Here is a 57,984-nt window from a genome sequence, read left to right on the forward strand (position 1 = left end):
GCATCAGGCCACTGAACTCTGGGAGGTTTCATTACTATTTGACTGTTATACTGTATATTTTCTTTTTTCTCCTTATAGAAAAAAATTAGTCTTTATTTCTTTATTTTCTTGCTCTTTTTTCCTTTTGTTTACCTGTTCCCTCAGGGTCTCCTTCTCCATTTTTTTGCATGCTAATATCCAATTTCTTTTGATTATACTCTCACACTTTCTATTATCTAGAACTTCTATAAAATCTTTTCTTATCCCATTACAAGCCACATTCTACATCCCTCTGCATCCTCTTTGTCCTCCATTAGAAACTGCAGACCTTATTGCAAATCTGTTTGTTTTATTGAAGATAATATTTTACCTCATTCTGTTTATTATGCCAATTTTGTTATTGTCCTCATAGGGGCTATTTGGTCTAGGATTGCATAGTGTCTGAATTGGGCACTGCTAATATTGATCGATTCATAAAGAAAGGGTTTTGGAAACCTATGGGACCACTATAAGCCTATAGGGGGAAATCTGCAATACCCCAGATCTGCACTGCTAGAGGGGAAGATACATGAACAACACGAAAAAACAAGGGAAGAAACTGTTCCAAACAAATCTAGATTCTATATTAATAGAATCCAATGACAGTATGTTAGAAGAAATGTCAGAAAAGGACTTCAGATTATACATGATTAAGATGATTCACGAAGCAAAGGATGAGATAAGAGAGCAAATGCAGGCAATGAATGATAATACCAATAAGCTGAAAGAGCAAAGTGCAGGAAGCAAAAGATCATTTCAACAAAGAAATAGAGATTCTCAAAAGAAAAACAAATGGAAATCCTTGAAATGAAGGAAAAAATAAACCAAATATAAAACTCAATGGAAAGCATCACCAAAAGACTAGACCACTTGGAAGACAGAGTCTCAGACAAAGAAAAAAAATATTTAATCTTGAAAATACAGTTGCTCAAACAGAGAAAATGGTAAGATATCATGAACAGAATCTCCAAGAACTATGGAACAACATGAAAAGACCAAATTTAAGAATTATTGGGACTGAGGAAGGCACAGAGATACAAACCAAAGGAATGAACAACCTATTCAATGAAATATCAGAAAATTTCCCAAGCCTGAAGAACGAAATGGAAAATCAAATACAAGAGGCTTACAGAACACCAAATGCACAAAATCACAACAGATCCACACCAAGGTACATTATAATGAAAATGCCTAACATTCAAAATAAAGATAGGATTTTGAAGGATGTGAGAGAAAAGCATCAGATTACATATAGGGGGAGACCAACACGTATAGCAGCCGACTTCTTAACCCAGACACTAAAAGCTAGAAGGGCCTGGACCAACATATTTGAAACACTGAAAGGACATGGTTGCCAACCAAGAATCCTATACCCAGCAAAACTAACCTTCAGATTTGAAGATGAAATAAAATCCTTCCATGATAAACAAAAGTTAAAAGAATTTACAAATAGAAAGCCTGCACTACAGAATGTTCTCAACAAAATATTCCATAAGGAGGAAATGAAAAACAACAATGTAGGTCAGCAAAGGGAGGAACTACCTTAGAGAAAAACCACTCAAAGGAGAAACCAAGCCAACTTAGAAAACAAAAATAAGCCAAATGACTGAGAATACAAATCATATCTCAATAATATCCCTAAACGTTAATGTCCTAAACTCATCAATCAAAAGATATAGACTGTCAGAATGGATTAAAAAGAAAGACCCAACAATATGCTGCCTGCAAGAGACTCATCTCATAGAAAAAGACATCCACAGACTAAAGGTGAATGGATGGGAAAAAAAATACCATGAACATGGACTCAGTAAAAAAGTGGGGGTTTCCATCATTATGTCAGATAAAGTGGACTTTAAGCCAAAGTTAGTCAGAAGGGATAATGAAGGACCTTTCATACTGTTTAAGGGACCATAAATCAGGAAGACATAAGGATAGTTAATATTTATTCCCCAAACAATGGTGCATTCCTATACATCAAACAAATCCTTCTCAATTTCAGGAATCAAATAGACCACAACACAATACTTCTGGGTGACTTTAACACACCACTATCACCAGTAGATAGATCTTCCAAACAAAATCCAAATAAAGAAACCATAGAACTCAATAAGACAATCAATAACCTACACTTAATAGACATATACAGAATATTCCATCCATCAAGGAGCAGATTCACTTTCTTCTCAGCAGCACATGGAACTTTCAAAAATAGACCATATGTTATGCCACAAAGCAGCCCTTAGGAAATGCAATAAAATAGACATACTGCCTTGTGTTCTATCAGATCATAATGGACTGAGAGTAGAAATCAATGACAAAATCACAGACAAAAAAACAGAAATTACTCCAACACCTGGAGACTAAATAATATGCTACTGTATGAAACATGGATAACGGAAAACATCAGGGAGGAGATAAAAAAATTCTTAGTTGTCAATGAGAATGATGATACAATATATCAAAATGTCTGGGACACTATGAAAGCAGTACTAAGAGGAAAATTCATTGCATGGAGCGCATTCCAGAAAAGAATGGAAAGTCAATAACTAAATGACCTAAAATTACAGCACAAAGTCCTAGAAAAAGAACAGAATAACAGAAAATGTAGTAGAAGACAAGAAATCATTAAAATCAGAGCTGAAATCAATGAAATTGAAACAAAAGAAACAATTCAAAAAATTGACAAAACAAAAAGTTAGTTCTTTGAGAAAGTAAACAAAATAGACAAACCCTTAGCCACACTAACAAAGAGAAGGAGAGAGAAAACTCAAATTACTAAAATTCATGATGAAAAAGGAAATATCATAACAGACACCAGTGAGATACATAACATAATGAGAAGCTACTTTGAAAATCTGTATTCCAACAAAATAGAATCTACCAAAGACATTGACAAATTTCTAGAGACATATGCTCCTCCCAAACTGAAGCAGAAGGACATACACAATTTAAACAGATCAATATAAAGCAATGAAATAGGAAAAACCATTAAGAACCTACCATCCAAGAAAAACCCAGGAGCAGACGGATTCTCAGCCGAGTTCTACAAGACCTTCAAAGAAGATCTCATTACAATACTTCTTAATGTATTCCAGGAAATAGAAAATGAGGGTACCCTACCAAATTCATTCTATGAAGCTAATATCACCCTCATACCCAAACCAGGCAAAGACACTCCAAGGAAAGAAAATTTTAGACAAATATCCTTGATAAATATAGAAGCAAAGATCCTTACCAAAATATTATCAAACCTTATCCAAAAGTATATTAAGAGAATCATGCACCATGATCAAGTGGGGTTCATCCCTGGAATGAAAGGATGGTTTAACATCCATAAATCAATAAAGGTAATCCATCATGTCAGTAGACTTAAGGATAAGAATCATGTGGTTATTTCAATTGACGCAGACAAAGTATTTGACAAAATACAACACCCCTTCATGCTGAAAACACTAGAAAAAATAGGGATAGTAGGAACATACCTAAACATTGTGTAAAGGCTATTTATGCTAAGCCCATGGCCAACATCATTCTTAATGGAGAAAAACTGAAACCATTCCCTTTAAAAATGGGAACAAGAAAGGGATGTCCTCTTTCACCACTTTTATTCAACATTATCCTCGAAACTCTGACCAGAGCAATTAGACAGACAAAAAAATTAAAGGAATACAAATAGGAAAAGAGGAACTTAAGGTCTCACTATTTGCTGATGACATGATTCTATATTTAGAGGATCCATAAAACTCCTTCAGAGACCTTCTATACCTCATCAATGAATTCAGCAAAATAGCAGGCTATAAAATCAACACGCATAAATCTAAAGCATTTTTATATGCAAGCGATGAAACAGCTGAAAGGGAAATGAGGAAAACGACTCAATTTGCAATAGCCTCAAAAAAAAAAATAAAATACTTTGGCATCAATCTAACCAAAGAGGTAAAAGATCTCTACAATGAAAACTACAAAACATTGAAGAAAGAAATTGAGGAAGACCTTAGAAGATGGAAAGTTCTCACATGTTCTTGGATAGGCAGAAATAATATTGTCAAAATGGCCATACTACCAAAAGTGCTATACAGATTCGATGCAATTTCAATTAAAATCCCAATGATGTACCTTACAGAAATAGAGCAAGCAATTATGAAATTCATCTGGAAGAATAAGAAACCCAGAATAGCTAAGGGAATCCTCAGCAGGAAGAATGAAACAGGGGGTATCGCAATACCAGAACTTCAACTATATTACAAAACAATAGTAACAAAAACGGCATAGTATTCACACCAAAATAGACAGGTAGATCAATGGTACACAATAGAGGACACGAACACAAACCCAAATAAATACAATTTTCCCATACTAGACAAAGGTGCCAAACATATGCAATGGAGAAAAGGTAGCCTCTTCAACAAATGGTGCTGGGAAAACTGGAAATCCACTTGAAAACAGACCAGAGACCTTGCATCTTATAGAAGAAAAAGTAGGTCCAAATCTTCACCTTGTTGGCTTAGGATCAGTCTTCCTTAACAGGACTCCCATAGCACAAGAAATAAAAGCAAGAATCAATAACTGGGATCGATTCAAACTAAATAGCTTTCTCTCAGCAAAGGAAACTATCAGTAATGCGAAGAGAGAGCCTACAGAGTGGGAGAATATCTTTGCCACCCATACTTCAGATAGAGCACTAATTTCCAGAATATATAAAGAACTCAAAAAACTCTACATCAAGAATACAAATAACCCAACCAACAAATGGGCTAAGGATATGAACAGATGCTTCACAGAAGAAGATCTACGAGTCATCAACAAACATATGAAAAAATGTTCACCATCTTTAGTAATAAGAGAAATGCAAATCAAAACTACACTAAGATTCCATCTCACCCCAATCAGAATGGTGATTATCGAGAGTACAGGCAACAATAGGTGTTAGAGAGAATGTGGGGAAAAGGTACACTCATACATTGCTGGTGGGGCTGCAAATTAGTGCAGCCACTCTGGAAAGCAGTGTGGAGATTCTTTAGAAAACTTGGAATGGACCAACCATTTGACCCAGCTATCCCACTCCTCAGTCTATACCCAAAGGACTTAAAATCAGCATACTACAGAGATACAGCCACATCAATGTTCATAGCTGCTCAATTCACAATAGCCAGACTGTGGAACCAACCTAGATGTCCTTCAACTGATGTCCTTCAATTGATGAATGGATAAAGAACCTGTGGTATATATATATACAATGGAATATTACTCAGCTATAAATAATAATAAAATTATGGCATTTGCAGACAAATGGATGAAATTGGAGAATATCATGCTACGTGAGATAAGCCAATCTCAAAAGGTGAATGATCTCACTGATAAGCGGATGATGACACATAATAGGGGGTGGGAGGGGGGCATGAATGGAGGAAGGAGGGACTGTATAGAGGAAAAAGAGCAGTGGTGGGGTGCGGGGAGGAAAAAATAACAGAATGAACCAAACATCATTACCCTATGTAAATGTATAATTACGCAAATGGAGTGCTGTTACCCCATGTACAATCAGAAACAACATGTATCCCATTTGCTTACAATAAAAATAAATTTAAAAAAAAGAAATGGAATATCTTGCACTCTTGCATGTTTACCAGAGTATAAAAAAAATAACTCGTATAACATCCACACTGTGTTTGTTTCTTTTGTGTATAAAATCACCACCACCTGGGCTCTCTGAAGAACAACCATGTGTCCTATTACAATATACATTGGTCAGTGCCAATATTAACTAGAACTTCAGGTCAGTGTCTTACAATGTTGAAATCCAAGTGTTGCCTGGGATTCTAGTTTTATGTAGAGTTCAGGCTCACTTTGTCTTTGTAACTTACTGCTGCACATTCACAACACACTGCTCCCATTTATATGCTGACAAGTTCATTCATGCTGCCAAATGAATTCTCATATGAGGAGGTGTGGATTGCAAGGTTTATTTGTGGTTACATGGTCAAATACCCTGATATACAATGTTTAAGTATCTTGTATATTTTGGAGGCTGTGAGAAAGGTGATGATGCCAGGAGGTAGGTGGTTTACAAAATCTAGAGATGATTTTTCAAGAGAAAGGCTAAAATGAGCTGGTATATTTTATGGATGGAGACTGCCAAAAGTCAGGTGTGCTGATAAACACCTGTAATCTCTGGCACAGAGGAGAACTGAAATTTAGAGGTAGGGCACATTCCTAGCAGTTGTGAAGCCCTACTATCCTCAGTACCAGCAACAACAAAAAGAGCATTCTGCCATGTCTCATATTGTAATGACAAAGAAATCAGTAAAATGTGAACAAGAAAAAAAAAACAATAGGAGGAAAAGGAAGTAGTATCAAGAGAAGAGGGTGAAGTTTCACTGTGTTCACAAAAGAATAATTAAAGAAGGTAATATGTCCAACTTCAGGCCACTTGTGATTGAAACCCTAGGGGAAGAAAATAGATGTTTAAAGCATGTACTTGAAAATACAACAATGATTAGGGATTCTAACCTCAGGGATAATCTGAGGTTAGAAACTAAAATTTGAAAAGCATTCCTATTAAGAAAAATATGAATACATCACCAAAGAAGGTAAAAAAAATTAAGAAATACTATTTTTAATCCATTATAATCCTAACAAAATATGTACATTTATATTAAAAATATTAAACCTTGATGAAAGACATAAAAGAATAAACAAACAGAAGGTTATTCCAAGTTCATGGATAGAAAGATTCAATATAGTAAAGGTATCACTTTTACACAAATAGATTCATAATCTATAGATAAACTCAGAATCAAAATTCTTGAAAGTTATTTACATACGCTACTGTTAAAATTTATATGAAAGGTAGATGATATATAAGATCCAATATAATGCACTATTTGTGAAAAATACACAAAGACATCAATGAAACATGGAGTCCACTGATTTAGAGCTGTGTAAATGTAATCAACTGATTTTTTCACAAAGGAACAAATGTAAAATAATGCAAAAGGTTATTCTCTTCAGGAGACCCACATAGTAAAGAAAGAGGATTGAGAGGAGAGAGAAGGGAAGACAAGGAAGTACTGGGGAATGAAATTGTGCGTATCACCATGAATCACACTGATATTTACATGAATATTATATATGATATATATTTATGAATGATCACACAAAAGAATGGTAGTGCAAGTCTTAGACCAGGAAATGATATTAACAAAATGCTTATCCAGAATTACTGTTATATACAAAATACAAACAATAACTAAAATTGAAACAATGAGAAATTGAACAGCCTATATACAAAAATGAGTACAATGTAAGACATCTCACCAGAGAACACACAGATGTCAAATAAGCATATGAACAATGCTCAGCATCATATGACATCAGGGGATTGCAAATAAAGCAACAGCAATGTATCACTACTAGTTAATTAAATATTGTGGTTTCAGCCTTAAAAATGTCTACACTAAATGCAGGGAAATTCATGCACCAACTGGAACTCTCATTGCTGACTGAATGAAAAATGGGACAAACATTTTGGAAGATGATTCAGAGATTTCTTAATAAACAAGACATATTCATATCATATACTCCAGTAATGATATTCCATGATATTTTCCATGTAAATTGAAAATTTATGTTCTCATGAAAAGATTCACATGGGTCTTTATAATAGCTTTGTTCCTAATTACCAAATATAAAAGCAAAGAGGATCTTCTTCTGTGGGTGAATGCACAAATAAATGGTAGACCAGTCATAAGTGAAACATTATTTAGTGCTAAAGAGAAATTCACCATCAATCCATATACAGACCTTATGGAAACTCAAATGTCTATTATTTAAGTGAAAGTAATCAATGAGGGAAAAATAGCTACTTTCTGTTTGATTCCAAATGTATGATATTCTGAAAAAGGCAAATTTTAGGGGATTGATTAATTATCTATTCTTGTCTGATGGATCTTAACAAGATTCCTAAGATCTCTAGCTCTGGCCTACCCTATGCAAACATGCCAGGCCCTGCACATGCATGCCGCCATGTGGCTCTGATCTACCAATGAGTTGGGATGCCTCAGCTGCCAACTTGGATTATCCCTATAAGTGAGGCTGCCATATTTAGCTTGGGCAGCTTCCATCTGGGACACCTGCCAGAGACTAAACGCTCATTATCAAGGTACCTACAGGTTAGCCACTGCTGCTGCCACCAACATGGGATGTGACTGCTTACAACCAGGGAAAACAGCCAGAACCTGAAAGATCATCACAAAGACCCTGCAGGCTTGTTTGCTTCTGAGGTATCCCTACTAGGTGTGCTAATAGCAACCATCTTTCTACAGAGGCAGGAGAGAGGTTTGCAAAGGTTGGGTAGGTGGAAAGAGGGTGTGAGGGCGTCTTGATCCTGGCTTGTACAGTCAACCAGCCTGGTATCCACCAGGATTCCAGAGACAACTTGGGAGTGCGTGCTGGGACCCAACATCAATCTAGGTCCATGACTCCACTGAACACTTGGTCCCCCTGGTTGGCAACCAACAGAGCCCACTGGCTTCCCAATCCCATTTCCCAACCATCCCATAGCCACTAACCAACCCAGTGCCTGCAGCTATGTGACTGGCAACAGCTTTCAATGCCTGGCTCTGATTGGACCAATACAGAACATCTTTGAAAATAGACATACAGGTCTGGGACTCAGTTCTCAGGACTCTGATCAGAGAGATTCCAAATCGGAAGTTGAAAGGCCAGGGCCAGAGAAATACAATTCAGAGACTAAATTACAGACCAGGAATTGTGGGGTCCACAACTGAGGGAAGGGCCTAGACCACATGAGTTGACCCCAAAGGAGAGTCCTGGGGTGCATTCTTCCAGAGGGACTGTCAATGACTACACCCTTCCTCCAGGAGTCTTGCTTCCAAGTCTAATGCTCCCACCTTAGTAACAGTCATCATCCTGAGGTACAGTTAAAACAGCAAAGTCTGGACAACTCCACTTATCAGAAGAAAATGAAGGCAGAGAAGATATTGAACTTCAATAGCAACAATTGCTTAATTTTCCTTCAAGACTCTTTTTTCCCCATTTTTTTCTTTTGTCTTTTCTAATTTCCCACTCTCACATCCCCATCATCTTTGAAATCAAGTACCTTTCAAGCATCACAATACTGAAGACCTGGAGGTTTGAAAAGGATATTACAGTTTTGTTGTAGATTCTTTTTTAAATTTTTTACAATTTTTAAATTATTTTTATTTTTATTTTATTTTTATTTTTTTACTCATTCTATTTTTCTCATATTTATCTGTTTCTTGGAGTCTTTTTTGCCCTTTTCTCCTGCTAACAACCAACTTTTTTTTGATTCCACTGTCATTTTTCCTGTTATCTAGTACCTCTATATTCTCACTTCTTACCTCATTAATGTTACATCCTACACCCCTCCCCCCATCCTCTTTGTCCACAATTAGAAATGGCAGACCTTACTGCAAACCAATTGTTTATGCTGCAGATAAAAATCAAACACATCATCTCAGTTAACTGGGACAATACTACTAACATCTTAATAGAGGCTATTAGCTTTAAGGCTGCATATTTGTTGCATTAGGTATTGTTATTATTGATCTCCCCCTTAAAGGAGAGGTATTGGAAACCTGCAGGGACCCTATAAATGTATAGGGATGAAACTGAAATATCTTGGATCTTAACTACTAGAGGGGAAGATTCATGACCAACATGAAAAAACAAGGGAAGTAAGTGCCCCAAACAAACCAAGCTGCTATATTAATAGAATGCATTGACAGCATGGAAGAAGAAATATTAGAAAAGGAGTTCAGAATGTACATAATTAAAATGATTCATGAAGTAAAAAATTATGTAGTAGAGAAAATGCAGGCAATGAAAGATCAATAAAGAGTTAAAAGAGCAAATACAGGCAGCAAAAGATTATTTCAATAAAGAATAGAGATTCTAGGCTGGGGTTATGGCTCAGTAGTAGAGCACTCACCTAGCATGTGAGAGGCACTGAGATCAATTCTCAGCACCATATATAAATAAAAAATAAAGGTCCATCAACACCAAAAAAATAAAAAAAGAATAGAGATTCTGAAAAAAAAATCAACCAGAAATCCTTGAAAGGAAGAAAACAACAAACCAGACAAAAAACTCAATAAAGAACATCACCAATAGACTAGATCACTTGGAAGACAGAACCTCAGATCCTGAAGACAAAATATTTAATCATGAAAATAAAGTTGACCACATAGAGAAGGCAGAACAAAAACATGAACAGAACCTCCAAGAATTATGGGATAACACAAAAAGACCAAATTTAAGAATTACTGGGATTCAGGAAGGCAAGGAGAAACAAAAAGGAATAGCAGTCTGTTCAATGAAACAATATCAGAAAATTTCCCAAACCTGATGAATGAAATGGAAAATCAAATATAAAATGCTTTCAGGACACCAAATGTACAAATTTACAACAGACTCACACCAAGGCACATTATAATGAAAATGCCCAACATACAAAATAAAGATAGAATATTAAAGACTGTGAGAGAAAAGCATCCAATTACTTATAGGGGGAAACCAATACAGATATAAGCAAACTTCTCAGCCCAGACTCTAAAATCTAGGAGGACCTGAAACAATATATTTCAAGTTCTGAAAGAAAATGGATGCCAACCAAAAGTAAGATTCAGACTTGATGACAAAATAAAAACCTTCCATGATAAACAAAAGTTACAAGAATTTACAAATAGAAAACCTGCACTACAGAATATTCTCAAAAAAATATTCCATGGGGAGGAAAATGAAACAACAATGAAAGTCAGCAAAGGGAGGAACTTCACTAAGGTAAAAGCCAATCAAAGGAGAAACCAAGTCAAGTTATAAACCAAAAGTAAGCCAAAATGACTGGGAATACAAATCACATCTCAAAAATAACCCTGAATGTCAATGACCTATACTCATTAATCAAAACACATAGACTGGGAGATTGGATTTTAAAAACAGACCCAATAATATGCTGCCTTCAAGAGACTCATCTCATATGAAAATAAATCCACACACTGACAGAGAAAGAAAGGGAAAAACATCACTGCACAGGACTCAGTAATAAAGCAGTGGTTTCCAACCTCATATCAGATAAAGTGGACTGTAAGTCAAAGTTAGTCGGAAGGGAGAAAGAAAGATATTTTCTTAAATAAATCAACAAGACACAAAAATTGTACATATTTATGCTCCAAACAATGGATAATCTACATATATCAAACAAACCCTCAATTTCAGGAATCAAATAAACCACAACACAATAATGCTGAGTGACTTTAACACACCTCTCTCAAAACTAGACAGAATTTCCAAATAAAACTGAACAAAGATATGCACCATAGAACTCAATAATACAATCAGTAATTTAGACTTAACAGACATATATAGAATATTCCATCAATGAGTGAATACTATTTTCTAGGAAGCCCATGGATTCTTCTCTAAAATAGACAATATAATATGCCACAATGCAAATCAGCAAATATAAAAAATAGACACACTACCTTGCATTCTATCAGATCGATCATAAGGGAATGAAATTAGAAGTTGATGATAAAATAAAAAACAGAAACTACTCCAACACCAAAAGTATAAACAATATGCTAATGAATGATGTGTTGATAACGGAAGACATCAGAGAGTAGATAAAAAAATTCTTAGAGGTAAATAAGAACAGTGATACAACATATAAAAACTTTGGGACACAATGAAAGCAGTACTATGAGGAAAATTCATTACATTTAGAACACTGAATAAAAGAATAAAAAGACAAATCAATGACCTAATATTACATCTCAAAGCCCTAGAAAAAGAACAGATCAACTCCAAAAGTAGTAGAAGACAGGAAATAATTAAAATTAGAGCTGAAATTAATAAAATTTAAACAAAATAAGCAATTGAAAAAATTGACAAAACAAAAAGGTGGTTCTCTGAAAAAAAAATAAATTTAAAAACCTTAGGCACATTAATGAGGAGAGAGAAAACTCAAATTACCAAAATTTGGGATGAAAAAGGAAATATCATGACAGAAACTACTGAAATACAAAACATAATTCAAAGCTATTTTGAAAATCTCTGTTCCAACAAACTAGAAAATCTTGAAGACATCAACTGGTTTCTAGAGACATATGATCCACTCCAACTGAATCAGGAGGTCATATCCAATTTAAATAGATCAATTTAAAGCAATGAATTAGAAGTAGTCATCAAAAGCCTACCAACAAAGAAAAGACCAGGACCAGATGGATTCTCAACCGAGTTCTACAAGACCTTCAGAGAAGAGCTCATTCCAATACTTCTCAAAGTATTCCATGAAATAGAAGAGGAGGGAACCCTTACAAACTCATTCTATGAAGCTAATATCACCCTGATACTAAAACCAGACAGAGACACATCAAGGAAAGAAAATTTCAGACTAATATCTCTAACGAACATAGATGCAAAAAATTTTCAACAAAATTTTAGTAAATCACATACAAAATATATTAAAAAAATAGTACACCATGATCAAGTGGGTTTTATTCCAGGGATGCAACGTTGGTTCAACATCCAGAAAACAATAAATGTAATTCACCTTTTCAATAGACTTAAAGTCAAGAATCACATAAATATTTCAATAGATGCAGAAAAAGCATTTGATAAAACATAGTACCCCTTCATGCTCAAAACAATAGAAAAAATAGGGATAGTGGGAACATTCCTCAACATTGTAAAGACTATCTATGCTAAGCCCATGACCAATATCAATCTAAATTGAGAAAAACTGAAAGCATTCCCTCTTAAAACTGGAACAAGACAGGGATGCCCTCTTTCACCACTTCTATTCAACATCATCCTTGAAACGCTAGCCAGAGCCATTAGACATACCAAAGAAATTAAAGGGATATGAATAGGAAAAGAAGAACTCAAACTATCCCTATTTGTTGATGACATGATTCCATATTTAGAGGAGCCAAAAATTCCACCAGAAAACTTCTAGAACTCATAAATGAATTCAGCAAAGTAGCAGGATATAAAATCAATGCTCATAAAAGTAATGCATTTTTATTCATAAGTGATGAATCCTCTGAAAGAGAATTTAGGAAAACTACTCCATTCACAATAGCCTAAAAAAAATAAAATGAAATTTTTGGGAATCAATCTAGCAAAAGAGGTGAAAGTTCCCTATAATGAGAACTATATAACACTAAAGAAAGAAATTGAAGAAAACCTTAGAAGATGGAAAGATCTCCCACGTTCTTGGATAGGCAGAATTAATATTGTCAAAATGGCCATACTACCAAAAGTGCTATACAGATTCAATGCAATTCCAATTAAAATCCCAATGATGTACCTCACAGAAATAGAGCAAACAATCATGAAATTCATTTGGAAAAATAAGAGACCCAGAATAGCTAAAGCAATCCTTAGCAGGAAGACTGAAGCAGGTGGATTCACAATACCAGAAATTTAACTATACTACAGAGCAATAGTAACAAAAACAGCATGGTATTGGCACCAAAATAGACAGGTAGATCAATGGTACAGAATAGAGGACACAGAGACAAACCCCAAAAATACAGTTTTCTTATACTAGACAAAGGTGCCAAAAACATATAATGGAGAAAAGATAGCCTCTTCAACAAATGGTGCTGGGAAACTGGAAATCCATATGTGGCAGACTATAACTAAACCCCTATCCCTCACCCAGCACAAAACTCAACTCAAAATGGATCAAGAACCTTGAAATCAGACCAGAGAACTTGCCCCTTATAGAAGAAAATGTAGGTCCAAATCTTTATCATGTCAATTTAGGATCAGACTTCCTTAACATGACTCCCAAAGCACAAGAAATAAAAGTAGGAATCAATAATTTGGATAGATTCAAACGACAAAGCTTTTTCTCAGCAAAGGAAACCATCAGCAATGTGATGAGAGAGCCTACAGAGTGGGAGAAAATCTTTGCCATACATACTTCAGATAGAGTACTAATCTCCAAAATCTATAAAGAACTCAAAAACTTTACACCAAGAATTTAAATAAGCCGACCAACAAATGGGCTAAGGAAATGAGCAGACACTTCACAGAAGATCTATGAACAATCAACAGATATATGAAAAAAATGTTCAACATCTCTAGTAATAAGAGAAATGCAAATCAAAACTCCCCTAAGATTCCATCTCATCCCAGTTAGAATGGTGATTATAAAAATACAGGCAACAATAGGTGTTGGCGAGGATGTGGGGAAAACATACACTCATACATTGTTGATGGGGTTGCAAATTAGTGCAGACACTCTGGAAAGCAGTGTGGAGATTCCTTAAACACTTGGAATGGAACAACCATTTGACCCAGTTACCCCACTACTTCGCCTATACCCAAAGGACTTAAAATCAGCATACTACAGAGATGCAGCCACATCAATGTTCGTAGCCGCTCAATTCACAATAGCTACATTGTGGAACCAACGTAGATGCCCTTCAATTGACAAATGGAAAAAGAAATATATGCACAGTGGAATATTACTCAGCCATAAAGAAAAATAAAATTATGGCATTTGTAGGCTAATGGTTGAAGTTGAAGAATATCATGCTAAGTGAATCACAATTATTTAAAAAATAAATGAAATAAATAAATAAATACAATTTGAAATGACTCCTTTTTTATAATTAATTTATTTTGCTCCATTGTAAACAAATGGGTTACAACTTGTTTCTCTGGTAGTACATGAAGTAGAGTTGCACAATTTGTGTAATCATACATGTACATTGGGTAATGATGTTTGTCTCATTCTGTTATTTTTCCTTCCCTCCAACCCTCCCATTCCTCTTTTTCCTCTATACAATTCATCCTTCCTCCATTTTGGCCTCCCTCCCTCCCCCCATTATATATCATCATCTGATTATCAGAGATATCATTCCACCTTTGGTTTTTGGGAATTGGCTTATCTCACCTAGCAAGTTAATCTCCAACTTCATCTATTTGCCTGAAAATGCCATAATTATATTCTTATTCGTGGCTGAGTAATATTCCATTGCTCCAGGTGAGCAGCTGGGAACTGAGAATGTAGCTTTGTGAGCAACCTGGTTCAGAGGCCACAGAACTGAACAGGGACATCAGAAGTCACACGAGAACTAAGTAGCACGTTTTCCTGTGAGGAATCGTGCCTGGCAGTGCTCAACGTGGATGAAGGGGTAGCTATAAAGCGTCAAGGGATCCTAGAGTAGTCACTAAGTGCATAATGTCACATGCCAGCTAGAGTAAGGAAACCTCCAGTAGGACACTGACCCCTTCTCTATGGGGCATAGCAGTTTTACTGACATGTATTATCCATGCCAAAGAGATTACCCATTTAAAGTGTAAAATTCAATGTTTTTTAGTATATTCCCAGAGTGTTGTAATTATTGACATGATTTTACATCTTTATTACCCCAATCCTTCATTATTCTCAGTCAACCTCCATCCTATACAACCAATTTAAACAAACACTGATCCACTTCTCATCTCCACAGATTTGAATACTCCAGATCACTCTTAAAAACAAGGTTATTAGTATTACAGGGCTGGTCTATTTTACTTAGCTTCTTCTACAAGACCTGTCAGTGTTGCAGATGTCAACACTTCAGTTATCATATTATCCTACAGTATTCTACCATATGGATACAATATGCTTTATTTATTGTTCCATCAGCTAATGTACCTTTGCTCTGGGCTCATTATCTATTGTTATGAAAATGTGTACAGATTTTTGTGTAAAAATGTGTTTTCATTTACTTTTGGTATATAACTAGGAGTAGAATTAGGAAGTCCTATAGTAATTCTATTTCTAACTGTTCGAAAAATTACCAGATTACTTTTCATATCATACTACCTTTCACATGGTCTAATATAAAAATAGTACTTTACATACCAACCAGTAGTGTATGGAGATGTAATTGTTCCACATTCTCACAAACACTTGGTATCACTCCTATTCTGAATAAAGTGATTTTGATGTGTGTTGGTATCCATTTGTAGGGTTTATTTTTTATGTCCCTGGTAATTAATGATGTGGTGAATTCCATGTATGTACTTATGAGTCAGTTATATATATATATTACATGGAAATGCATACTAGGTAATTTGTTAATTTTTAAATCAGGTTATGTATCTTTTCCATATGAAGGTTTAAATGTTCTTTAGAGTCCTATATATTAGATTATAATAACACAGGAGTTACCATTATTTTTCCTATACAATAAACACTTTTTCATATTTTATGATGTTCTAAACACAAAAGCTTTATTTTTTATTGTTTTAAATTTTGATGATTTTGCTTTATTCCCCTACATAATTTTGTTTTTCTTTTATTATCTATTTATTTACTTATTTTTTTAATTTTGCTTATGCTTATATCAAAAACTTATTTCCAAATTCAAAGAAATAAGTATTTCTTTATATTTTCTCCTTATGTCCTTAGAGTTTAAGATTTCTGTCTCAGATAGTTGATCCACTTTGAGCTATTTTTATGTATGGTATGTGATACAGATGCAAATTTACTCTTTTCCATGTGAATAACCAGTAGTCTCAGAGCAAAAACACACAATTTGCTTGTGTCAACATGTTTATTAAAAATCACTTATATCACAGGTCATGGTAGTTAATACCTGTATTCCCATAAGCTCAGGAAACTGAGGCAGGAAAAATGCAAGTTCAAGGCTAACTTCAGCAACCTAGCAAGACTCTTGTCTCAAAAAATGTAAAAAGAGAGATCCAAGATGGTGGACTAGAGGGAGACTGCGTTCCTTGTCACTCCGCAACTCCGGTTTCAAGCAGAGGATATCTGTTTCTTGATTGCTCACTGTCGGGCACCTACCACCCACCATTTGCCTGCCTCTCACCTGTCCATCGCCCAATGCACGAGGTTCACCTTCCAATGGTCCAACAACAGTCAGTAAACTGATCACCAACCACCAGTGGAGCACAAGCTGCCTGCTGTTGCCTGGAAGTACACTGTTACACTACCTGCAGGTTTGATTACATGTGGCTGTCGCCATTTTGAGACAAGCGCCAGGCACTGTAGGACCCCTGCCGGACTGACTGAGCTCCATCTCCAGGATCCCTCAGCCCCACGGATCACTCCCTTCCTCTGGGGACCTCACACTGACTGACTGCTCCCTGCCACCAGGACCCCCAGACCAACTGACTGCGCCCTGTCACCGGGACCCCAGACCGACTGATTGCAACCGGCCTCCAGGATCCCACAACCACACTAAACACACCTGACCTCCAGGAACCCTGCCCAACCAACTGCAACCTGCCTCCAGGACCTCCTGCTGACCACGGCCACACCCTGAGCTGCAGTGCCCCATTTGTCAACATATTTCGAAGCCAGAGTGGCCATCTTGGATAATCCTGGAAGCTATATCCAGGATATATATATATATATATATATATATATATATATATCCTGTATATATATCTGTATATCTCATTTCACAATCTTTCCTTCCCCATGCCCCCACTCCTCCCCTCATTTCCCTCTACACAATCCAAAATTTCTCTATTCTTTCCTTATCCCCTCATCCCCATTATATATCAGCATTCATTTATCAGAGAAAACATTTGGTCCTTTGTTTGCTGGGATTGGCTTATTTCACTTAGCATGCTATTCTCCAACTCCATCCATTTACCTGCAAATGCCATAATTTCATTCTCCTTTATGGCTGAATAATATTGTATTATATATATATATATATACATAATTATATATATATATAATTATGTGATATTATATTTATCACAGTTTCTCTCTCCATTCATCTATTGAAGGGCATGTAGATTAGGTCCACAATCTAGCTATTGTGAACTGAATTGCTATAAACATTGATGTGGCTGTGTAAATGAAATATGTTGATTTTAAATCCTTCAGGTGTAGGACAAGGAGTGGGATAGCTGGGTCAAAAGGTGGATTCATTCCAAGTTTTCTGAGGAACTTCTATACTGCTTTCCAGAGTGGTTGCCCCAATTGCAGTCCCACCAGTAATGTATTAGTGTACCTTTTCCCCCATATCCTCACCAATACCTATTAACACACACTACAGACTGTAATTATTAAGGTGAAAAGTTTTGAAAGATATGAGAAATATGCAAAGAAAAAATTCACAAGAGAAATTACAGAATATTTAGGGAGGAAAATGAAACACAACATACCAACTGACTTCCTGTCATTTTAATTGATACTGTGTTGACTATGTAGATCTAGTTGGAAAATACTGACATCTTAACAATATTGAATCTTCCTATTCATGAATGCTTATGGTTTCTCCATTTACTAAATTTTTCTTAGATATTTCCATTGGAAATTTAAATAGGTGTTATAATTCTTTTGTTAAATTCATACCTACATATTTTTGGAGATATTGTTAATAAAATTATGTTTCTAATTTAAAATTTTAATTTTCATTACTGACATATCAGAATACAACTGACATTTGTATATTTATCTTGAATCCTGAAACTTGCTATAATTTCTCATTATAATTCATTTATCCAAGAGGGTTTTTTGTTGTTGTTGTTTTATGATCATTTGAGAATTCATGCATTGAAAATTGTTCATCCGTGAAAAATTTAGGGTTTTTTTCTTGTATTTTTTATTTGTTCTAATTAGTCGTACATGACAGTAGAATGCATTTTGCCACAAACGAAAATGGAGTATAACTTCAAAATTTTCATTTTCTTTCTTTCCTCACATACATATCATTTCTTTACTTTTTTATTGCATTTTCTAGAATTTTTGGTATAATGTATGGAAATGGTGAAAGTAGACATTATTTGCTTTCCCTTAGTCTTAGACAGAAAATATCATTTATTAACTTTAATTATGTTTTTTTTGTATATGATAGTGATTAAATTTTACTTCTAGAGTTTTGAGAGTTTTTAAAATCATGAATGCTTTTTTATTTTGCCAAATGTTTTACTGCTTTTGTTATATGATCTCATGATTTTAGCCTGTTTATATTTGGACTGATTAATTTATATTGAAATATCAAACTGGTCTTGAATGCCTTTAATAAATCATCCCATTGGGTTCTGTACTGTTAAATGAGTCAGCTTTCCCTTACTGTAACAAAATACTTGAGATAATCAAATTTAAAAAGAAAAGACTGGTTTTGCCCCCAGATTCTGAGGTCAAAGTCCATTCTCTGCTACTCTCGCTGCATTAGTGCCTTAAATGGAGCAGCACATCGTGGTAAGACCATGTGATATAGCCCATTAACTGCATGGCCCATAGTAAAGAGAGAGAGACAAAAAGAGACCAAGGTCTTGCCATTCTCTGCAAAGGAACAACTCCAATCCTTCCACCTAGGTTCCACCTCTTAAATTTTCTACCATCTTCTAATAGTACATAGCTATGGAAAATTCTTTTATAAATGGATGTTTCTGGAGCCATTTCAGAGCATGTACAATTATTTTTACACATTTACTTATTGAATTTGCTAAAATGTTAAATTTGCCAAATTCACCAAGTTCAGATGTACAAAATAGTGATTTTTTTGTTATTACAAGGAAGCCCAAGAACATACAAATGCCCATTGGATCCCATGAAAAGAAAATCAGCTCTTAAGTGGTAGTGAAACTTTATGTGCCTCTTCCACTGACTTTCAGTGCTTAATTTAAGCAGTGTGAGTTCTAGTCACTACAGAATAAAGGGTGAAAGGGAAAAGAGAAGTAAAATGTAACCTCTGAGATATGGCATGCACTCGTGCCAGTTCTTTCCCTTAGTAAAGCCTTCATATAATCTGCAATGTGGACTTTTCTGTTTCTTTCATTACCAAAGTATATAGAGTTCTTATTAAATCTTAGAATAAATGTAGAATAATAGATAAGATTATATCTCACTATCTATGAAAGAGTATAAACATAAGGAATTTTCTTTCCTTTTTCATTTTTGTCTTGTAGTTAGAGGTTAATTCAGCAGACTCTTATAAAGGCACAATTTCAGGGGAACCAGATACGTAAGCATAATGTAGACTGTAGATTGTATGTAGTCCCAATAGTAGCTTGAGACCATATTCCTAGTTGCAAGAGAAATCCATGGTCCATGGAAGCTTTGCATTCAATTTGGGGATTTGTCATGCTGTCTTCTCCTTCAAAGCAAGCCAGCTTTAGAAAATAAATACACTGCTAGCAAACTCCCAGAGTTCTACAACCAGAAGCCCTATTGAGAGAGGTTTAATCATTAAGGACTAGACTGCTTTGGGGAGCAGAAAACTTGCAGCAATGGAACTTTGGGTTTCCTGTGGACACAGAGGCATCTTGACCAGGTGGGAGAAGCTACATAGACACTGTGGTGGGGAAATTGACATGAGCCTGCAGAATTGTTTGGGAAGCAGAGTGCAGGCTGTGCTGGTGAGTGAAGGACACAGTGGTAGGTAATACTATCCTCTTTGACAAGAAGAGAGACCACCTGTGGGTGGTACGGTGAGGAGTCAGTTCTGAAAGTGCTGGGAGAGGGTCACAGAATCCTCAGTTCCTGTACCTCCCACTACAGGACCGAGTTTACTTCTTTGTTTGTCCCTGCTTACAAGAGACAACCTCTGTGTACTACAGGGTTTGGACATTTGCCACACTCCCTAGGAGCACAGAATGAATGAAGTCTTTGATGCTAAGTATAAAACCATCCTGTGAGGTTCACCTAGTGCTGGAGTTGAGCTTGTGAGATGAGCATTCCTTGGTTTAGATATGCAGCCCACTCCCAGCATCACACACTGAAGTCTCTGGAGCTGAAAGAGGTTCATATCACAGGGCCACATATGCCACTGTTAAGCTGGTGGGAAGGCCTTACTTTGGCCTAGACACTTCCCAGGACACCATAGACTGAGTTCTGCAGAGCTGGACATGGGTCCAGTTGTTGTGGCTTCTGCAATGCCTAAGCCAGTTCAGAAAGAAAGGTTCACTGTGGCTCAGACATTGACCGCCCCATCATATGTGTAGGCTCAGGGCCTCTTGAACCAGTGACCACACACTTGGAAAGACATGCATACAAGCAAACCTCTCAGCTAGGAGGAATTGACTCCTTTTCCTTTGTAGTTTTCCTTTATCTACTCTACCATTATTTTAATTTTGCTATTTTTTATTGATTTTTGCTTTACTCTTATTTTCTCATTCTTTATTATGCACTAATAAAGTTTCCTTTTTTTCTCATGTCACACTTTCAGTCTTTATTAATTTTGTTTTTAGTAATTTTTAACTTTTTCATTTACTCTATGATATTTTACTGCCCACTTTTCCCATAGTCATTAGTGTTGTAGTTGTGGCTTTAAACTGATTTCTGTTCTGCATCTATAAGGGTTTGGTTTTCTTTGTGGGTATTACTGTCATAGAGCCCAGGTTTGTTCTACATTAGCAGGCATTTCGTTTCCTCCTGAGCAGTTAAGGAAACAAAGAAGGATCTCATGTGAAAACTTACAACATGCCTATGGGATGATGATATTAAGAGAAAGGGCATGGGGGAAACCACAGTTTCCCTCTTGGGACACCAATAACCTGCATGGCTCCTGCTGGGCCTGGAACTCAGACCTAACCACAAGAACAACAGGGATCTGCAGAGCCCACCATGGCAGGAGGACACTAACAATTTTGAATATTGTTTTATTGTCATTTTACCAAAAAGTGTATGAAGCACAGAAACACAGTAATGTAAATTTACCTGCATATAAAAAGACAGTTGAATCTATATTTATGATAAAATGGGAAGAATTAAGTTCAACTATTCTTATGAATGAAATGAATCATATATAGCTTGTGGACTAATTTTTTCAGGTGAATTGTGTCTCACTGAACTTGTTGCTTTTTTAAACATCTCTAAATATCCACCCTCCATTTTCCCCATCTAGTCTCATATGAGTTTATGAGTTAATTCTTACACTTTCACAATTTAGCTAGTACTGGTTGCACTAATAAACTTCCAAGTAACCTGGTGAACAAAATTGACTTAACAAAAGCAAAAACTATCAATAAACATGAAAAAAAATGTAGTGAGCTAAAAGTTTTTATAGCAGAAACATTTATATGACAACTGCACTTTTAGAATTATCCTAAAGAGACTGACAAGATTTCAAATTAGGCATAACAGTCAAATATAATTTACAAGTTGATACACAGAACTAAAAGTGAATTTTCTAGAAAAGTCAGAAGAGGTTAACATGATTTTCCTCCTCTAAATTCACTTCTTTCTGCTTATCCTATTGACACAGATACATCTTGTTGGCATGGATTTCTTAGAAACTCAGTGAACACATTTTCTTCTCTTAACCAAGGGAATGACTTGAATCCTAGAGCAAGCTCTTATCTAAAAGTGACTAAAATCTGCAAAAAAGAAATTTGTAAAAGGAAGGAAAAACATTAGAAAGTTCATAGGACATTTTCCCAGTTACCTATGTCATTTTGAGTGGGCATAGAAAATGTTCTTTGCCCTGTTCATTGAAGAGATAAATCTAGTTAGGAAATAAGATATTAGAAGAACTTATGAATCACATCACTCTGCAAGGTATAACTTTTTGACATTTTGTTTGACCAATTTGAAACTCTCTATAAATGTCCATCTTAAGACTATTTCCCTCCCTCTTGACTAACTCTTGTAACAGTGGAAGATAACAACATGAATCTCCCTAAAATGTCTCTTTTTAACTTTTTTCCTTCACTGGACCTTTTCTTGTGCCTTTCCTTTAATGGTATCTAACTGTAAGTTCTGTGTTTTGAGAGTTAAATTTTCTACCTTGTTTCACTTAATAGTATAACTTTGGGATGACAAACATGGCCTTAAGGATTACTTAGGATGATGAGGACAATCCACAGTATAAGGGATTTCTATGGAATCCTGACTCCTGTCTCAACCCCTATGACTGACAAATTCTTAGAACTTAGCTACTCCACACAAGTTGACAGCCATGAAGTCAAACTGCTCAGGAGAAAAATTGTAATAGAAAGGTAATAAATTGTCTCAAGAACTCCAAACACCAAATATTTCACCAAGTAGAGAAGACTATACACACAGGAAGGAAAGAGTGTCAAAACTGTCATGTGATTATGTATGAAGAGAATTTTTTGGTCACTTAGGAAAGCTGTTTCCTAAGTAGCTGACCTACTACTTTTATTCTTCAGACCATACAATTTTCTCAATTATCACACTGTAGGTGTAACACACCCAATATAGGTTGCAGGGAGAAGTCATGCCAGATGAAAATGATGGAAGAGAAAAACTGAGAACTGGATCATAATGGCTGCTAACATTAACATAAGCCAGGGACTCCTTCCTTAAATATTTATCATGCATTTTCCTCTCCAGGAGACTACTTTCCTGCCTCTAACTTGAATTAGGATTCAGCTTCTCACAGCTTTATGTTAAATTTTTCATTTAACTTTTGAAGTTATTCTATTCCAGATTTGTGCAATTCAACTCAGGGAATTTATGCTGTTTTACATTTTCAATATAACAAATGAAATTTTAGTTATAATCCCTATCATTGTTATAAGTATCATTCTTGCATTTTTGTGTGAATTTTGTATAGTGGAAGAAAAAATGAGATTCTTCGTGCTACTGTATTCATACCTTATTATGAGGTACATTTTAGATCCCACTGCAAACTTTCCGACCACCAGAGGAAACACTATAGGGACAAGAAGTAAAAATCACTAAAACCTAATTTTTTACCCCTTCAAACATACACTTGAGCTTCTACTTCAGAGAGGAAATACATCCATCTGACTGCTTTGGGAGTGTGTCCCAGGTGGGAAGTGGTGGGACTTCTCAGAATGCACTACAGGAAGAGGCAGAGCACAGAGTGAGCTGTGAGGCCCAGGGGCTTAGAGCCAGGCTACACACTGCTGTCACTCCAGGCCAACAAGTATCCACAAGGACCAGCCATGAACCTGTAAGAACTGCACTCTACTCCTCCCTCAGTTCTCTCTTTTCCCAAAGGATGGTTTGCAGCACAGTGAAAACTATTTCAGACTCACTGAAAAGAGAAGGTATCAGATAGTGAGCTTCTTCATCACAACAGAGATGGCTGAACATTCTTAAGAGAAAACTTCAATGTTCTGATTTTTCCAGGTAAGTCTGAACACTGGGACTTCAGGAGATGGTAGAGAAATTATTGGGGAGGAGACATCCTCCATGAACTATATATAAAACCAGGTATGTTTTCAAAAAAGAAGCTGATCTAGGCAAAATCTAAATTTCCTTTAAAGTGTTAACTTTAAGATTGAAAAATTTGATTTGCACTTTATAACTCATATTTATGGGATGCAATATGATATCCCAGTACTTCCAATACATGCATACAATACGTAATGATCAAATCTTAGAAATTAGCTTTTGAATTTGATTAAAATTTATGTACCTGGAGCAAAAAGTCTATTTTAGAAAAGCGATTTTCTTGGGAATCACAGAATTTTAATTCTATTTTATAACTGGAGTTAGAGCCAAAGAGAACCAGAAAAATCTCTAAGTTAGTTAGTGTTGTTTTTTAAAGGCTTTCTCTTATAAAACACCCTCCACATTTGCCTTTAATTCTTTTCCAGTGCACTTATTTCTTAGGTTTTATAACACGTAATGCACATAAACCACTGGAAGAAGTAATAGAAAAGCAGGTCCTTGCAGAAGAGGATTACTTGGGAGTTTTAAAAATCTAAGGCTTTATTTCCAGGAGAGGAAATAACCCAGACAGCACAACCAAGGAGTGTCTGGTTGGCAGTCAGCACTGGCACTATGGCTCCCCATGAGCTCTACTGCAGCCTGGTCAGCTTTTGTTGGCTCACACAGTTCAGTCATTGTGACTGCAAAATTTCACAGTCCAACCCTCAGAAATGTCAACTTGATAGGGTCCTCAGAGGTGTCAATGTCATATACTGCCTTGATAGAATCTGTTTGAATTGCAAAAACAATTCTCTAAACTTCACAAACAGACCATCCTTGCAATCTAGGAAGTAGGAGGGTTCTGCTATCTTACCTAGAAATGGCCTTAATTCCTCTCCAACTCAGAAGATGGAGAAAGTCTGACAAGTCTGACAGAAGCCAATGGCAATAATTAGCAAAGCATCATTTTCTGTAGAAAGCAATTGCTTTATTTTCTAAAGATCTATAGCTACATATCTAATTTACTACAAAATGCATTATTTTTACTCAAATTCAATTAAAGTTATTCTCTATTGACTACATAAAATATTTTCTACATTTGCTTCTTTCTCAAACCCTAAATTACCCATTTACATTGAAAGATAAATTTCTACCTTGTGATGCTCAGTACTCCTTTGTTTCTACTTAATATAGCTATATTTATCTGTGCTTTTTTTTGTAAATCAGTGGAAATACAGTCTAAGAGAGAGAGAGAGAGAGAGAGGATTTTGTGTATGGGTGCATATAAAAACAGCCTGTGGGATAATAATGGTGAGCATTCTCCCCATATTCCTTGTGCTCCTCTAACTTACCAAATATCATCATTATCATTTCTTCATTATAATGATATACCTACATGATTATAAATTTCCTTTCACTTTTTATCTCTCCTTTTTGCCATAAGCTTTTTTATTCTCTTGTTCAATGTCTTTAATAATAAAATAGGAAAAAATTTACTGTCTATGAAAATATTACTAAGTATTCAAAATAGGATTATTTCAATATGATACAATGAGAACTCCTTCTCTGAGCTGCTTTACAAGTTCATGGGCTTATTCCAGTAGTTTTTTGTAGAAATTCAGAAATGATTCAGGATAAGTTTTATAAACTTTTTTAGTAGATATGTAAAGTCTCAATTTTTTTTCAATTCTCTCCCTGATCTGCCTTTTCAGCCTGTGTTATGATGTATATTGGGAGTGGCACCCTGGGATGGTCATTGAACCTAGTGTGTGTTAGGAAAGCAAGTGTTATCACATGACAGAACTGAGCACACATCCCTGTCAAGAGAATGGCTCAGCATGAACCTGACATGTGAACCTGACATCCACTATCATTTTCCCTGCAGCAGGTACACAGTATGGTGTCCATGGTTAATCACACGGTGGGTATGGAGTTCTACCTCATGGCATTCTCTGAGGCCAAGGAGCTCCAGGTTGCACATGGCTTCCTGTTCTTGCTGATTTACCTGGTGGCACTGGTGGGGAACCTTCTCATCATCATCCTGGTCACAGTGGACCAGTGTCTCCACACCCCCATGTACTTCTTCCTGAGGAACTTGTCCCTCCTTGATGCTTGCCTTGTCTCAGTCACTGTCCCAAACTTCATTCTGAACTCCTTGTGCCACAAAAGCACCATCTCTTTCCTGGGATGTGTCTCACAGGTCCTGTTGGTAATTCAGTTTGCTGGAGCTGAGCTTTTCACCCTTACAGCCATGTCCTATGACCGCTATGTAGCCATCTGCCACCCTCTGCACTATGATATCATCATGAACAGGGGTGTCTGTGTGCAGATGGTAGCTGTCTCCTGGTTCCTTGGGGGTTTGTTTGGGGTCTTATACTGTGCAGGAACTTTCTCTCTACCTTTCTGTGGCTCCAGAAAACTCCCACAATTTTTCTGTGATGTCCCCTCTCTGCTGAAGATTTCTTGTTCAAAGTTGCATATCACCATTGATGTGAGTGTGGTCATTGGAGTCATATATGCACTTTTCTGCATTGTGTCCATTGGATTTTCATATGTGTACATTTTTAAAACTGTCACAAGAATGCCATCATCACAAGGGAAGTCAAGAGCCTTCTCCACCTGCATGCCTCATCTCATAGTGGTGACCACGTTTTTTGTGACTGGTGTTACTGCCTATTTGAAGCCAGTACCTGAATCCCCACATCCTGTGGACTTTGTGGTGTCTGTTCTCTATTCTGTGATGCCTCCATCTTTGAACCCTATAATATACAGCCTGAGGAACAAAGATGTCAAAACTTCTCTGTGGAAGATTTTATGGAAACTACCTCATTATAAGTTTTAAGGGGGAAAACAATAGAACTATTCTCTAGGAAGGAACAATGGCATATCTTTATGAATTGCTGTTTGTGAGTTTTTTTATGATATGTGGGTTCATTTTGATATAAGGTAAATAATTGAATATCTTGATTTTTATAGGTATGTATTTTATTTTTGAAACAATAGAATGAGGTTTATATGTTCATGACCATTAATCATTAATGATTATCTCAGAACCAACATGACCTTTCTTGAGCATGAACTTTCTTAGATTGTATTCAGGTAATTTGGACATCCATGGCACTGCATCAGGCTTCTGAATGACCTATGAAAGTTCTCCTTTGCTGGCTCCTCAGAAACTGTTAACATAATACTCTACCTGGTTGGTGGTCAGGATTCAATTACATCAACATACAAAAACTGAAGACTAAGATTTTCCTCAGAGAAGGACATGTCTGTGGGAGAATCGTCTTTCCTTGCTGTCACTGAAGCTGGAAGCGGTCCTATGTTGCAGAATGAAGGGAACTTCTAGGGTTGGAAGAAGTGAGAAGACACATTCTTTACTGAAGACCGCACAAAGAAATGTGGCCCTGACTGCTCCCAAGATTCTAGTGCACAATGACCTCTACTTGTAGAATAATGAATATCTAATTCTAAGGCAACTCGTATGGTGTATGACTACAAAAATGTAAAACAACCATAAACCTAAAATCAGAATTTCTGGCATAAGCATAGATATAAATGCTAAGTCTGAAGCATTGGTGATGAAGATTGGAAACAAACACAATTCTTGCTCTCAAACTTTCCAGAAAATGGCAAAAATTGTCATTTATCTCCATTTTCATGTTATATTCCATATTTCAAATGTTAACATACAATATGAATGTGTTTTCCATTTTGTTATTTTAACTGTATTATTATAAGATTATTTATTTGAAATATTATAATAACATTGAATTTACTTGCATTTCTTCAACTTACCAATTCCTTAATTCCTGTTTTTGTTGTTCTTGTTGTTATTCTATTTGTCAAGATTAGTATTTTGAACTGCTAATTATTTTGCAGATGTAGTTTATCACTGTTTATAACATTCTTTGTATATTTGAGAATAAAAATTAAAATAGATTTTTACTATGTGGAAGGTTTATAAATAACTGAAAATGTTTTAATTAAAAACAAAATTATAAAGATAGAGAAAGGCAATTTTACACAATACCTATGTCACCAAGTCTGGCACAGTCCTGGGAGATAAATCCTTCACATGGAAGGAAGGAGATGAGGTTAGCATTAAACTGGCCACAAACTGCCTTGTTTTTGAGTTCTAGGGGAGACAATTAGACAAGAAAGATAAATTTCAATAGATAACATTCACATCATATAGGTAAAAAACAAACTATCTCTATTTACAGGTTTCCATATCTTGTCCAGGAATCACACATTACCAATGATTTTGTTTTCTCTCAGTTCAGTTACTTAAAGTCAATGAAAGTCAGAATACATCAAATAGAAAATTGTAGAAATAAACAATGCACAGAATTTAAATAAATGTTCTAACAGTACTTATAATAATTTTTCTGTTTCTAATACTATGGCATATTAACTTCTTGCTGTTCCTAATTTATAAATTAAAAATTATCCTAGGCATTTATGTATAGAAAAAGCCATAACGTACGAGGTTAAGTATTATATGTGATTTCTGGCATTCACTTGGAGGGTAATAACATATCCCTACCTTACCTTCTAGGACTAGTAGGGAAACCACTGTATGTGAAAACACTATCAAAATTCCAAATATATTTTGAAGAAAACTATATTCTGATCCTTAAATTTTATGTTTATAGTGACAAGGGACTTCAAGCATTCAAAACAATCTTGAAAAAAATTCAGAACTCTTACTTTAAAAGGTATAAAAAAGTGACAGAATATAACACACTGGCATTCTTTTCATCTTTCTGTTTCCATTCCTAGTGCCCCCCTTTCTTCCCCACCTGCTTACCACTATTGCCCTTCTACACTCCTGGTTTATCCTCCACTTATTTACATATATTTAAATTTGTGATTGATAGATATATATAAAGATGGAATCCACTGGGGTGTATTTATGCACACACATAGTGGAATATTGTTAAATGCATTCTGCATTTCACCCCTCCTCCCTCCTCTTCAACCTCTTTCTGTTGAGCTTCCCTATACCTTTGTGTTATCTATGTAACCCTTCCTTTTTTCCCCTCACTTTGTCTGAGTTTCAGCATATGAGAAAAAGTTTCAACCCTTGATTTTCTTAGTCTGGCATATCTCATTTAGCATGATGTGTTCAGCTCCATCATTTGACTGGGAAGTGCCACAACTTCATTCTTTTTTATGACTGAGTAAATCTCCATTATGAATATATGCCACAGTTTCTTAACCGATTCATCTATTGATCAGCACCTGGACTCTTTCCATAATGGTGTGGTTTAGATATGAGGTATGGACAAAAGGTCATATGTGAGACAAAGCAAAAAATTTCAGGGTGAAGCGACTGGGTTATGAGAGCTTTAACCTAATCAGTGCATTAATCCCCTTGAATGGATTAACTGGTTGGTAACTACAGCCAGGAAGTGTGTGGTGGCAAAAAGTGGGTCACTAGGGACAGGCCTTTGGGGTATGTATTTTGTCCCTGGAGAGCACAGCTCTCTCTGCCTTCTGGTGTCATGTCCTAAGGTGCTTTCCTCCTCCACAAACTTCTACCATGAAGTGCTGCCTCACTTACAGCTCAGAGCTATGAAGACGGTCTTTCATGATTGAAACCTCAGAACCTCTCAGTCAAATGTACTTTCTTCCTTTTATGGTTTACATATGAGATGTCTCCAAAAAGTTTACTTGTGTGGCAATGCAAAAAGTTTCAGAGGTGAAATAATTGAATTATGAGAACCTTAACCATCTTGGAGATAGCTGGGCAGATAGGATGTGGTGGGTCATTGGGGGTATGCCTTTGGGGTATATATTTTACTATGGTGTGAGAAATCTCTCCCTCTTCTTTCTCCTGCCATGTCTCCAGCTGCTTTCCTCTACAACTCACTTCTGCCATGATGTTCTGCCTCACCTTATGCCCCAAGGAATGGAGTTGGCTATCTGTTACTGAGACCTCTGAAATTGTGAGCTCCCAAATGAACACTTCCTCCTTAAAATTGTTCCTGTCTGCCAGACTCAATGATGCACATATTTAATCCCAGCAGTTTGGGAATCTGAGGCAGGAGAATCATAAGTTCAAAGTCACCCCTAAACAACTTAGTGAGACTCTTTTTCACCAAAATTAAAAAAAGGGCTGGGAATGTGGCCCACTGGCTTAACTCCCCTGGGTTCAATCCCCCATATAAAATAAAAAAATATTGTTGTCAGGTCTGTTGGTTACAGCAGTGAAGAAACTGACTAAAGCACCTCCTTAATTTTTTCTTGTCAAATTTGGTTATAGTGGCAAAAAAGATGACTGAAAGAAATCTTGGGTTTTATGAGTTGCACTGCTGTGAACACTGATGTTGCTGGATCATCAAAGTTTGCTGATTTTTGTTGTTCTGGATGAATACCTAGGAGTGGGGTAAGTGGTTCACATGGTGGTTCCATGCCTACTTTCTGAGGAATCTCCATAGTGCTTTGCAGAGTTGTCATAATAACTTGGTGGTGCCACCAACAGTGTATGAGCAAACTTTTTTCCCAAATCCTGCCATTTATTTTTATTTGCACTTATGATTATTAAAATACTGAGATAAAATTCCAGTGTAATTTTGGTTTTCCTGAGTGCTAGGGAAGCCAAATTTTTAAAATACATTTGTTAGCCATTGTGCTGTGTTTTTTTTTTTTTTTATGAGAGATGTCTGTTTAGTTCTTTTGCCTATCAGTTGATTGGGTTACTTGATTTGGGGTGTTAAGTTTTTGTATTTGTGTCTAAGCAGTAGTTTGCAAACATTTTTTTCACAATCTCTAGGTTCCCTTTTCATGCTCTTTATCTTTTTTTTTTTTTTTTTTTTTTGCTTTGCAGGTTTTTAATTTAATGCTGTCCCACTTGCTGATTCTTGGGTGTATTTCTTGCAGTTTTAAGGTCTTGTTAAGGAATAAAGTGCCATCGGTATGTTGGAATATTGACCCTATGTTTTCTTGTAGCAGCTTCAAAATTTTCTGCTCTCCTAGTTCTTTGATCCACTTTGATTTGACTTTTGTGAATAGTGAAGGACATGAATCAACTTTCATTCTTCTGTGTGTGGACATACAGTTTTCCCAGCACCAATTGTTAAAATAGACATTCTTTTCTCCATCATAAATTTCTGACAACTTTGTGAAGTATCAGATGACATTAGATATGTGTTTGTCTCTGTGCATTATCTTCTATTCCGTTCCATTGATTGTCTATTTTGATGCCCATACCATTTGTTTCTGTCATTATAGTTCTATAGTATAATTTGAGATCAGGTAATGTGGTGCCTCCATCATTCTTTCTCAAGATTGTTTTAGCTCTTCTGGGTCCTTTATTTTTTCAAATGAATGTTTTTCCTAGTTCTATGAAGAATATATTTGATTTTTGATGGAAATTACATTAAATGTATGCAACTCTTTTGGTAATATGAACATTTGACAATATCGATTCTTCCTATCCAGGAACATGGGAAGTCTTTCCATTTCTAAGGTCTTGAGAGAGATACAGAGGGGCTCAGGCAATCAGGGCAAAATGTGAGTGAGAAGGTCAGGAGCAGGAACAGAACAAAGGAGCAAGAAGAGTATCTTCTAACAAGGTCAATTTCCTGGCTGACGAAAGCACTCATGGACACAAGAATGGGACCCAATCAGGTAGACATTTTTGTATTTGTATTCTTAAGTGGGGGACCCAATAGGAAAACTAAAACAAACACATAGACACAGGGGACACCAGCTAAAATTAGTAAGCAGAGTGTGCAAAATTTCTTTCTTAATGTTGTGTGGTTTTCAACATAAAGTCCTTCTCCTACTTTGCTAGATTAATCCCAAAGGTTTTTTGGTATCTACGTTATGTAAAAGGTAGCATTTTCATGATATTTTCTTGACAAAATTGCTACGGAGTATAGGAAAGCTATTGTTCTTGAATCCTGCTAATTTGCTGAATATATCTACAGTCCCTGGAAATGTCCTGGTGGAGTACTTTGGGTCTTCCAGAGTTAGGATCATTTGTTCACCACACAGTGTGACTTCTTCTTTTCTTAGTCATATGCATTACTTCTTTTTTCTTCCATCATTGTTTGTTTCAAGTTTCAAGGACTATTTTGAAGAGGTGGAGTGAGAGAGGATATTCTTCTCTTTTTCCTGATTTTAAAAGAAATATCTTCAGTTTTTCTCTGTTCAACACGACATTGGCTTTGGTTTTGTTGTATTAAGCCCTTATAATGTTGAGGTCAATTGCTTCTATCCCTGCTTTCTTGAGTGTTTGTAACAGGAATTTCATCAGAGGCCTTTTATGCATCTACTGAGTTGATCATATGATTCTAGTCCTTAATTCTACTTAGGTGGTAAATTACCTTTGTAGATTGGCATATATCATGTGGACCTTGCATCTCTGGGATAAAACCCACTAGATTGTGGTGGGCATTCACACTTTATTTTCCACAGTCAAGTTATACTAGGACAAGATGATGATTGCTGAGAGACCAAAAAGTACACCTGGAGATGGGAAGTGAGACATAGGTTTAGTGGGAAATGCTTCTTTGAAAGGTCCAGTGGTAATGGGCTGGACAAGTAGCTCTTAACTTTCTCCAAGCACCTAATGATCTTCACCAGAGAGTAGCATCCCTGGCCTCATGACACTCTGTCCACTGGTGGCGAGGGAGAGGAGCCCTTATCCTCTGTACAGTGCTTCCCTCCAAATCAGTTACCATAAGGCAGGGGTATATAGGATAGGTTTTCTTTGTTTTATCATATGACCAGATTTCCAAGAGTTACACTAATGAAAGAAAGCAACTTTCTACATTCCCCCTAAAAACGGGAACAAGAGAGGGATGCCCTCTTTCACTACTTCTATTCAACATTGTTCTTGAAACACAAGCCAGAGCAATTAGACAGACCAAAGAAATTCAAGGGATATGAATAGGAAAAGAAGAACTCAAGTTATCACTTTTTGCTGATGACATGATTCTATATTTAGAAGATCCAAAAAAAATTCCACCATAAAACTTCTAGAACAAATAAATGAATTAAGCAAAGTAGCAGGATATAAAATCAACACCCATAAATCTAATGCAATTCTAATCATAAGTGATGAATAGAATGAGAAATTAGAAAAACTATCCCATTATCAATAGCCTCAAAAAAACACTCTGGAATCAATCTTACAAAAAGGTGAAACATCTCTACAATAAAAAAAAATACAGAAGAATAAAGAAAAAAATTAAAGAAAACCTTAGAAGGTGGAAATTTCTCCCATGTTCTCAATAGGCAGTATTAATATTATCAAAATGGTCATACTTTCAAAGGTGCTATACAGATTTAAGGCAATTCCAATTAAAATATCAATGACATTCCTCATAGAAATAGAGAAGGCAATCATGAAATTCATCTGGAAGAATAAAAGACCTAGAATAGCCAAAGCAATCTTGAGCAGGAAGAGTGATGCAGGGAGTATCACATTACCAGATCTTAAACTCTACTATAGGGCAACAGTAACAAAAACAGCATGGTTTTGGCACCAAAATAGACAGGTAGACCAATGGCACAGAACAGAAGATACAGAGACATACCCACATAAATACAGTTATCTCATACTAGACAAAGGTGCCAAAAATTTACAATGGAGAAAAGATAGCTTCTTCAAGAAATGATGCTAGCAAAACTGGAAGTTCATGTATAGTAAAATGAAATTAAACCCCTATCTCTCACCCTGTACAAAACTCAATTCAAAATGTATCAAGGATCTAGGAATTAGACCTGAGACCCTTCATCAAATAGAAGAAAAAGTAGGTCTGAATCTCCATCACTTTGGCTTAGGACCAGACTTCCTTAACAAGACCCCCATAGCGCAAGAAATAAATGCAAGAATCAATAAATGGGATAGATTCAAACTAAAAAGCTTTTTCTCAGTAATGGAAAAAATGAATTATGTGAAAAGAGAACCTAGAGTAGGAGAAAATCTTTTCCACATGAACTTCAGATAAAGCATTAATCCCCACAATTTATAAAGAACTTTTACTTTGCACCAAAATTACAAAGAACCCAATCAATAAATGGGCTAAGGAACTGGTCAGACACTTCACAGAAGAAAATATACAGGTGATCAACAAATGCATGAAAAAGTCCTCATCATCCTTAGTAATTAGAGAAATACAAATCAAAAGTACTTTAAAATTTTATCTAACCCAAATTAGAATGGCTATTATCAAGAACAAAGGCAATAATAAATGTTGGCATGGATGTGGGGAAAAAGTCACACTCATACATTGCTCAGTCCCCAAAAAATCAGAGAATATAAATATAATAATGGACCAATGGTAGAGGGAGATAAAGTTGGGGAGGTTTCAATGTGTCAGATATACACATCTGTAATCTTCTCAATACTTTTGCATATTTACAGTTTGAAATCAGTTCTCTACGTTAGTGTACACTTTTAATTTCTGGTAATATGAATAAGAGATTAGGGAAACAATCCTTCCACATCATAAAGCAAAAATAAGTCCTACCAAGTCTAACCCATAAACAATGAAGAAATGAATATTGAAGCCTTTTTATCTTGCAGGCAGCTATAGATTCAGGTAAATTTGGGATTTAATTTTAAAAGTCACATAGGATGTAATAGGCTGAATTTAAGGTCCTAGACCCATGCTGTGCATTCAACTAACAGTTCTCCCCAGAGAGCTACAGTAGCAAAACACTGCATACTCAGGATACTGACAAAACTAAATTCAACTATCCCTATCCTTTGTACTCAGAAGAATGCAAATCTTTGCCTTAATCCTGAACCAAGTAAACTACATTTTCTGAGAAGTTATAAACACGGTTCAGTTGTCTCGTGGACATTTAGCACTACATGCATTAATAAAAAATGTTAACTAAACTTTTTATAATTTAACTTTTAGTTCCTCAAAATTACTTTTTATAGTCTATAGCACACTGTTTATAAGTGAAGTTAATAAAAATCTCTTTTTTTAGAAACTGTACTTTTTCATAATATCATAAACTAAATTTCATTATTTTTCAAAATTCCTTCAGTTTTTTACCTAATGACCTTTTTCTGTACCAATATCCCATCCAGGGCACTACATAATGTTTAGTTAATTATCTTTCCAAGACCCTCTGGGCAATGATAATTTCCAAGACCTTTGTTTTTGATGACCTTGGTAGCTGTATCCAATAATGTTTTGATGTTTTATAAAATATCCCACAATAATAATTTGCCTCATCTTTCTTAGTGATTAAAATGTAGCTTTGTGAGTGGGGTCAATTTAAAACTTAGGTATCATTCTCTGGTACAAAAAACAAAAACAAAGCTTATTCCATGGAAAAACTACAGGGTTTGGAAACCTAGGGAATGCAATCTTCCTCATGAATGGGAGCTTACCCGAGAAAACATGGAGTTTTGGGTAGTAAAAGGCACTCAAAGTCTTGAAAATTTCCAATAACCTTACTTATGGGTATTATTAAAACAATTGTGTTATGAGGGGTACAAGAACATTGGGTCTACATGGTTTGTGCAGTACATATGGGAGACAGGGTGGAGGGAGGGAGGAAGGGAAAGAGGAGGAAAGAGAGAAACAGACACTGCCTGGCTCACATTCTGGGGATTAGTGGGTTGCCTCTTTCCCAAAGACCTCACATCAGACTAAGACTTTGTTTCAGAATTCAAGATACATTCGGTAAGGTCACCGTGCACCATAGGGTTAAATCAGTCTGAAAGTGAAAATAAAAAGCAGGCACTTGAACAAATCTGTTGATCTTGCTCCTGCTGCATGGATTAAAATTGAAACAGAGCTCGACCAACAATCCTCCCATCAGGAATGCAACGAAGGGGATTGAGCGGGCCTCCTCCAATAACCCTGTTACCCTTGCCTTTAGACCTACAACATATTATCCACTTTTAACTGGCTGACAGGTGCCCAGTTATTTTTGATAGAGATTTCTAAAAGGAGTATAAAATTTCAGAAAAAAAGCAATAGTTTTGTTGGTCTATTTCACTCAAACTTTCAAAGAGTCCTTTCATGGTCACCAAAAGGTGAAACCAGAGTTTTGAAGTTGAGGCTTGAGTTTCTCCACTTCTGCTGGATGGTGGGGTCTGTGTAAGGTTGTAGGCCTCCGCCAAGGAGAAGTGTTACAGTGGATCCCAGCATCTCACCATGAATTTTTTCTTTCCAAGTTCTTGTCTCATGAATTTGAAGAACGATATCCACAGATCAAGAGTATAAAAGTAGGACTTATTGAAGAAGAGAAACAGGACAAAACTCTGTGCAAGAAGTAAGGAGATGGCAGGTTTTCTTTGTCTGAGGGTGCTAGTCTAGTATATATAGCATTTGGATCACTACTATTGATGCAAACTTATGCTAATTAGGGTTTGGAAAAGTAATGCCATTGGTCAACTCTTGGGTCTCAACTACCTTTCAGGTCCACCCCAATTTCATTTTCTTGCCACATATCAGGAAATGGGAGACTGAGGGTTTCAAATGCTTTATGCTCACAGGTTCCAGGCTGCAGCTCTGCCTGTAATGGGATTCTGCAGCAGGTGGCCATACTGTTCCCAGACCTGACCACTGAAGGGTGGTAGGTGGTAGGTTGGCATGCCTTGGCTGGAAGCATCTCAGACTGGTGAAACTTGCATGGCAGGCTCCAAACAACTACAGGTAGGGCTTGTTGCCCAGACTCCAACCAACCCAGGCACTGCTGCTCCACAGCCCCTCTCCTGCTTCTCATTGGGCTAAGTAGGCGCTGGCTATGCACCTTAAGAGCCAGGGGGTCATCTCAATGTTAACCTTGATTATCTGGCCAATAGTAGTATAGGTATATCCTCTTTAAATTACTTTTTCTACCCCATTTTCTGTACCCTTCAAAAGGAAGGTCTTCATTCACAGTACATTCTTAAATGTACTTTTTAATTTTGTAGCCAAATTTTAAGAGAACAATAAGTTGGAGTATATTATTTTGTCAGTTTTAGTTCAAATATTTCCTCATAAGTCATAAACTGATATTTAAATAATATGCACACATTCTTAAAGGTCAGCAGATTATGTTTCTTCTCCTTTAAGGTAGAGTATCTACATAAATTTAGTATTATTTTACATAGGAGTTTATTCATGCAAATAAACTCACATTTATACATATGTGAGTGGGCATATGTATATATTCACATACATATGTTTCAAACAATTGTCTATATCACTATAATATCATGATGTTGCTTCCATCTTTTGATCATTCAGAGAGTTCCTATAAACACATATATGCAGAATTCTGTGTGGACATGAATTTTTAAGTCAACTCAGTAATAACCCAGAATATTGAGGTAATGATAAGGTATTCCAGGCAAAGTACCATTCATTACCCAGATACTTTCCACAAGAATTTGAAAGTCTGAACAAGTCTAAATATATTTCTTTATCCTAGAGGTAGTACCTGAAACTTTCTAAGTGAAGATATTTAGCAAACCAGAGAACCAAGCATTGCCTCTCATAAATAAAAAATGAAAAGATGCAGAAAAATGGTGCTGGAACAGATAGGAAAGTGAGAGCAGTTGTAGAGAAGTGTATTTTCAGATAACTAAGAAAAAAGGGATCATCAAGGACATGTAAACATAGTGATAACTGTTAACAATTATGTATTAATCTTATTTATAAAGATTCTAGGTCATACAGCTACTTTTTATTTTTGTAGTCAAATTTTAAGAGAATAAGTTGGAGTATATTATTTTGTCAGTTTTAGTCAAATATTTCCTCATATGTCATAAACTGATATTTAAATAATATGCACAATTTTCATATTTCCCCTTGATGTTCAAGCATCTATCAGTCATCTGATATGCTAGTGCTGTTATGGAAACAAGTTGCTGACAAATAAGTACATGAATATCAGGAATTATTGTGTATAACTGTATGTATTACTGTTTATCAGAAAGTCTGTTAGCATTTTCATTACAATTATCATTAATTAATGATTTAATTTTACACTAACCTGAAACTATGTGTTCAAATTCTCTGGGAAAATATTGTACTATTTACTCACAAATTCATCTCAATCACATTCCAGAGAAAGAAAAAAGTAATATGGCACAAAATGACTTATTCATCACAAGTTATTTAAAGGCCTATCTCACAACGTGAAGATGGTAAATCATTTAAAATAACTCAGCCAGTTCCTTTACAAAATATATAAAACAAGCAGAATTATATGGATATTATCAAAGATGAAAAGGAATAAGATAGTCAGAAATAAAATAAAGGAGATAAAGCTAAAAAAAGTGGGAAAAAGAAAATTACCTCTTTGTAACCTTTGATAACAGTATGGGGTGAAGCTAAGAATGATGGCTTTTCTCATTTCCTCCAGTGTAATCTCTCTTCACCACACTTCCTGTGAATAATGTATGTTGATTGACATTCCAGGATAGGAATAAATAACATGAGACATCATTTAATAAGCTTTAACTGAACAATACTCTTACTTAATGTATTAGAGAATGGAAAGCCAAGTCCATCAAATCAGGTCACTGTATGACTAAGCTTTTTAAAATATCAGTACTTAAAGAATCACTTAGTTGACATTTTAAATATGAGAAAATATGAAATATCCTTAAATGTCCATTTTTCTCTTTTACTTACTATCAACATACTTAAGTCTAAATTCAATATGTGCAGAAAAATCTACCTCACTTATAGAAACTCAGCTAAATTGATGATAAGTAACATTTTCTATTAACAGGATTGCTAATACCACAAAAGACTGTTAGAAAAGTAGTACTTCAACACCTCATATATTAAGTATTATAAAATAACATGACTAACACAAATAAACTTTCAAAACAATGAAAGTACCAAATTAAATTACACTTTCACTATACACAAATACTTCTAATATAATACTTCTGTTTTATATTAAACTTTCCCTTAGGTCCCTCAATTTTGTAATTCAAACTGTTAATGAATCTGCCTGACTCTGTCAACTTTATTATTTCCACTGAGAAACAGGCTATTATTTTTATTATGATAGTATTTGGTTAATGTATAAATTTGAAGAAAAATAAAAGCTTCACAGTACTAATTATTCTAATATCTGAATGTGTAGAATTAAACCATTTATTTAGGTAATTTATATCTATAATATTCCATTGTTTTCTGAATAGATAACTTTTGTATCTTTAATTGGTATGTTTTGTTTGTCATCTTCTTTAAAATTATTATTTTAAAAATCCACTGTGGTGAATTCATACAACTCCTTCAGATACAGGTTTTTCCCTATCCAAGTGTATATGGCACTTGGCAAGTGAGAACTTATTATAATACAATCACTATTTCCTGTTCAATAACAATGTTCTTAAGTAGTTATATATCCAGAAATCACATGACTAGGGTCACCTTCAAAAAACCCACATGCTTAAAATAAGTAACTGAAAACAAAGCATCTTAAAAAGAACATTCAATGTCAATTTGAGCTTAGGTTTTTCAATAATCTTTGTTTGCCTTACACAGATACACACACACACACACACACACACACACACACACAAAATTTTGAATTCTTCTTGCAGTTTTATGACAAAACTTCAGTGTTTTGTTTTTTAAGAAGTGATATTTTGACTGAACCCCCGGTACTTTTTGCTTTTTTTTTTTTTTTTTGCGGTACTGGGGATCAAACTCAGGGGCCTTGTGCTTGTGAGGCAAGCACTCTACCAGCTGAGCTATCTCCCCAGCCCTCCCAGTACTTTTTAAAAATTAATCCATTTGAAACTCTTTCACATTTTTCTGTGTTTTATGAATAAAAATTTCTGGACCTGTGTAACCTTTGGACATTGATACCTCTGATACTTCCAGTGATTCTATCCATATTTCCAGCTAATTTCCTTAACTATTTTAGCTGATTAGCCCTAAATACATATGTACACATATGTGGGGTGCTCTGCAGATGATGAAAGATCTTTCTCTCTTCAGCCTCACCTTGCTGGTCCTCTGCCCTGCAAATCTGACCAGCTAGATCTACTTAGACTCATGTCAACTATTCCCACTGCTCGGGGTGCCCATAGGGCTGCCTGGCTTTCCACTCATTGAAGCAGGATCTAGAAACTCTTCAGAGCAGTACACTGGGGCAAACTTATGTTTTGAAAAGAGTTATTTCCCATGTTTTAGGAACTACTGTCCATCATTTCTCAATGTCCTGTGTCTTGAAAATTTTTGTTTTATATATTTTATCAATTTTTACTTGTTTCTGAAAGAGAAATTTCTAGTCCCTACTGACTTCATCTTTTATTGAATCTTAATAACTGAAGTCCTTTTCAAATTAATTTATTAAACTGAATTTTTTAAATTTATACCACATTATTTAATTATTATACTGAAATTTTAGTTTTTTTTTTTTTTATGTTTGCTTAAATTCAGCAAAGAGGCCCTTTCTCATCCCTAAAACCTTGGACCCCTGGGAATGTGGACTAGAATAATAAATTTGGCAGATATTACCAACATAATTTGGTACCTGCTCAAGGCACAAAATAAGCATGGTAGAGGAGATGTAGACACAGAAGGAACAGAACATAATTAATAGAGAATAGCTAAAAATAAGATTAATGTCATCTGTACAAAGGGAAATGAAGAGCAGAGTGAGAAGGAGGGAGGAAACAGAGAGCTCCAGATGGTAAAAGAATAAGCAGTGGAAATGCAGAAATAGCCAAGTCAACTGAGTGAACAGAGACCATACCAAACATGAGGAAGTTGTAAAAGAGAAGTGATAGGTGGAAATAGGCTGCAAAAATAACAAAAGCAAACAAAATGTAAACATTTTTATGAATTTAATATCTACCTGGTTTAATACAATGAGAGTCAATTATCTACTGAATATAGATGCTTATTAAATAATAACCACCAAAAAATGGCATGACTTCCTGAACTGCAGAAGAGGTGGTCTTGTCAAAATCTTTGTGTTGTATTTATATTTAGAGTAGCTAAAGTCAAAAGACAATACAATTTTCATTATACACACTTCTTATTTTTCACATCCTATAATTTGCCCTAGATAAGAAAACATAGCACAACTTGTAGTTTTGCAAACAGTATACTAACATAAAACTTGAAGGAAGCTTGATGATTAACACAAAAGTTCCCTACACAAATACTAAATGTAGTTATCATAATACATTGTATAACTTTCATAGTAGAAAATCTTCCAGTTGTTTCTTTGTCCAAATACATCATGCAATATGCTTTATGTAATATCTTTAGTCTCTTCCTTCTTTAGATGCTCTTAATTTTCTACAGTAAGCTGGAATAAAATAAGTTTATGTATTTTCCTTTTCTCCATTTTCTATAATTCTCATTTTTATTATCCACAGCATTATATATTCCATAATATTTCTTATGGAAAACAAGTACATTTAACATAAGTGGATTGATTTGCCCATTTAAATAACATCATGGATTTCTAGGTTTTATAGAAATAAAAAACAGTATGCTTGTTCTTTTCAACTTTTCTTCATCTCTTCCCTATTTTTAGTTATATTATTTTCCAAATTTTCACAGCCTATATCATTTATGTTCTCTGATTACACTTATTGGCATCAAAATATTTTTCTCATTTCTAAAATTACTTAATGTACAACATGCTATTGCTGTAAATGACATTTTAGGTGGATGCAGTTTGCCTTCTACTAGTTTTAATGAGATTTTGAATGCATATGCATTTTATGCTTCTGTGAAAGTAAAATGTTAAGAGACAGACTACAAATGATGTTAAATAAAAACTATAGGGTCCTGAGTTTGAGTAGAATATCTGTTTGAACTCATGTGTGTATACACCTGTGATATTTTCTGAGTTGATTTATTTTATTAGGGGTTTTATTTTTCTTCTATTACAATCTCACCCGTTTAGTCATTTTATTAATTTTTATTTTAATTTTCTGTGGTGCTGGGGATTGAATACACATCCTTGTGCATATAAGGCACACACTCTACCAACTGAGCTATATCCCCAGTCCTCCTTTTATATTTATCGATAATTTTTGTTCTTTTGAAGGAAGGTCTGAGACTTTTTCATTTAAGCATTTTTGTGTTTTCCTTACTTTCTGTTACTACTTATAATTAGCAAGTTGGATTTTTTGTGGGCTGTGTTTAAACAATGATTCCTAGTGAAGCGAGTGTGTAGAAGGACTGGACATATTTCTATGTTCTAGCGCTCTGCCTTTAATTTCTAAAGTTACGCTTAGAAGTAAGAAGCTATGTGTGTTGTTATATAGTAGAGGGACAAAGATTAACAACTATGTACTATATAAATGAAGAAGAAGAAAATATAAATGTTTTCACCACAAAAAATGATAAATGTTTGAGGAGATGGGTATGTTTAAACTTACTGAAACATCACAAAATGTGTACATATTTAGATGCACAATTTTTATATTTGTATATGTCAGTTACAAAATACATCTATTTAACCTTTTAAAAATGATGCCAAGTTTCTTTAAAATCTGTTTTTTCCCATAACACAATCAGTTCAGCAGCATTTCTATAGCCAGTTCTGACCTTTGGAAGTTCTTCTGTTGAAGCTACCAGGACAGGGTGGAGTTTAAAACTTAAATGGATAGAAACAAAATGATGTACATTTGTGTACAATGAATCAAAATACAGTCTGTAAAAAATTAAAAGATAAATTTAATAAAACTCAAATGGGAACCAAAAAAAAAAAAAGTCCTCTTTTGGGAAAACAAGCACACTTGTATTTTCATTTCAATTAACTTTCACTTTTCCTTGGGAAAAAAAAAACTGTGTTACATATTCCACCAAGTAAATTACCATTGTAGGATTAATTATTCAATGTCATTGGCCATAATTAGAAAGTCACATTCAGGAAGCAGCAGTTCCTTCCCTCTTTGCTTTATTATCTTCTTCCCCTTCCCCTTTCCCTTCCCCTTCCCCTTCCCCTTCTCCTTCCCTTCCTCACACCTTTCCTTCCTTCCTTCTTTTGTTCTTTCCCTTTTAGGTAAATATAACCGCAGGAGTAATGTGTTCTTTAATGAATATATAATGAAGGTAAATATAAAGTTTAGTGTAAAAACTTCAATTTACAGCATTCCAAGCTAGGCACCACTTCTCAGTGATTGTCTTATTCCTAGTTACTCTTCACTATGAACCTGCCTCTCCTTTTGCCCAGGAGGTCTTCCTCACAGTACACAGGTGGAATGCTTCAGGTTTTAGGTGTTAACTTCACTTAACTTCTCCCAGCAATTGTTTTCTGACTACCATTTCCAAATATAAATGTCTTGTTTCCTTTTCGGTGTATGCAACTCAATATCTTAAGATCCTAGCAGAATTTTCCATAAAAATCTGATGCTTATTTATTTCTATTAAATGTATTCATTAATCCAATTTGTTATTATGTTAGAAATTTTTTCATAAATTCACTGGAATTGTAAGACCAGGGCAAATTATGGCTATAGTGTACAGTTATACATATCTTTTTGGGGGGTATACCAGAAATTGGACTCAGGGGCACTCAACCACTGAGCCACATCCCCAGCTGTATTTTATATTTTATTTAGAGACAGGGTCTTCGTCTTCCTGAATTGCTTAGCAAATAGTCATTGCTGAGGCTGCTTTTGAACTCAAGATCCTCCTGCCTCAGTCTCCCAAGCTGCTAGGGTTACAGGCATGCGCCACCACACTCTGGTATAGTTATCTTTTGATTGTAATGTTTTAAAATGTTTTAAGTAGCCACTTTTAAAGCAATTTGTTTTTGCAAATTTAGTTAATATTGCTCAATATTTTACTATATTTCTACTTTAATATTTTGTTTTCCTTTATTCAATATCTGCTTCACAATACACTCCCTGAGTTAAATTTCAGAAAATTAAGGTGTACATTATGTCCTATATTTACATATTTCATAGTCATATATATATATGTATATATATATATATGTTGCATGCAATTTACTAAAGAAGTGTATGAGTAATGCTGGTAATGTTAAAAATATGCAATATTTAATCTGTGGAACACTTAAAAATAAAAGATAAATGCAAAGTCAATGTTACATCCACAATTTTTTTAGTAATACATTCAGATTGTGCAAATTTTGTGGAAATAATGCTCACAAAAAAATTTCATTCAATAAGAAATAGTTCCTTCATGCAATAATTGTTTTCACTATGATCTTAAAATAGGTTAATCATGTCAGTTTTAAAGATATTAAACAACTTGTAAAACTATATTGAAACCAATGACAGCTGAAAGTTTGATTTATGATAGCTAATAGATTAAATTTAATGTATTGTTATGACATAAAGTAAACATATTACTACGAAGGTAGTTTATTTTTAAAGCACATTCTTCAAAATATCACACCAACTGAATGCATCTAGGAGGTCTAGAATGGTTGTAGTAGTCAGTTTTTTTAACCAAAAACCTGACAAGAACTACATAAAAGAAGAAAAATTTATTTTGGCTCACTGTTTCACAGGACTCAATCCATGGTTGGTCACTTCTAATTCTTTGAGCCCAAGATATGGAAAAACATCATGGTGTAAAGGGCATGGTGCATGAAAACTGCTTGACTCATGGAAAGCAGAGAGAGACAGGAAGGGGGCAGGGACAGATGCAGTACCCAAGGCTACACCCCCAGTGACTTATTTCTTCCAGCCATGCCCTTATAATTAATTCACCAATAGAATAATCCACCAATTATGTCAAACCCTTATAAACCCATCTTTACACCTCTGAGCATTGTTGCACTGCCTAACACAGGAGGGGAGGACATTCCAGTTCCAAACCAACTGGTTTTCAAGGTAAAATTGTTCTGTTACAGTCTTTCCATGGAACTTTATTATTGATAATGCACATATGAGATTAATAAATGATTGGATTCAAAAGTGAAAAACACATTAGTTTTCTTTAAAAGCAATTTAAATTTAAAATTCTGTAATAAAATATTTGATATGCTTCAGGAAAAGAACAATAATAATGATTCTAAGCATCCAGAAATTTGGCCTTTTCTTGCCAAGCTTTTCTGTTAATTTCACTTGGCCATCTAAAGGTCTGCTACCAGCTCAGACACAAAACTAAATTACTGAAAGGGATGTTCTATTCGCTAGGTAGCCTAATGTAAAAGGTACTGGATGGAAGTACATTCTCTAAACCAAAGTGTTTTTTTTTTAATTTTTTTTTATTTTTAGTTCCATCCATTATGTCTTCCATGATTTGTTTTTAAATCATCTCTTTTTAAATAAGCATTTCAAGACTTGTAAATAACCTACTCTTTATTTATTAATTTGTTCTTGACAACTCTATATTTACAAGTTCTGTTTCTGACCTATATTCCACTTGTCTATTTATATAAACCTATTCCAAAGGCATATTTCTTAATCAATACAGCTTTATAATAAGCCTTGATAGCAGAAAGGATAATTTTCTTACATGGTTAGTTTTTCAGAAATGTGTACTCGGTTATTAAATTTTGGTATTCCAAATAAGTTTTTGAATAAGTTCGTTGAAATGTGAAGAAAATTATCTTGCAAATTTGTTAGTCTTTTTATTGAAATTAAGCAAGCTTAAGGATGAATTAGAAACAAATTTAAAATATTATCTTCTTAAATGCAAACATGTATTTCCTATATTTATTTATTTCACTGTATTTTAATAGCATTTAATAATGTTTCCCATATTACCTGTTTCCAAGGTATAAATAATCATTTAACAATATCTCTTTCTGCTTATTGTTAGTATGTAAAGTGGAACAGATTTTCTTTCTAAAATGCAATGGCAAATATAATAAACTTTCTAATTTTAACCACTTAGCTTCCATTCATTTACTGTGTTTACTTCAATGTTAGCTGTGAATAGCAATGACTTTTCTTCTGTGTCCTTTTTTTCTTTATTGAATATCTGGGCTAGGATTTTGAGGATGGGTCCAGCTCTCCATATTCTGGCTAAGAAATTTGAATAATATTTCCACCATGCTACATTTTTGGGAGGTACCTGAGTCTTGGCTGTCAGTCTCTAAGACATGTTTTTATCATGGGGAAAACTCTAGAACAGACTCACCTTTAGAAGGCTAGAACTGACTTCTCTGAATATTTTCCAGAAAATAAATCATTCTAAAATTTCCCAGAATCTTTCCTGGTCTTTGTATCAATACAAAATTGTTAATCCAACCAATATCCTGTTCTAATATATTGAACTGCATATTTATTATGGCCTATGACTCAGGAGATTGCATTCACTTATAATTACCTTTTTATCATTTTTAATAATCAAATTTTTGTGCTCTTCTAACAGATACTTTGTTTTTATAAGAACTATGAATATTCAATTTACTTTCATTTTAGTACACTTTTGAAGAAGATATAATTTGTGTTTTTTTCTCTCATAGTCAGTTCATAAGCAGTGTCCTTAAGCATTCAAGCATTATTCCAATAGAATAGATTAGGGCCAGATAAATAATTTGTCAAATACATGGAAACTGAAACTCTCCAAGGGTTGTGTCTATAAGTTATCATCTGAGAAATACTTTAATATAGAATCTGAGATGGATATTTTTGATAATTTTGAAGGTACATTTAAAAGCTACCATAAACTTTGAATTATTAATACTATATTTGAGAACAGGATACTTAGCAGTTTTCTAAGTATATTAAATGTATTATCTTTATTTACTTCCCACAAAGACATTGAAGTAGATAATATCATTATTCCTATTTTAAGATAACAAAAACAAAGAGGTATTCCATAATTTGCCAAAGTGTTTCATGTAGTTGAGTGTTCTCAATGGCATGTCATAAAAGCTGCCATTGTATTTATGGGCAGTAGCAGGAACCCTCCATGACCTCAGGTTAGATAGAAGCAGACATTTTGATCATGACTCAGTTTCAAAGGTGACACCAAAGAATATTGTTGTTCATAATTTCTCTGTAAATTGAGAGTTCTAATTAAGATTTTTATAAGACTTGGCCTTTTAAATTTGTTTTATATTTTTTATTGTTTGTTCTATTTAGTTATACTTGATAGCAGAATACATTTTCATTCATTGTACACAATTGGAGTACAACTTTTCATTTCTCTGGTCACACAGGATGTAGAGACACAGCATCTGTGTAATCATAGATGTACAAAGGGTAATAATGTTTCGCATTCCATCATCTTTCCTTCCCCCTGGCCTCTCTCCTCCCCTCATTTTGATATACACAAACCAAAGTTTTCCATTCTTCCCTTATGTCCTCACTCCCCACCCAGTTATGTATCAGCATCCACTTATCAGAGAAAACATTTGTCCTTTGGTTTTTTTGGGATTGGCTTATCTCACTTAGCATGATTTTCTCCAACTCCATCCATTTATGTACTAATACCATGATTTTATTCTTCTTTTTGACTGAGTAATATTCCATTGTGTATATATATTGCAGTTTCTTTATCTATTCATCTATTGAAGGACATAAGACTTTGAAGAAAGTTTTCTGTATTCCCTTTATACCCAAAGACATAATATTTCAAATTATCTTCAATCTTCTTTCTATCATCAGATGTGTTCTCAGACTAGTTGCAAGAGGCATTACTTAGCCTGAGAACCAAAGTATATGGGGAATATTATTCCCTGACAAGGATCCTGCTAGAACCTCTTTACATGGCAGACAACTCAACAATGACAAGCAACCAACAAACTGGGGAATGCTCTAGTCTTATTCCGTAACACCTTCCCACTTAGAATGAGTAAATACAGGAGTATAAAAATAGATTTGCCATCTTTTACTATTTGTTGAAGTTTAAACATTTATTTTCATGAAAATATCAACCTAAACTCTTCTTCTCAGCAAAGGAAACAATGTGAATACAGTACTTAGAGAATGGGAAGAAAATTTTTACCACACACTCATCAGATAGAGCACTCATCTCCAGGATATATAAAGAACTCAAAAAAACTGAACACCAAAACAGCAAATAACCTAATCAGTTAAGGAGCTAAGGAAATGAAGAGACACTTCACAGAAGACATACAAATCAACACATATATGCATAAACATTCAACATCTAGCAATTAGAGAAATACTAATCAAAATTAAGATTTCATCTCATTCCAGTCAGAATGGCAATTATCAAGAACACAAACAACAACAAGAGTTGGCAAGGATGTGGGGTAAAAGGTACACTCATATACATACACTGCTAGTGGGACTGCAAACTGGTGCAGACAATCTGGAAAGCAATATGGAGATTCCTTGGAAAATTTGGAATGGAACCCCCATTTGACCCAGCTAACTCATTCTTTGTTTTATACCCAGAGGACATAAAAGTATCATACTACAGTGATATGGGTCAAATTAAAGATTGTAGCAGCTCAATTCATAATACCTGAACTATGGAACAAACCCAGATGCCCTTCATCAGATGAATGGATAAAGAAAATGTGGTGTATCTACATAATGGAATACTAGACTTAAAGAAGAAATAGATCATGGCTTTTGCAGGTAAATGGATGGAGCAGGAGAATATCATGCTAAACAAAATAATCCAACCCCCAAAAACCAAATGCCACATATTATCTCTGATATACACATGCTGATCCTTGATGGGGAAGAAGAGAGGAACTTTGGATTGGGCAGAGGGGAGTCAGGGGAGGGAAAAGGTGGGGATAGAAAAGATGGTGTAATGATATGGACACTATTACCCAATGTACATATATGATTGCAGGAAGAGTGTGACTCTGCATCATGCACAGCAAGATAAATGAGAAGTTGTGCTCCTTTTGTGTATTCTGTGTTGAAATGCACTCTGCTGTCATGTATAACTAATTAGAACAAATAAAAATTTAAAAAAGCAGATAACCACTGTTCATCCTTAGAAACTAATGGGAAGGTAACACTCTGAAGAATGTTTATGCAGCCTTAAATAATCTTAAGAAATAAAGTGATATTTTATTATTCCCCCTCCCCAGGAAAAAAGAGGGTAATAAATATTCATACATTCCTCTAAACTTTAAAGCAAAGTTTTCTAAATAAGTTTTAATGTGGACTTAATAAAAATCATTATAACTGGTCTACTTTCTCTAAATCTTAAATAATTTCACACATTCCTATTCCCAAATTACACTTTTGCCTCACAGTTATTTTCCATGCCAGAGACTTTTCAAATCTACTTTTCATCCCAGAATCCACTCCACCTTTCTAGTCCATTTGAATTATTATCCACAACTACTTAAAAATTAAAATAAACCAGAATTGCATCATGAGAAGTTTCATGGTATGTTCAATCTCATAGCATCCAGTCTACAGAAACCATCTAAACTAGATCTACAACATAATTATTTTTTTCAATTAGTAATGTAAGATAAGTTATATCTCCATATGGAAACTCCCTCAGAAACAAAATGCCCTGTAGTTCCACAATCACTAATTACAAAAAAGTACAATCATTAATTATGTATTCAGCTAATTCAGACAAACCATGTAAAGAAATGTAAGGACAGGCTATTTATGGTTGGAAGCATGAGATGGGAACCACATGTAATGGAACACACACTGAAGGGGAAGTCATGTTCCATTTCTATGTGCATCTCAAAATAAAGGCTTCCATTGCAAGAGAGTGCAAACAACATGGCATCTATCCCATGGTATTTGAAACAGAAAGTACTCATATGTTATCTTTTCTAGGCTCCTAATTCCCCCTTCTAAAATGTACATACTCATGCATGATCTCTCTCTAAAGTAAACACATGGGCAATGTTTCAAACAGAAAACAGTGACGAATGGTTTCTGGAATTTAATGATCTCACAAAATATATTTGTTTGGACTACATAATTATGAACCATACTTACTTTTTTCAAATAGTAACCCTGAAAACAAGCAAAAACAAACTGGGGTTTAGGCTATTTCTCTTGTTGGAACTCAGAAGTCAAGGGCAAAACAAAAGGATGGTGCAAAATGCATAGTGAAATAATCAGGGTCCTTAACAACACAACTGCTCTGATGAATACATTTTTCTCTCAAGGAGATCCATCCATTCACACTGTAAACATGATCTATGGTGTGGGGTAGGAGGCACATATCCTCACATATTTCCAACAGGTTCATACAACACTTGTACCTAAATGAAAGTTTGCATTCTTGGTATCTGTCCATATGAATGCAATACCAAACCCCTGCTTTCTCTTCACTTCCAACCTGCATGCAAGAAGTCACACACATGCACAAGCACAAAGATAAAGATCACAATTCCAACATCACCCAGCCAAGTAGACAAGTGAAATCTACTGCTCCAGTGAATTTTCCCCTCCAAGCTTCTACCCTTTAATACAAGCAGAATTTAGCCCTATTTAAGGAAGCTGTGCCTGAAGAAGGTTCCACAGAGGAAATCTGGAGCAATTCAGCAACCACCACTACTTGAGTATAGACTGGCTGGAAGAGCAATGAAGCATACCCCAACTAAGTAACTTCACCTGTGTTACTCTAAGAGCAACATTTACTCTTTGATTCCTTAAATGTAATTCAAGCAAGTGGCTCTTCTAGGAGGTTGATGCAGGTGATATTTGAAACAGCATATGAAATCAAATGAGGACCCCACCCAAAACTCTGCACACACATGTGCACATGACTACACACTCACACAGCCTGGCTCCACCAGCCCTGACACTTGGTACCTTGGATCCCACTCAGAGGAATAAAAAATCAAAGTAAGTAAGCTGGATAGGGCAACCCCAGATTTCTCCTGGTCACCTCTGACCTTATTCATGTCCCATTAAAGGCACTTGGGTGGCACCTTGGCATTTCTCACCCTCAGTCCAGGAGCTGCAACTCCACAACAGACTACCTTCTTGAGGTTCAAACCCTACCCCAGCACCAAGCTGACAGAATCACCTCTTTTGTTTCTTCCACAGTTCCTTCTATAAGCCCTCTAGTAAAAACATTTCCTACTGGGGCAGAAAATACTTTACTCCTTTAGGAAGGAGGTAAACCAATAAACCAGGTCACCCACTACTGTTATTCAGGTGAGTACAAGGTGGCAAGCACAGTTCTTACTTGGCAGTTGAGCTCTAGGTGGCCATCTCATGCAGGTCCTCCATGTGTACACAAAATGCTGGGGTCCTGTGGTTCCACCATCTCTTGGTCTTCTGACTTTTGGCAGCATTCAGGTCGTTCTCCCTCTGTCTCAAAACATCCTCAATTCCTAAGGACTCTAATTTCAAAATATATGCCTCCTTCTTTGTATCTTAACTATCAGGTTTCACAGTTCATGCTTCCTAATTCACCATCCTAATGTATGACTGCCCCCACTACAGTCCACTCTTCTGGCTTAAAGCCTTCATCTGAACTTTAATTTCTTCCATCTTTAGATATTAACTTCAAAACAGAAAATGAACAAGTCTTCTGTGAAATCTGAATGTACCAACTATGGGAATACTACCTATTTTTATAAACTCTTAACTGCCTAGCTAGCTCCAGAGACCTAGGAAGACATAAAAATAGACCTTCACAACTTTGTTGCATTGAATCTTAAAGATGTTATAAATTCTTGTCCAGGAAGCAACAGCACCAAGGATAGCCAAGTCCCAAACTGTCCTTCCAGATCTCAACAACAACATTCACCTTCATACACAACATAGTTCCAAACTTTGGTCAGTTGCCTATCCTATCTTCTTAGGCTTCTTGCTCAAACTCACAGAACTCCTGACAATTTCAGAAAAGGTTATGCTTCCAGTTCTTATCAATGAGGTAGATAAGGAACAGGGAAATAATGCAATAGATCTATTACTAACATTCATTTATTTCAGACATCTTCAGCCCAGGGTCAAAAGCAGGAAAGAGCAATTTGGCCTTGCTCTGTTAGCTACATTATCCACTTCAGAAGAACTCAAGTGATAGTCTAATATGTTCTCCCTTCTGATGATTCCACCAATCAACACTTCAATTCATACTCGTCTGCTCTGGATGCATTGCTATGGCCTGAGTGTATGTCCCCTCTAAAACTCATATTAAAACAAAATCACAAATTTCACCTGTTAGTTGTATATGGTGGTGATGTTCTCAGGAGGCAATTAGATGAAGTAATGAAGATAGGACCCACATGACTGCATTAGTAGCTTTACAAAAAGAATAAGAGTGAATTACCCAAGTAAGTAAACTTGTTCTCTCACACTGAGCCACCTTGGGACTCTACAGAGCTTTCCCCACCTTGAAAGAAGTCTTTCACCACAAGCAGACCTCAACCACAGAGTTCCCTGCCTCCAGAACCGTAAAAAGTAAATGGTTTTTCTTTACAAAATTATTCAGTCTGTGATACTCAGTTACAATAAAAGAAAATAGACTAATGCTGTCACCCAAACTACTAACTACCATCTTTCTAGTCTACCACTGTCATTCCCTAAGTCAAAGTAAGCCACTATTTCTTTTGTTATTTATTTGGCACTTCCTCATTATTATCCCTAAATTACCTCTAGAACTGCATCCTTTGGTTTAAACAGGCCCTAATGTCCTCCTCTTTTGTTGTACCTGGATGATACTAGACAAGGTGATGCTTTTCAGAAAACAAGTAGTGACCAAATCAACCTGTGTTCCCAGAACCTGGAGCCAACCCTTAGCTGCACTTTCAAGTAATTAAGGAAGGGGACTACATTGGGCAGTAAGTGGAGTGATGGAGGTGAGGAGGTGGACCTTGACTAGGAAAATCCACTCCCATATAAAACCCTACATGTAACTTCATGCTAACTAAAATTATAATTAAATTTATATCAGTGTGATTAGTATCTATCTCTCTCTCCCTGTACTCTCCACTAAACTGCAAGATCCATGAGAGCAAGAACTATACCTAACCTGATTACTGGTAAAATCCCTGCACCCTATGAGTATCTGGAACATAGCTATAATTAATTACTTTAGCTCCATTGGGTAAAAAATTAATTTAATTTATGCTTCAGAAAAGCTGTTATAAGGTGCTCCTCTTGTGGTATGTATTACATCTTTTCTGGAAAGTTTATAATAAGATCTAATATTTCTTGAGCTCTGGCCATTCTAAGATTTTTTAAAAGGATTCCTCTGTTTTCTACATGGATCCTCATGAAAAACCTGCAGAGTAGATATTTTGATTATTCCCATTATAGATGTGACATTTTGATTATTCCCATTATAGATGTGACATTTAAGACAGAGAGCTTGTATAATTAATAAAAGGTTATACAGAGGAATGACAAAGATAAGATTCAAGTCCAGGTAGCTCACCTAAAAACCCACACTTCTCATCACTACAGTATATCTCCCCTTCCTCAAAATAATCCAAATTCTTAAATGCCAATGAACTAAGCCAAAATTAAATAAATGATATGAAGATAAATTCAGATTATTACATACAAGTCACAAGTTCCACATGACAACTCAAAAAGAAAAAAAAACTGAATCATTCAAATGTCTGACTCTTATGGTTATTTAAAACAAGTCAAAACTAAAACCACCCTTACTTTTCAAATGACTGACACTAATGGGATACTGAAACCCAAAACATTCTCATATTAAAAATGTTTTCTTCTCCTACTAAATCCCTGTCATATAAATGCATAAAGGTGATCTTTCTCTGCCAAAGGATGCCAAATCACCAAACTGGACCTAACAGAACCAACACGTATTGCCCAGATTTTCCATACAGGAAGCAGAAATGTGTGAAGAATGCAGATCTCCATGGTTTTGTCTTTCCATATCTTATAGCACAAGGTGTAGGGAAATAACATGTCAAGTTTGACTGGATCCTGCAAGATTTTCTTCTATGCAAAACAATACCAGAAACCAAGGCAAGGCATTTGACAGGGAAGATGGACTGGAGAGGGAGCAAGAAGAAAATCTGAATTATTATATTTCTTCCCAGCAGGTGCTTGTAAGTCCTGACCACTATACAGCCTCTTTCAGAGGCATGAGGCCTGAGAGGCTTGTGACTCCCCGGGTTTCTGATGCAGCATTGGTGTTCCATGGAATACATAAGGCCCTAAGCAGATTATCTTTAAAAAAAGAAAATTTAAACCACCTTCCACTGCTCCTTGGGAAGCAGTTTCATGACCACCAGATCCCATTTAAGACTCTATTATAAGCAATTACCCCATTGATAAAAATGTCTCCATCACTGCCCTAGGTCAAAGAGAGAAATAAAGGCACAGTCAGCTCACCAGGGCTTGGTACCAAAAGTGCTTCCTTAGATGAAGAATGTTAGACTCCATAATCTTTCCACTGACTTAACAGAAACACTAGTCCACAGCCACACACACATATAAGGGGAATTCAATCTCTCATTCTTCCAGAAAGTACTTATGCCTTTTCAGAGGATAAGAAATCAAATGCTAATTTTTCTTATAGAAGGTGGCAGCAAAGGGTCTAGAAAGTCACCACTGAAACTTTTCTGAGATACTAAATACAGATAAGATTCAACATTAAAAGGAGAAAAGATGAGGAGCGGGTGGGGGGAAGGAATCACCCAATATTCATATATGATTACGCAAAGGGTGTGAATCTACTTTGTGTACAACCAGAGAAATGATAGTTGTGCCCCATTCATGTACAATGAATTAAAATAATAAATAAGTAAATAAATAAATAAATAAAAGGACAAAAGGTGATTACCATGAAATTCTGTAATTAGATAAATCTGGCATTTCCAAATCACAATGCAAAAGGGTTGGATTTTAGTTGCTCTGCATTTTTGTAGTTTCCAATTACAAAACTATCAGATATCTCTTAAATAGATTTTCTGTTCAATGTCAAATCTAGCTAGGAGTTGGCAACTATGGTCTATGATCTGCCAAAACTGACCCCACCCTACTCCCTGAGCAACAACTAGAATGTTAGTGACAAGGAATTATTGCAGCTGACCTCATGATAGCTTCACCAGAAATTGAGACACTAGGAAATAGAGAGTGAACAACTCAAGTGTCACCCATCACCATCCTGCTGCCTTCTGTAATTTACAGAGTGACATGATCCCATGGTCCTCCCTGGAATGAAGAAAGCTATTTGGAGGTCACTCACATGTCAAAACATAAACAATAAAATGCCTAATTCATAAGCAGCTTATAAGAACCTGTTGGCAGCTCAGAGATCTAAATGCTAGGAAGATGGTAGTGTCATCTTCCTATTCCAAGAAACCAAGGAAAGAGGGGCTAAGTTGAACCCCAAGAAAAACACACACACCTCCAGCTATTCCATACTATTTGATTCTTCCTTGATTTATTCATAAGATTGTATCTATTTTTAAATCTCTTATTATAAAGATACTAAACTTAGTAACTATTCAATACTAAACTTTGAATCATCTCTCTTAACTAACTTTTAAGGTCAAAGAGTTCAGCTTCTTATTTTGATGCTGGAAGACTTGTCTTATCCATCAGGAAGAATTTTTTAAATGGATAATGAGGATCCACAGAAGAAACAGAAAGGAATCTAGGACAATCTAAATACTCAGCAAATGGTCAGCATTGTTGTGCTTCAGCAAATATCAATTCAATGTTTGACAAATTCAAACCCTACTTCCCACTTTTGTCTTAGTATCTCACACTGGTACCAGTACCTCCACTTGGAAAGTTCTCTTGCTTACTCAAATCCTCTCTTACACAAACTGCCCATGACCTGTCTGCCCATGGCCTGTCTTTATCCCTTCCAATAAAACATCCCAAGCCAACAATACTGGAAGTAAGGGCTCCCTCCTCTCAAATCAGAGCACTTTGCCTACCACTGTCTTGTGGTACTTATAACTTCTAAATGCATTGCAAATCTAAGAAGCAGTAAGCCCTGCACCAGTTAGATGATCATCTCAAATATGTAACACACACAGGAAAGAGTTGAAAGATCAAGAGACTGTTTCAGTTTCACACATTCAGGGAATAGCCTGCCAGTAATTTTAAGCACCTGGATATGCACTCCTCTCTTCAAGCATTCTGAAACAGCCTCCTTGGACATGTAGGTTTCAAATATGCTCCTTTTCTTCTCTTGCATGAACTTGTTGTTTGACTTTTTGTCACCTGGCGAAGTGTCGAAACCATGTGAACCAACCACAGGGGACACACCTAGAAACATGAGGCAGCAACCATCTCTGTCCTCAAACAGCTCTGTATTTTTAAAACTGGAGATAGTATGCTTATTGTTATTACCATTATTATTTAGAAATATCAATAAAAGAATGAAATTCTTTGATGATGAATTCAGTCACAAAGAGGAAAGAATGGGTAAGAAAACAAACAAACAAAAAACGTACAGTTGAGAACTGAGCTTTAAATAAGCACCAGAACATGCATGGAACAAAATATGAACAATTGGTTTGATATTCCTTGCTGTTTAAAGATACAAATTTTTAAAAATAAGAATTATTAAAAGATAGTCAATTTTCTGGAGAAAATTAAACAGCTGTGTACAATACATTAATGAATTAAGACAAAAAGAAACCAAACCTAATTCTAGAATAAATAACATGGGAGAACAGTGAACAGTTCACCAGAAGAATTAGTCCCCTCATCCTAAGAGCTGCCCTCCACCTCCATACCCACCCAACTGGTACCTCAGTTCTCCTGCTGCCAGGACAGATTCTGTTTCCTTATCTACCTCTGGTGGGTACTCAGGGGCCAGAGGTTCAGTCTGTAGACAGAATGGCTCATTACTGATTCCAGGGGAGCCTCCACTGCTGAGCTCAGAGTTCATCCTGTCCGAGGTACTTCAGTTGTCACTAGCTGAAACCAAAGAGATCAATGAGTGGAAAACAGTCAACCTGCATCCTCCTCTAACCTCCCAGAAATTTAGTACTTTGGTACATTACAATTATATATATATATATAGTGGGACTGTTACATACTTGTGCATGCATGCAATATAACAATATAATTTGGTCAATTTTATTCCACAATATTTCCACTTTACTATTCCTCTTCCCTTCCCCTGGCCCCATTCTCTGATTTACTGATCTCCCATCCATGTTCATAAGACCCACATCTTTTTTTTTTTCTCTCTAGCTTCCACATATAAGAGAAAACAGATGTCAGGCCCTGACTTTCTGAATTTGGCTTTTTTTGCTTAAAAGAATGTTCTTACATTCCATCCATTTTTCATTAAATGACATAAGGACATTTTTCTTTATGACTGAATAAAACTCCATTGGATATACATGCCACCTTTTAGAGGTCATCAAGCTTTTAAAATAATACTGAAATGAAAATGCAGTATCATAATTATTTAAGTATGGACAAATATACATATATTGGGAGGGAAAGGATATCTCCAGGTCATGAAATCTAAAAAAATTTTAGGAAGTATTTCAAGGCAGAACTGAGTGTGAGAGATGCCTACTCCTGGCAAAATGAAAATAAAAAGAGAGATACAGACAGAAAACACAAGCAGATTCTTACATGAATTCCCTAATAAAGAATGAATTACTTGGTTAGAGTCCTGCCTATATGAAAGGAGGTAGTGGTCAATTGGAGATCTGGAAACAGCTCGGTTTTTCAGAGGCACTGGGGAATTTCTGAAGCACAAATGAGCAGAGGAGAACAACAAGAGTTTAAAGTTGCTTCAGGGAAAAAAAATCAACCTGGTCAAAGGCTTCCTCATGGAGCTGAGAAAGAGGAGGAGCAGTTGCACCTTAGAAAAGAACAAAAGAGATGTGCTAAGGAAAAGAGGACTGCACTGGAGTTATGCAAACAGACACTGAAAAGAAGGGGCCCTTGATTGGTACCCCACAGCATGGGCTGGCACATCTGGAAACCAGGAAGGTATGAAGAAAGCCAGCACATGGCAACTGGGTAGATTTCTGCCTAGGAGGCCAGGAGATAGAAACCTCAGTATAATAGGGAAGATGATAATCTATGTAGAGTGATGCTTACTTCCACATGGAGCAATCCACCAAATACTTGGACAGTGGAG

The 57,984-nt window shown here is 35.6% G+C and overlaps 1 protein-coding gene across 1 annotated transcript; it reads left to right on the forward strand.

Annotated features, from left to right (window-relative positions):
- Positions 1-26,042: 26,042 nt before the first annotated feature.
- LOC124970780 (olfactory receptor 14K1-like) lies at positions 26,043-30,066 on the forward strand (the record flags this gene model as incomplete). The annotated part of the gene is made up of 2 exons (XM_047534360.1): positions 26,043-26,956; positions 30,039-30,066. Coding segments are annotated over exons 1-2 (942 nt in total), but the record flags the coding sequence as incomplete, so codon positions are not given.
- Between the last annotated feature and the right edge of the window lie 27,918 nt (positions 30,067-57,984).

The sequence above is a fragment of the Sciurus carolinensis genome, chromosome 18 (genome assembly GCF_902686445.1).
Source record: "Sciurus carolinensis chromosome 18, mSciCar1.2, whole genome shotgun sequence".
Taxonomy (NCBI): Eukaryota; Metazoa; Chordata; class Mammalia; order Rodentia; family Sciuridae; genus Sciurus; species Sciurus carolinensis.